The following is a 72,089-nucleotide window of genomic DNA, read 5'->3' as shown; positions in this document are numbered from 1 at the left end:
CAGTAGCCACAAGTGCTTGGTTCTTTGAACGCTTGATGGCACCCATTTGGACTAACTTAGCTTGCTCTTGAGTCAATGCTGCAATGAAGTCATTCAATGGAGGCATTTTCCATTTTTCCTGAGTCAATTTAGATGCTTGAAAAGACGATACAAATATGGAATATTCAAGGCCTAATTTCAAGAGAATTGAAAGGATGAGTTGATCTTCCTCTTTCTTGACTCCACATGCATCAAGTTCAACGAGGAGGGATTTAAACTTGGTGAAGTATTCTTGCAGGTTGTTGAAATGAGTTGGACTGAGGGATATGAGTTCATTCTCCAGTTGATGCACTCTCATTTCATCCTGCTTGCCGAATAGTCCTTCCAATGTGGTCCAGACCGCATCAGGAGTAGTGGCTCCGCTGACATGAAAGAGGAGTTCTCTGGAAATTGATAGGCATATCAGCCCAATTGCTTCATCTAATTTATTGAAATACTTGATCTTCTCCACTGCAGAAGTCGGTTCAGTCTCCGTTCCCATTGTTACCCTATAAAGCCCTTTGCTTCGAAGGAGTAGAGTGATCTCTGTCTTCCATTTGAAGTAATTGAAAGGATTTAGAACGAGTTTTGTGGGCTAAGAGAGATGATCCATTGCTACTTTCTGCACCTCCTAATGATCTATACCTACAAATAAAACCGTGTACAATCCACTAGATTCGAACTAGCTCTGATACCATGTAGAATTCTTGCAGAAACTCCGATAGATCTAGAATTCTAGTTAAATTAAACACAAGTAATTTGCTGATATTCAAGAGAGGAGAGAAAGAATTTGCTCCATAAAATCAATGTATTAAATTAATGAACAATAGTAATACATGAGCAACCAAACCTCTAATCCCAAAGGGAGGTGGTTATATAGAAATTGCCGAATCTAGAAAACTAGGAAAAAACTAGTAAAAAACTAGTAAAAAACTAGAAAAGGCTAAGAAAAGCTAAAGGGAGGCCTAAAATAACAACAATGACTCAAGACAACCTATGCCAACTATCAGCCATGAGGAAAGCATGAGGAGGGGCGCATTTCCCAAGGAAGGCAACTTTAAAACATGCTAAAATGGTCCGGGGGACCAAATCCCTTGATTTAAGGGGGAATCTTCATGTGGGGCACCAATCCTCAAATAACTCAAGTGGATGAGGTGTGGTTAGGTGTGAACATGCACTTAGATGTCTAAATGGTTTAGGAAAGTGGTTGGACCAATATTTCCATAATATTAAGCCTTTGAAGGAAAAAAAACCAAGGGAAAGTTGGTCCACCGAGCTAGTTTACCAAAACCAAGTGTGAACATGATTTTAGTGCATGTGGCTAAGTCAAGGATACTTAGGCTAAAAAATAAATTTAGATGTTAGGATTATATTTCAACAATCTAAACTTGCAATTGTAGGAACTTAATAAAGGCAAAGATGTCGGATCGGAAGTATGGTGTACAAAATTCAAGGTAGAGGGTCACTGTAAGGACCAATGCCCAGTGTTTAGAGATTATATTGCAAGTGGAGCACATAATCTAGTAAATTAGGGTATGTGGTGTGAGATTTGTAGAATGTGAGGTTAACATCACTCTAAAGACTATTACCTGTTGCAGAACTATATACAAACCCCAAAGCAGTTGTTTTGTAACTTCTATAGATTAATAGGCCATGATGATAAAAATAGCCAAAGTTATGACTTAATGATGGAGCGCACTTCTAATAGTTATACACTGGAAACTGAGGGACATACATAGGAAGAGCAAGGCCAACACACTAGTCGAGAAGGATTTCAAGGACGAGGACAAGGAGTTGGTTGAGGACATGGCCAAATTATCTTTTACAATTGTGGCTAGGTTGGACACTTTGCGAGAGACTGTCAGAACCTAACGGAAACCTACAATTATTGTAAGTCTTTTGATCATGTAATATGTTATCACTCTGCCGAATCTCCAAGGCTAAGGAAGAGTCCAACTGAGGTAACCATAGACCAATCTTTTAGCTTGGTAGCTAGCCCTACCAAGACGGAGAGGGCTCTCTCTAAAGGATCATAGCCAAGAGGGCTGGATATATTAGGGTTTTAGGCTATATGTATAGTGTAGAGGGTCATTTGATTTGATTTGGTTGGGTAGTCGCAAGGATGAGTGATTTAGGTCAGAGGGACTAGGTCAAGGCAAACGGGATATGATTGCAGACATTCAAAGCGGCAAGGTAGGTATGAAGCTTAATACTTAAAAGATGATTTTATGAGATGGTTTAAGACTGATGAGGATTTAGGAAGACCATAAGAGATATATTCTTCCTAAAATGAAGAAAAATGAACAAAGTATGATAAATTTCCCAAAACAGAGCATGAGAAAGCATGTATTTTGCCTATCAACTTGAAAATTACCATATAAAAGACATGAAATGGTTTATGAACTGATAAAAGATTCATACAAATGATCACAAAGAAGAAACAATGCTAAGCATTCATACCACATGTATCCCAAAAAAATAGCTGCAACTCATCTATTGAAATTGGCCAAAATCTGATACAATAGTCTTTGATCACTAGTACAACATCCCACTAAATCCAATCTGTAAAATGACTAAGAAAAATACATAATATAGGCCTAAAACCAACTCATCCTAGGCTTAGGGGTTGAATCCATGGGAGGAGGAGCAGTTGCAAGAAAGGCTGAACTGATAGCTAAAGTGTAGGGTGGTCAAAGTGACTCATCCCTCACTTTAGCAAACTAATTCATTACATGCCACATAGGCCATTGAACTGGTGTATCTACCCTAGATAAAAGTAAAAACATAATAATTACATCATCTAGATCAATTACATGAGTTAAAATTGAAATTCCCATAGGTAAAAGTCAACTTGGAGTGAAACAGTGAAAATAGCAGAAGACTGTCAAATGCGTAGCGCCATTGTCAAACGCGCAATGACCTCTTCAAGTTGACTTTTGACTACCTTCCCGATGTCCAAATCTAGCCCATGATAGCCATTTGGAAAGATTATCCTGTCTAGTTTCCCAAACTGCCCTTAGTTTTCAAAATGGGATTGATTTTCCCCTCCAAAATTGCAATCTCCCAAGACAACTCAAACGCATAGCGACCAGGCCAAAAAAAGGCAGAAAGGTGATTTTTTGGTAGTTTTTGACCCTTTTGGCTGGCCAGTTTCTCTCCAAATGCTTAGCAAAAGTACTGGGTGCACGTTCTCATCATTCTAAACCCTAAAATTCTCACCATTTTCTCATTGGATGCTCCAAGAAAGAGCACAATGTCCAAGGTGCTGCGCGTTTGACCATGTTGACCGTGCCAAAATTTCTCCAAAAAGCACAACAAAACATATCTTGCCAAAATTGTTCAACAATGGTCAAAATTGGTGGGCTAATAACTGGATATATGTTTGAGGCATTGAGGGATTCCTGGACAAAGATATCCAACCTCTTTTTCTCGTCTTGCTTGGTCAAGGAATCAATTTTTGCATGAGCTCTTTTGAGCTTGGCTCTTGCAATTTTGTCTCTCATGGCATAGTGCTTTGCCATCCTTCTTTGGATATCATTGTCCTTCTTGGCCTTGTCTAAGAGGCTCTCCAGATGACCATTTACCCTTTCAAGCCAATGTTCTCGGTTTTCATTTACCATCTTGGAAAATTGCTCGTTCAAGGTGAGCTCATTGGCTAGTTCTACCTCCCTTTTCCTTTCTTGTTCCAAAGCTCTCTTTAGGCCTCTAGTCCTTGGCCTTCTTCTTGGAACCTGTTCATCAAGTGGCTCACCATATTGCCCATATGCCTCACCAAGTAAGGCCTTTTCATTTTTAGCCTCTCCCTTTGCCTTTCTGAGCTGAATCTCCATGAGCTCATGTTTGACCTCAAACTGCCTGTTCTCCTGCTTATAGTAGGAAATGATCCATTTGGCCCTTTGCAAGTTGACCCCAAGATCTCCTATGAGTTCATTCTTCTCCTTGATGACAATAGCTATGATTTCATTGTCATCATGCTCATATGATTTAACTAACTGAAAGTCATGCTCTATCTCATGGAGGTCTTCCTCTTGCTGCTGGGTCTCAACCTCTACAAATTTTTCCTTACCCTTTTGTACCTACTTTGTCGATGAAGAAGGCAAGTCCCATCCCAAAATCAATGGGGAAAACACTTTCCTATGCCCTCTCTGATAGGTATGTTCCAAGGTACCTAAACTAGACCTTTTGGGCTTGCTGCTCTTACCATGCTCAATATACTCTTGCCCAGTGCCTTCATCTATGCCAGGTGAATGAATAAGCTCATGAAATGGTGACGATGGAGGTGATGTTGTGGATAACTCATCAGATGAAGATGAATGATATATGGGTTGAGGTGGAGGAATGGAGGTGAATGGATGAGAAGATGAAGGTGCCTCTTGGCCATGCTGAATAGGTGGGACTGTGAAAATCTCATTGGTTATGAAAGTGTCCCATGCAATGCTAAGCTGATCAAGGTGGTGTAGGAATATCATCTTGATAAGAGAATGGTGAAACATGCTATGCATTTGATGATCATGATCTTTCCTTTGGGCAATGTATGATATCTTGCTGATACCCTGATAAAGATAGTAGGACAGATTGAGCATTTTGACTCTTGTAAAATGCATGAGTAACCGAATACGATAGGAATAGAGCCTATAAAACCTGCCCTCACATGTGAAGTACTTCATGATGATTTTCATCATAGGAACATATTTGTCTAGGAGGTAAGAGAATGGAAAATCCTCCTTCTTTCATTCTTGTGGCTGGGTTTTGAGATATGGCTCATAGTATCAATAATCCAATTCTGCCTGTTTAAACCATTTTCCCCAACATTTGGGATTCCAGTAGCAACTGATATGATAACAGAAAATATAGTAAAGGTGACACCAGAAAGGGTTTCTTGGTTGTCATGGAGGTTGATGATGAACTGTTTGGTCAATTCAGAATGATGCTGAGTCCTTTACACCTTCTCACAAAACTCAAAACAGCCCATATGTTTGAAGCTTGTGACAGTGATGGGAGATGCCATGAGCTCTCTAGTGTTGGTTGGTTCATATCTGTTGATTCTACCTCCTTTATGATATCTCCTTCTCTGTTGTTTTTCTTCCTCATTCTGACTTTTGTGTTCTTGCTCTGCCATGATTTATTATTGTCAAAACCCTAGGGAGATGGTATAATGGACTGTGGGTATGGGAAATGTGGAATGATGTGAGGAGAGATGATGAGGAGGAGATGGGGATGTGTGGAATGAGGGAGGCGATAGAGGATAGTTGTTAAGTGACGGGGAATGGTAATGAAAGCTAGGAAATGTGATTTAAGATGGTGGGAATCTATTACTAGGGTTTCATCTTAAGAATAACAACAAACAACTTAAACCCTATGTAGGTGAATAATGGAGGGAAGGAGTGAGTAAATTTGCCACCAACCTGATTTGATGAAGTATATGATGACCAACTTGGAAACTTGGTGGTGATGGAGGGTTTCTAGCACGTTTTGGCTCCTTCCAAGTGAATGTGCAGCAACCCGAGCAAAGGCACAACGACCCAGGAAAACATGCCCTTCAGCTACAGGAGCATCGTCATTGCAAATAACATTGGAATCTCTAGCAAATGCGTAGCAACCTAGTTAAACGAACATCAACCTGGCTAAACGCATAGTGACCTTGCTAAACACGCCCTCTTGCTCTGTTTTTCCTAATTTCGCCTTAAAATTGACAAATTTCTTTTGTTGAGGAGTTTTGAGAGTGCTAGAGTGAAAATGAAGCTTCATGGGTGTGTTTGAGAGCCTTTATACTTGGGTGAAATATAATTTATGAGTTGCACACCCACTTTCTAATGTTTCTTGTCATTTTCAAATTTTCATATTAATGCTTTTTGACTTTTCGACCTTTGCTTGGGATGCTTTTGGAAATGGAGTTGAGAATGCAGCTAAAAATTAACTTATTACATGTAATAGACGTAAAATTACATAAACAAAAATAAAATTATTACATCTGTTTAAAGTTTTAATTGACAAATTTGGAATAAAATCCCTTCTTGAAATCAAATTTATGGCTTTCAGTAACCATGGTTACATGCTTTGGAAAGCTTTATTTAACTGAAAAATATATTATTTGCTTGACTCTCATATTTTGCTAACCTTATGCAGTGAGATGGTGATTTATTGGACCTTGGGAAAATAAAACCTAGGTGACCTAATCGAACCTTAAATGACTAAATTTTAGGTGGATTTGATTGATATAAAATATGATGAAATGAGTTTTGATGGTCAATGAATACCCAGAAAGACACATGAAGGTGGGCTAGCAAATACAAACTTTTGAGAGGGGAAAGTGATTTTGGATTTTAGGCTACCATCAGTGGACAAATTTTTTTCATGATGACCTAAGTGGAATGCAAAAAATTTCAAACGGGACTCTAATATGATATAAAAGAGAGATTTTGATCAATGGTGGTAGTATGCAAATACTAACTCTAACATTGGCCTTATTTGGTGATGGTAGCTCCTTGGAGGTGCCTAGAACATCGTAGACCAAGTAGCCTTACCATGTGGGCCAATACTATCAAAAACTTAACTGAAATGCATGATTAAATGCTAACAACTCAAATCACACAAACTGACTCGAAACTGACTTGAAATTGACTGAAAAAATGACTCAAGATTTACTTAAGTGAAATAAGTAATTACAAAGCTTATTAATGGCAGCAGGCTATCGATATTTGAGGGCTGCAAATCTTGATAACAACCACCTGCCTACTAAAGAAATATCTACAATCATGTGAAGTGAGCCTTCCAATGTAACCAATCCAGTAGATGGCTACTTACTGAAATTCTTCTCTCACTTTCCCCGAGCAGGAAAAATGATGTACATGTAGGCAACTCACAATAACAACTGAAACCAAGGCTTATGCTAACAAACCAGACAACATTCATCTTCTCCAATTCTTGCAAAAGACTGCCGAAGGGATCTTGAAAATGATGAAGCATTACCTTTTGTGAATCAATAAAAGGAGAAGAATAAGCATTATTTCCATATGGATGTAACAAATTAGCAAAGGGATCCTCCATAATATTTTCAATAGCATAAGTGTCTATATCTATAAGATCTCGGACAAAATCCTTTTCATTAACAAAAATTTCATTTTCTGAACCTTGAGGAAGATTTGTATATGAAAGGGGCTCTAAAACAACTTCTTCTTTATCGATGTTCTCCTCTTCATAGTCACTTGGAAACTGGAAACACTATACAATAACATCATCATTCTTAATGGATGGAATATGGATTTGCAAATTAAGAATATGATTTATTTCTTCTTCGGTCAAAGGAGGAAGTACTCTTTGTTTTCTTTGGAAAAAACAACAATTGTCTTCTTTCACTCCTAAAATTTGACAAGGATGTTGAATATATTCATTAATTTCAAGAAAAGGAGTATATAAATTTTCATCAGACTGCTAATTCATTTCATGTGATTCCTTTTGACTATCAAGATGCAAAATTCCTTCATCTACAAGCAAAGAGGAAGCTACTGTATGCTGACTATGATCTTCTGTATCGAACTGACTTCCTTCTTCAAACTATTGTTGAAGGGAAAAATCAGAGAAGGCCTCAATGATTTCTTCATCATCCATACATTTGATATCATCAATAATTTCAAGATATACAATGAAATCTTTGCTATAATCAAAACAACTTTGTAAATAAAGATAAGACTTCACATATTGGTTGGAGAACACATCATGGAAATATTTTAGAGAACATAATCTTCCTTCTGGTAACCCTTCATACCATACCCTAGATTTATCTTCAAGGGTAGCTATAAAAAACTTCATGATACAGTCCTTAGGAAACTCAACTCTTAGTCTACATACATGTACATGAAACCTTACTAAATGCAAAATAGCATCATCTTCTTGTTCATTTTTAAATATAGGGAGATTTGTAAACTAGTCAACATGAGGCATAGGATTTGGAAATCCAAGGATCTAAGATTGATCCATAGGAGAATACCTCAGATTTATTCTTGGAGAAGAACTCATCTTGAAAAAAATGAAGTCACCAAGAAGGTTTTCAAACTACTGGTTCTTGAAAAGTGGAGTTTCCATGAAGTGTTGATTTTCTGGATCTTTCGATCAATGGAGTCGCCAGGTGAATGGTACACTTTCCTATGTGTCCAACTGTTGTTCACCATCAACAATTAGATCTAAATCATTGTCATTCTTTCTCGGGGAAGATAGAGCTTTTGATCCCTAGCAACGACGCCAATATGTTATCACTCCTCCAGATCTCCAAGTCTGAGGAAGAGTCCAGCTGAGGTAACAACAGACCAATCTTTTAACTTGGTAGCTAGCCCTACCCAGCCGGAGAGGGCTCTCTCCAAAGGATCAAAACCAAGAGGGCTGGATAGATTAGGGTTTTAGGCTAGATGTATAGTGCAGAGGGTCGTTTGATTTTAGTTGGTTGGGTAGAAGCAAGGATGAGTGATTTAGGTTAGAGGGACTAGGTCAGGGCAAACGAGATATGATTACAGACATTCAAAGGGGCAAGGTAGGTATGAATTTTAACACTTAAACAAATGATTTGATGAGATGGTTTAAGACCGATGAGGAGTTAATAAGAGAATAAGAGATGTATTCTTCCTAAAATGAAGAAAAATGAACAAAGTATGATAAATTTCCCAAAACAAAGCATGAGCAAGCATGTATTCTACCTATCAACTTGAAAATTACCATATAATAGACATGAAATGGTTTATGACCTAATAAAACCTTCATACAAATGATCACAAAGAATAAGCAATGCTAAACATTTATACCACATGTATCCCAGAAAAATAAATGCAACTCATCTATTGAAACTAGCCAAAATATGATACAATAGTCTCAGATCACTAGTACAACATCCCACTGAATCCAACCTGTAAAATGACTAAGAAAAATAGATAATATAGGCCTAAAACCAACTCATCCTAGGCTCAGTGGTCGAATCCATGAGAGGAGGAGCAGTTGCAAGAAAGGCTAAACTGATCGCTGGAGTGTAGGGTGGTCAAAGTGACTCATCCCTCACTCTAACAAACTGATTCATTACATGCCACATAGGCCATTGAACTGATATATATACCCTAGATAAAAGTAAAAACATAATAATTACATCATTTAGATCAATTAAACGAGTAAAACTTGAAATTCCCATAGGTAAAAGTCAACTTGGAGTGAAAGAGTGAAATTAACATAAGACTGTCAAATACGCAGCGCCAATGTCAAACGCACAGTGACTTCTTCAATCTAACTTTTGACTACCTTCCTGATGTCCAAATCTAGCCTAGGATAGCTCATCAGAAATATTATCCTATCTAGTTTCCAAAACTACCATTGGTTTTCACAATGGTCTTGATTTTCCCCTCCAAAATTGCAATCTACCAAGACTACTCAAATGCGTAGCGACGAGGCCAAAAAAAAGGCAGAAAGGTGATTTTTTGTTAGTTTTTTACCCTTTTGGGTGACCGATTTTGCTCCAAATTCTTAGAAAAACTATAGGGTGCATGTCCTCATCATTATGAATCCAAAAATTCTGACCATTTTCTCATTGGATGCTCCAAAAAAGAGCACAGTGTCCAAGGTGATGCACATTTGACCACACTGATTGTGCCAAAATTTCTCCAAAAAAACACAACAAAACATATCTTGCCAAAATTGTTCAACAATGGTCAAAATTGGTGGGCTGATAGCTAGATATATGTTTGAGGCATGGAGTGATGCCTCGGCAAGGATATCCAACCTTGTTTCCTCCTCTTGCTTGGTCAAGGCTTCAATGTTTGCATGAGCTCTTTTGAGCTTGGCTCTTGCAATTTTGTCTCTCATGGCATAGTGGTTTTTCATCCTTCTTTGGATATCATTGTCCTTATTGGCCTTGTCTAAGAGGCTCTCCAAATGACCATTTACCCTTTCAAGCCAATGTTCTCAGTTTTCATTTACCATCTCGGCAAATTGCTCGTTCAAGGTGAGCTCATTGGCTAGTTATACCTCCCTTTCCCTTTCTTGTTCCAAAAATCTCTTTAGGCCTCTAGTCCTTGGCCTTCTTCTTAACACCTGTTCATCAAGTGGCTCACCATACTTCCCATCTACCTCATCAAGTAATTCCTTTGCCTTTTATGTCTCTCTCTTTGACTTTCTAAGCTGAATCTCCATGAGCTCATGTTTGACCTCAAATTTCCTGTTCTCCTGCTTATAGTAGGAAATGATCCATTTGGCCCTTTGCAAGTTGACATCAAGCTCTCTTATGAGTGCATTCTTCTCCTTAATGAAAATAGTTGTGCTTTCACTGTAATCATGCTCATCTGAGTCAACTAACTGAAAGTCATGTTCTATCTCATGTAGGTCTTCCTCCTGCTACTGGGTCTTGTCCTCTACAAATTTTTCCTTACCCTTGTGTACTTGCTTTGTCGATGAAGAAGGAAAGGCACCTCCCACAATTAGTGGGGAAAACACTTGCCTATGCCCTCTATAATAGGTATCTTCCAAGGTACCTAAACCAACCCTTTTGGGCTTGCTGCTCTCACCATGCTCAATATGCTCTTGCCCAGTGCTTTCATCTCTGCTAGGTGAATGAATAGGCTCATGAAATGGTGATGATGGAGGTGATAGTGTGGCTGACTCATCAGATGAAGATGAATGATGTATGGGTGGAGGTGGAGGAATGGAGGTGAATGGATGAGAAGATGAAGGTGCCTCTTGGCCATGCTGAATAGGTGGGACTGTTAAAATCTCATTGGATATGAAAGTGTCCCATGCAATGTTAAGATGATCAAGGTGGTGTAAGACTATCATCTTGATGAGATAATGGTGAAATATTCTATGCATTTGATGATCATGATCTTTCCTTCGGGCAATGTATGACATCTTGTTGATATCCCAGTAAAGATAGTAGGGAAGATTGAGCATTCCAGCTCTTGTAAAATGCATGAGTAACAGAATATGATAGGAATAGACCCTAGAAAACCTACCCTCACATGTGAATTACTTCATGATGATTTTCATCATAGGAACATATTTTTCTAGGAGGCAAGAGAAAGGAAAAATCCTCCTTTCGTTCTTGTGGTTGGGTTTAAGATATGGCTCACAATAGCATAAATCCAATTCTACCTATTTAAACCATTTTCCCCCAACATTTGGGATCGCAGTAGCAGCTGATATGATAGAAAAAGATATAGTAAAGGTGACACTAGAAAGGGTTTCTTGGTTGTCATGGAGGTTGATGATGAACTGTCTGGTCAATTCAGAATGATGCTGAGTCCTTTCCACCTTCTCACGAAACTCAAAACAACCCATATGTTTGAAGCTTGTGACAGTGATGGGAGATGCCATGAGCTCTCTAGTGTTGGTTGGCTCATATCTGTTGATTCTACCTCCTTTATGATATCTCCTTCTCTGTTGCTTTTCTTCCTCATTCTGACTTCTGTGTTCTTGCTCTGCCATGATTTGTTGCTGTCAAAACCCTAGGAAGCTGGCATAACGGACTATGGGTATGGGAAATGTGGAATGATGTGAGGAGAGATGATGAGGATGAGATGGGGATGTGTGGAATGAGGGAGGTGATAGAGGCTAGTTTTTAAGTGAGGGGGAATGGTAATGAAAGCTAGGAAATGTGATTTGAGATGGTGGGAATGTATTACTAGGGTTTGATCTTAGGAATAACAAAAAACAACTTAACCCTGTGTAGGTGAATAATGGAGGGAAGGAGTGGGTAAATTTTCCACCAACATGATTTGCTGAAATATATGATGACCAACTTGGAAACTTGGTGGCGATGGAGGGTTTCTAGCATGTTTTGGCTCCTTCCAAGAAAACATGCAGCTACCTGGGCAAAGGCGCAACAACCCAGGCAAACGCACCCTTCAACTATAGGAGTGCAGCGCAGTTGTAAATAACACTGGAATCTCTGGAAAATGTGTAGCGACCCAGTTAAATGCGCAACGACCCAGATAAATGCGCAGTGACCCTGCTAAACACGCCCTCTTGCTCTGTTTTGCCCAATTTCACCTTAAAATCGACAAATTTCTTTTGTTGAGGAGTTTTGAGAGTGCTAGAGTGAAAATTAAGCTTCATGGGTGTGTTTGAGAGCCTTTATACTTGGATGAAATATAATTTATGAGTTGCACACCCACTTTCTAATGTTTCTTTTCATTTTCAAATTTTCATATTAATGCTTTTTTACTTTTTGACTTTTTCTTGGGATGCTTTTGGCAATGGACTTGAGTATGTAGCTAAAAAGTAACTTATTACATATAATAGACATAAAATTACATAAACAAAAATAAAATTATTACATTTGTTTGAAGTTTTAATTTACAAACTTGGAATAAAATCCCTTCTTGAAATCAAATTTAGGGCTTTCAGTAACCATGGTTACATGCTTTGGAAAGCTTTATTTAACTAAAAAAGATATTATTTGCTTCACTCTCATATTTTGTTGACCTTATGCAGTGAGATGGTGATTTATTGGACCTTGGGAAAATAAAACCTAGGTGACCTAATGGAACCTCAAATGACTGAATTTCAGGTGGATTTGACTGATATAAAATATGATGAAATGAGTTTTGATGGTCAATGGATACCTAGAAAGACACATGAAGGTGGGCCAGCAAATACAAACTTTTGAGAGGGGAAAGTGATTTTGGATTTTAGGCTACCATCAGTGGACAAATTTTTTCATGATGAGCTAAGTGGAATGAAAAAAATTTCAAACGGGACTCTGATATGATATAAAAGAGAGATTTTGATCAGTGGTGGCAGTATGCAAATACTAACTCTAACATTGACCTTATTTGGGGATAGCAGCTCCTTGGAGGTGCCAAGAACCCGTAGACCAATTAGCCTTACCATATGGGAAAATATGGTCAAAAACTTAACTGTAATGCATGACTAAATGCTGACAACTCAAATGAGACAAAATAACACGAAAATGACTTGAAATTGATTGAAAAAAATGACTCAAGACTTACTTAAGTGAAACAAGTACTTACAAAGCTTATTAATGGAAGCAGATCATCGAGATTTGAGGGCTTCAAATCTTGATGACAACCACCTGCCTACTGAAGAAATATCTACAATCATGTGAAGTGAGCCTTCCAGTGTAACTAATCAAGCAGCTGGCTACTTACTGAAATTTTGCTCTCACTTTGCTCGAGCAGGAAGAATGACGTACGTGTAGGCAACTCACAATAACAATTGAAACCAAGGCTTATGCTAACAAACTAGACAACATTCATCTTCTCCAATGCTTGCAAAACACTGCCAAAGGGATCTTGAAAATTATGAAGCATTACCTTTTGTGAATCAATAAAAGGAGAAGAATAAGAATTATTTCCATATGGCTGTAACAAATTAGCAAAGGGATCCTCCATAATATTTTCAATAGCATAAGTGTCCATATCTATAGGATCTGGGGCAAACTCCTTTTCATCAACAAAACTTTCATTTTCTAAACCTTGAGGAAGATTTGTATATGAAAGGGGCTCTAAAACAACTTCTTATATCAATGTTCTCCTCTTCATAGTCACTTGGAAACTGGGAAAATTGTACAATAACATCATCATTCTTAATGGATGGAATATGGATTTGCAAATTAAGAATATGATTTATTTCTTCTTCAGTCAAAGGAGGAAGTACTCTTTTTTTTCTTTGGACAAAACAACAATTGTCTTCTTTCCCTCCTAAAGTTTGACAAGGATTTTGAATATCTTCATTAATTTCAAGCAAAGGAGTATATAAATTTTCATCAGACTATTGATTCATTTCATGTGATTCTTTTTTACTATCAAGATGCAAAATTCCTTCATCTACAAGAAAAGAGGAAGCTACTGTATGCTAACTATGATCTTGTGTATCAAAGTGACTAGCTTCTTCAGACTGTTGTTGAAGGGAAAAATCAGAGAAGGCTTCAATGATTTCTTCATCATCCATACATTTGATATCATCAATACTTTCAAGATATACAATGAAACCTTCGCTATAATCACAACAACTTTGTAAATAAAGATAAGACTTCACATACTGGTTGGAGAACACATTATGGAAATCTTTTAGTGAACATAAGCTTCCTAATGGTAACCCTTCGTACCATACCCTAGCTTTATCTTCAAGGGTAGCCATAAACAACTTCATGAGATAGTCCTCAGGAAACTCAACTCTTAGTCTACATACATGTACATGAAACCTTACTAAATGAAAAATAACATCATCTTCTTGTTCATTTTTAAATATAAGAAGATTTGTAAACCAATCAACATGAGGCATAGGATTTGGAAATCCAAGGATCTGAGAATGATCCATAGGAGCATACCTGGGATTTCTTCTTGCAGCAAAACTCATCTTAACAAAAATTAAGTCACCAAGAAGGTTTTCAAACTACTGGTTCTTGAAAAATGGAGTCACCATGAAGTGTTGATTTTCTAGATCTTTTAGTCAATGGAGTCGCCAAGTGATTGGTACAACATTCCTATGTGTCCAACTGCTGTTCACCATCAACAATTATATCTAAATCATTGTCATTATTTCCTGGGGAAGATAAAGCTTTCGATCCCCAGGAAAGGTGCCAATATGTTATCACTCCTTCGGATCTCCAAGCTGAGGAAAAGTCTGGCTGAGGTAACCTCAGACCAATCTTTTAGCTTGGTAGCTATCCCTACTAAGCCGAAGAGGGCTCTCTCCAAAGGATCATAACCACAAGGGCTGGATAGATTATGGTTTTAGGCTAGATGTATGGTGAAGAGGGTCTTTTGATTTTATTTGGTTGGGTAGTCGCAAGGATGAGTGATTTAGGTTAGAAGGACTAGGTCAAGGAAAACGAGATATGATTGCAGACATTAAAAGGGGAAAGGTAGGTATGAACATGAACACTTAAAATATTATTTGATGAGATGGTTTAACACTGATGAGGAGTTAGGAAGAGCATAAGAGATGTATTCTTCCTAAGGTAAAGAAAAATGAACAAAGTATGATAAATTTCCGAAAACAGAGCATGAGCAAGCATGTATTCTGCCTATCAACTTGAAGATTACCATATAAAAGACATGAAATGGTTTATGAACTGATAAAACGTTCATACAAATTCTCACAAAGAAGAAACAATGCTAAGCATTCATACCACATGTATCCTAGAAAAATAGCTGCAACTCATCTATTGAAACTGGCCAAAATATGATACAATAGTCTCTAATCACTAGTACAACATCCCACTGAATCCAACCTATAAAATGACTAAGAAAAATACATAATATAGGCCTAAAACCAACTCATCCTAGGCTCAGGGGTCAAATCCATGAGAGGAGGAGTAGTTGCAAGAAAGGCTGAACTGATAGCTAGAGTGTAGGGTGGTCAAAGTGACTCATCCCTCACTCTAGCAAATTGATTCATTACATGCCACATAGGTCATTGAATTGATGTATCTATGCTAGATAAAAGTAAAAAAATAATAATTACATCATCTAGATCAATTACATGAGTAAAACTTGAAATTCCCATAGGTCAAAGTCAACTTGGAGTGAAAATAGTAGAACATTATCAAACACACATCACCAATGTCAAATGCGCAGTGTCCTCTTCAAGCTGACTTTTGACTACCTTCCCAGTGTCCAAATCTAAGCCCGGATATCTCATTGGAAATATTATCCTGTCTAGTTTCCAAAACTTCCCTTGGTTTTCAAAATGGACTTGATGTGCCCCTTCAAAACGGAAATCTCCCAAGACTACTCAAACGCGTAGCGATCAAGCCAAAAAAAAGTCAGAAAGGTGATTGTTTGGTAGTTTTTGACCCTTTTGGCTGATCATTTTTGCTCCAAATGCTTAGCAAAAGTATAGGGTGCATGTCCTCATCATTATGAATTCAAAAGTGCTGATGATTTTCTCATTGGATGCTCCAGAAAAGAGCACAGCGTCCAAGGTGTTGCGCTCTTGACCATGCTGACTGTGCCAAACTTTCTCCAAAAAACACAACAAAACATATCTTGCCAAAATTGTTCAACAATATTCAAAATTGGTGGGCTGAGAGCTGGCTATATGTTTGAGGCATGGAGTGACGCCTTGGCAAGGATATCCAACCTCTTTTCCTCCTCTTTCTTTGTCAAGGCTTCAATTTTTGCGTAAGCTCTTTTGAGCTTGGCTCTTGTAATTTTGTCTCTCATGGCATAGTGCTTTGCCATCCTTCTTTGGATATCATTGTCCTTCATGGACTTGTCTAAGAGGCTCTCCAGATGACCATTTACCCTTTCAATCCAATGTTCTCGGTTTTCATTTACCATTTTGGCAAATTGCTCGTTCAAGGTGAGCTCATTGGCTAGTTCTACCTCCATTTTGCTTTCTTGTTCCAAAGCTCTCTTTAGGCCTCTAGTCCTCGGCCTTCTTCTTGGCACCTGTTCATCAAGTGGCTCATGTTTGACCTCAAACTACCTGTTCTCCTGCTTATAATAGGAAATGATCCATTTGGCCCTTTGCAAGTTGACCTAGATCTCTCCTATGAGTGCATTCTTCTCCTTGATTACAATAGTTGTGCTTTCATTATCATCATGCTCATCTGAGTCAACTAACTTAGAGTCATGTTCTATCTCATGGAGGTCTTCCTCCTGCTGTTGGGTCTTAGCCCTCTGCAACCTTTTCCTTACCCTTTTGTACCTTCTTTGTCAATGAAGAAGGAAAGGCCCCTCCCACAATCAATGGGGCAAACACTTTCCTATGCCCTCTCTGATAGGTATGTGCCAAGGAACCTAAACCAACCCTTTTGAGCTTGCTACTCTCACCATGCTCAATATGCTCTTGCCCAGTGCCTTCATTTATGCCAGGTGAATGAATAGGCTCATGAAATGGTGATGATGGAGGTGATGGTGTGGTTGAATCATTAGATGAAGATGAATGATGTATGGCTTGAGGTGGAGGAATTGAGGTGAATGGATGAGAAGATGAAGGTGCCCCTTGGCCATGCTGAATAGGTGGGACTATGAAAATCTCATTGGATATGAAAGTGTCCCATGCAATGTTAAGCTAATCAAGGCAGTGTAGGACTATCATCTTGATGAGAGAATGGTGAAATATGCTATGCATTTGATGATCATGATCTTTCCTTCGAGCAATGTATGACATCTTGTCGATATCCCGGTAAAGATAGTAGGGCAGATTGAGCATTCCAACTCTTGTAAAATTCATGAGTAACCGAATATAATAGGAATAGAGCCTAGAAAACCTGCCCTCACTTGAAGTACTTCATGATGATTTTCATCATACGAACATATCTGTCTAGGAGGTAAGAGAAAGGAAAAATCCTGCTTCTTTCATTCTTGTGGTTTGGTTTAGGATATGGCTTATAGTAGCAATAATCCAATACTTCCTATTTAAACCATTTTTCCCCAACATTTGGGATCCTAGTAGCAGCTGATATGATAGCAGAAGATATAGAAAGGGTGACACCAACAAGGGTTGCCTGGTTGTCATGGAGGTTAATGATGATTTGTCTGGTCAATTTAGAATGATGCTGAGTCCTTTCCACCTTCTAACAAAACTAAAAACATCCCATATGTTTTAAGCTTGTGACAATGATGGGAGATGCCATGAGCTCTTTAGTGTTGGTTGGCTCATATCTGATGATTCTCCCTCCTTTCTTATATCTCCTTCTCTATTGTTTTTCTTCCTCATTCTAACTTCTGTGTTCTTGCTCTGCCATTATTTGTTGTTGTCAAAACCCTAGGGAGATGGTAGAATGGCTTGTGGGTATGGGAAATGTGGAATGATGTGAGGAGAGATGATGAGGAGGAGATGGGAATGTGTGGAATGAGGGAGGTGATAGAGAATAGTTGTTAAGTGAGGGGAAATGGTAATGAAGCTAGGAAATGTGATTTGAGATGGTGGGAATATATTACTAGGGTTTGATCTTAGGAATAACAACAAACAACTTAAACCCTATGTCGGTGAATAATGAAGGGAAAGAGTGAGTAAATTTGCCACCAACCTAATTTGCTAAAGTATATGATGACCAAATTGGAAACTTGGTGGTGGTGGAGGGTTTCTAGCAAGTTTTGGCTCCTTCCAAGCGAATGTGCAGTGACCTGAGCAAAGGCGCAGCGACCCAAGCAAACACGCCCTTCAGCTATAGCAGTGCAACACCATTGTAAATAACACTGAAATCTCTGGCAAACACACAGTGACCTATTTAAACATGCAACAACTCAGCTAAATGTGTAGCGACCCTGCTAAATGCACCCTCTTGCTTTGTTTTTCCCAATTTTGCCTTAAAATCGACAAATTTCTTTTGCTGAGGAGTTTTGAGAGTGCTAGAGTGGAAATGAAGCTTCATGGGTGTGTTTGAGAGGCTTTATACTTGGATGAAATATAATTTATGAGTTGCACACCCACTTTCTAATGTTTCTTGTCATTTTCAAATTTTCATATTAATGCTTTTTGACTTTTTGACTTTTGCTTGGGATGCTTTTGGCAATGGAGTTGAGTATACAACTAAAATGTAACTTATTACATATAATAGACATAAAATTACATAAACAAAAATAAAATTATTACATCTGTTTGAATTTTTAATTTACAAACTTGGAATAAAATCCCTTCTTGAAATCAAATTTAGGGCTTTCAGTAACAATGGTTACATGCTTTGGAAAGATTTGTTTAACTGAAAAATATAATATTTGCTTGACTCTCATATTTTTCTTACCTTATGCAGTGAGATGGTGATTTATTGGACCTTGGGAAAATAAAACCTAGGTGACCTAATGGAACCTAAAATGACTGAATTTCAGGTGGATTTGACTGATATAAAATATGACGAAATGAGTTTTGATGGTCAATGGATACCCAGAAAGACACATGAATGTGGGCCAACAAACACAAAATTTTGAGAGGGGAAAGTGATTTTGGATTTTAGGCTACCATCAGTGGACAAATGTTTTCACGATGACCTAAGTGGAATGCAAAAAATTTCAAATGAGACTCTAATATGATATAAAAGAGAGATTTTGATCACTGGTGGTAGTATGCAAATACTAACTCTAACATAATAGAAGAATGTCGTATCCTTATTGCGAAGATGAAAAAGAAAAGAAGTTAGCAACCTGCATCAAATTTCCAAATGATGATTGCTGAATTGAGAGAAGATCAACCACACATCAACATGATAAAAAGAAGTGGAACTATGACTAGGAATGATAAGGTCGATGGGAAAAAGGAAGATGAAACCACATGAGTGAGGAAAACTACTAAAAAAGATCCTGAATTTGATATCCTGAAGGAAAATAAAGTATTCATGGATTTGAGGTGAAGTTTTATGGATGATGGGGCCTCGACCTCTACTGCGCAGTAGGCTCAGAAGGATAGTAGTGAGATAATATCGATTGTGACACAGGAGGTGGATCCGAATATCTTGAAGTCTTTTCTACAAACCTGCATGAAGTTGTTGAGGAATCAAAAGGTCGTAGAGGGATTGCAGGAACTGATAGATTCTTGTGCTTCTAAGGAAGTACCATAGAGTGAGATGCACATAGTGAATAATCTGCATAGACACAAGAAGAGAATGGGAAAATAAATGAGCCTTACAGCGTAGATTGGAGAGTATGATATGGACTAGGTAATCTTGGATCTGGGATCTGATGCCAATGTCTTGCTAAGGTAGACTTGGGAATTGATGGGTAAGTTGAAGCTGCAATGGTTTACTATTCAGCTGAAGATGGAAAATCAATAGAAAATCTTACCCCTAGGAAGTTGTTTAGTGTCACAGTGGACATCGACAGAGTGCACACTTCCACTGACTTTGAAGTAATTGAGATTGTCGTTGATAGTAATCCTTACCGCGCACTACTTGGATTAGATTGGGTGTTTGATAATATGGCTATAATTAATCTAAAGAAAAGGAAAATGATATTCGAAAGCAATAATAAGAGGGTTATTGTTCCATTGGATCCATCAAAAGGGGCGAGGTACACAGAGCATGTCAAAGAAGAATATAGTGCAGATGATGTTGATAATATCTATCAAATCACAACGAAGGAAGAAGAGTGGATATATCCTACTACATATGGAAAGTTGACATCGGATCAAGATAGTTCCTACACTTTGGATTCAAAAGAGGAATTGGAAAACTCACAGAACAGATTGCATGAAGTGTTGACTAGGCGATGTAAAAGAATCAACAAGGCAGTGCGTTATATCTTAGTCGAGGTATGTGATTTACCTGTATATCAAGGATTGGGTAATATAAATATTTTCTTTAGATATTATGAGAGATGGGTACCAAAAGATCAGAGTTTTTTAGCTCTAGATCAGGCCTTAAGAGCTACTCCTTCCAGATGGTGAGGTGCTCACAAGAAAAATATCGAAGATTGGAAAAAATGTAGAAGAATGATGTGGATAAGATTTGGTCGAGTAGAGACATAGCTCGTAGATAAGTATGATGGTAAAATTGAACCAAGTGATCATGTATAGCTCTGTGTGGTGGCTTGGGAGGACATTTCATGAGAGGAATGGATGCATGGCTTTATATAGACATTGGAGACAATTCGTCAGAATTGGTATTTGGACATCGAACTTCGACATGGCACTGCTAGCCGGGTGGAAATGGTAGATGGATTTTTGATGATGTTTAGATTTGAAGATGAATGTCCACATATAGATGCAACCCTGAATATAGTTAAGAAGAATATTTTTGAAAATGAAGTTCTGGTTATCTGGCAATCTGATTGGGCCGTGAATATCCGACGTGATAGAATGTTATAACCTCATTGCAAAATAGGACAAAGATCCTCGCAACATTGATATCAAAGAGAAAAAGGACATCGCGAAATCAATGGACCTGACATAGAGATACCTGACATAACAAAACCATTGAAAATGAGGAAGGTTGATATAGGGACAGAATCTGAACCGAAGTATGCAACCATAGGATATTACTGGGATGAAGACATTGTCAGCAAGATAACAGATTTGTTGCATGTATACTAGGAGTTGTTTCCCTCTAAATTTTCAGATATGGCAGACCCCAACATGATGAAAGGACAAATTTCACAAATACTAACTTTAGAAGAAGAAAAATTCATAGTAGGATTCCATCAGCAGCTACAGAAAGCAAGGGAGAAAGCTTGGCATAATATGCATATCAAGAAGAAGATATTTCGGGAAGGGGATCTTGTATTATTATATGACAATAAGTTTGTGAAGTTTCATGGAAATTCAAGACACATTGGGTGGGGCCATATATCATCAAGAACATTACAGATGGTGGTGTTATTTAGCTCGTGACGTTAAATGGTCAGATGATTCCAGGACGAGTGAATGGTAGTAGTTTGAAGATATATAGGGACAATTATGTCCCTGGACCATCGCACTAAAAAATGAAGGGGAGGAAGTCTTAGTGTTTCTTGAAGTTGAAAATGGGCACGAGACTATAAACTACTCTGTAGGAAGGGACTTCGCTGAAGGAAGATTGTTTTACAATAATCAGGAGTATGATGAAGTCTAAGGCAGTTGCGACGAATAAGAGATGACTGTGCCAATGAGGAACTCTAACAAATTTAACTGGAAATATGACCATTGGAAGGGAAAAAGGCACTGTTAAAAATAAATTAGCATTGAAGGGTGCGAGAGAAAATCATTTATGAAGCACAATTGGATGTTTCTAGCCCATCCCTACATTAATGAACCAAATCTAGAACCAATAATGAGTATCGAACTTCAAAATTATTATAAAAACTGCATCCTATGCCACATTTGACACTTTGTTGCCTAAGAGAAATCATAAATTGTGCCTAAGTGAAGAAGAGCTATTGCATGTCTAAGAGGGGCTAGGGAGATTTGGTCCAAATATTTAAGAAGAAAGTGCTAGTTGGTATCATGGAGTCACAAGAAGGAAAGACCACAGGAGAAACTGTACCTATGTCCTCGACACGCTTAAGGTCGCTAAGGAAGGTGCATGTACAGTCGCAGGAACAACCACAAAAGACAAAGGAGAAGAGACTAGCTAAGGTATTTGTAGAAGAATTCAGAATCTTAACATGGAAGAAAACGTAGAAGGAAGTGTAGATGAAGAATGTGGAGGATAAGGGAAAAAATCCCATGGAGAAAGAAAAGAAACCAGTACAATAGGAGGGACCTCAGCAGGTCCATGACAATGAGGAAGAAGTTGAGTTTCACAAGAAGGAGATAGAGGATGTGGAGACTCCCTTTGTGCTCCCAGCATACATGCCGCCGAGAAAACCAAGCGCAAAGCCAGTTAAGGAGCCAAAAGAAGGGAAATTTTCTACTTATACGCCACTGTTGCTATAAGAGGTTCCTTTTGAAGGAGAAGTGTTGGGGAAGATTCCCCAACTCAAAATGGAAGACTGGGATTTCAACGAAAGAAGAAAATATCTGTAGTTTGAGCCTAGTAGGTACCTAAATAAAGTTCACTACCCAGATCCGAAGAATTTCATTGAGGCTGACTATAGCCTTCTGTTGGCATCCGAGAATGAAGAAGAAAGAAGTAACCCTACAACCCTGCAATATTCCCCTACCCATCCTGAAGGCACGTCGAAGTCAAGAGTCAAAAAGAATCAGGGCATCTTTGGGATTTCACATCCATCCACCCCTCTCACACCCCATCCCCCTCCCCATACTTCCTCTACACCTCCACCTTCACCTCAATCTCCACCTAGCCCCTCAAGAAGAAGAATATATGATGACATTAAGCTACCTTCCTTTAGAGGATTAGGAACAAAGGATCCTGACCAATTTTGGTTCGTAGCTGATGCAGTATGGATGGAAAGACAGATTAATAATAATGACGTAAAAAAGGCGTAATTCATCACGTTGTTGAGGGAGAGGGTGTTGACATGGTATATGAAACACTCTGTAAGTAAGTCAAATGCTACATTTGATGAAATTAAGAAAGCCTTGGTAGCAGAGTTCAAGAAGCCAAAATCAAAATCGTAGTGTATCATGGAGCTAAAAGAAATCAAGCAAGCACTGACTGAATCTGTGTAGGAATTGGATCAACGATTCAAGCTGTTGATGGGTCAAGTGAGCTTTGAGATACCCCCACAACAACATAAAGAATGGTTTATTGCTGCATTATTGCCACATATTAGGTTTCCATTGACACAACAGAAGATCACGATGCAAGATGAAGCATTGGAGATTGCAATGAAGCTCGAAGCTTCATCGGTTGGGAATAATCATGCAGGAGTAAAACAAATACAGAATCAACTAGCTATGTTGACCGAATTTGCAGGATTTGAAGAAGGTTAAATAAGTCAGATAAGAAAGATCAGAAGTATGGTGTACAAAATGAAAAGAAGAAGGTCAATATAAGGATCAATGTCCTATATTCAGAGATTATATTGCAAGTGGAGCACCTAATTCAGTAGATCCAGGTTTGTGGTGCAATATTTGTAGGATACGAGGTTAGCATCACTCTGAAAACCACTACTTATTACAGGAATATATATAGACTCCAAAGAAGTTGTTTTGTAACATCTATAGATCAGTAGGCCATGATGATAAAAATTTCCAAAGTTATGACTTAATGATGGAGCGCACTTTTGATAGTTATAGACTGCAAGTCGAGGGATGTACATACGAGGAGTAAGGCCAACATGATGGTCGAGGAGGATTTCAAGGATGAGGATGAGGACAAGGATGAGGAGCTGGTCGAGGACGTAGCTAGATTATATGTTATAACTGTGGAGAGGCAAGACACATCACGAGAGACTGTCAGAACCCGACGACAACCTGCAATTATTGTAAGTCTTTTGATCATGTAATATAAGAATGTCCCGTCCTTATTGAAAATATGTAGGAGAAAAGAAACCATAAGCCTGTAGAAAATTTCCAAATGATGACCACTGAGCCAAGAGAAAATCAACTGTGCATCAGAATTGTAACAAGAAGTGGAACCGTAACTAGGAATGATAAGGCCAATGGGAAAAAGGAATTTGAAGCCACATGGGTGAGGAAAACTACTGAAAAAGCTCTTGAATTTGATATCCTGAAGGAAAAGAAAGTATTCATGGAGGCGAGGCAATTCTTTATGGATGATGGGCATCAACCTCTACTAGGCAGCCAACTCAGAAGGATAGCCGTGAGATAGTACCAATTGCAACACATGAGGTGGATCTAAATGTCTTGAAGTCTTTTCTACAGACCTGCATGAAATTGTTGAGGAATTAGAAGGTTGTGGAGGGATTACAGGAATTGATAGACTCCTGTACTTCTAAGGAGGTACCACAGAGTGAGATGCACACAGTGAATAATATGCATAAACATAAGAGGAGAATGATGAAAGAAATCAAGCTTACAACACAAATTGGAGAGTATGACATGGATCAGGTTATCTTAGATCTGGGATCTGATGCCAATGTCTTTCCAAGGCAGACTTGGGAATTGATGGGTAAGACGAAGCTGCAATGGTATACTATTCAACTGAAGATGGCAAATCATCAGAAAATATTACCCTAGGAAGGTTGTCTAATGTCACATTGGACATCGACAAAGTGTGCACTACAACTAATTTTGAAGTAATTGAGATTGCAGATGATAGTAATCCTTACCTTGCACTACTTGGATTAGTTTGGGAATTTGATAATATGGCTATAATTAATTTGAAGAAAAGGAAAATTATATTTGAAAGAAATAGTATGAGGGTTATTGTTCCATTGGATCCATCAGAAGGGGCAAGATATACAAAGCCTATCAAAGAAGAATATGGTGCGGATGACGTTGATAATATTTATGAGATCACAACGAAGGAAGAAGAGTGGATCAATTCTATTGCAGATGGAATGATGACTTGGGAGAAAGACAGTTCCTATAGTTTAGATTCAAAATAGGAATTGGAGAACTGGCAAAACAAATTACATGAAGTATCGACCAGGCGATGTGCAAGAATCACCAAGGTAGTGCATTGTATGACAGTCAAGGTATGTGATTTACCTGTATATGAAGGATTGGGTGATATAAATATTTTCTTTAGGGATTATGAGAAATGGGTACTAGAATATCAAAGATTGTTAGCTCTGGATCAGGCCTTAAGATCTACTCTTTCTAGATGGTGGGGTGCTCACAAGAAAAATATCGGAGATTGGCAAAAATGTAGAAGAATGATGTGGGTAAGATTTGGTCGAGTAGAGACACAACTCATAGATAAGTATGATGGTAAAAATGATCCAAGGGATCATGTACAACTCTCTACAACAGCGTAGGAGGATCTTCTGTGAGAGGAATGGGTGCATGGCTTTATACACACATTGGAGACAATTCCTCAAAATTGGTATTTGGAAACTGAACTTTGACATGGCACTGCTAGCTGGGCAGAAATGGTGGATGGATTTGTGATGATATTCATATTTGAATATGATTGTCCACATATAGATGCAACCTTAAATATAGTTAAGAATAAGATTTTTGAAAATGATGTTCCGGTTATCTGGCAACCTGATGGGGCCACACATATCTGAAATGTGATAAAATGATATAACCTCACTACAGAAGAGGATGAAGATCCTTGCAACATTGATATTAAAGAGTCGAAAGGAAATCGCGAAGTGAATGGACCTAAAATAGAGATGCTAGATATAATGTAGCTGTTAGGCCCCTATACTACTAGTGTAACCCCTTATTGTTATTAGTACAACCCACTTATTATATTGATGTACCCATGTAGTCCCCATATTGTTACTATTGTGCAACATAGAAGCCCACTATTGTTATTATTGTGCCCTTACATTATTATTGTTATGTCGGCTCTGATTATGTTATGACCCCTTAGACTCCTATATATAGAAAGGAGGTCTTTTCATTTGTATCATCCAAGAATCATTCATTTATGTAATGTAAAGGAGGTTTCCCCCTCGAAGAGGCTGAATTCTAAGGCGTTGATCTATCTTTTCTATCTTTTCTTGAACTGGTTTCATAACATTTAGTATCAGAGCTTTGGATTCTAGGGTTTCGCTGCTCCAAACAGGTCATCGTGGCATTTTCACTATAACTTTTTTTTTTTTTGCAATGTTTCAGAAGTTGCAAAAAATAACCCATTTGAGAAGAAATCGCACTAAACCTCGGGTCCGAATTTTAGAGATTTTTGCGTTATATTTACGGAGATATGATCTGAGGAAGTTGGTCTTTTTGCAGACTCCTGAATTACATTCCAAACAGGTGACCTGGGGAAAATCGTCATAACTTTCTCTCTGAGGATCAGATTGAAATTTCATAAGAAGGTACAGAAAGAGGATGAACTGTAGTTTCTTGTATGCATTTTTCAGATCCAAAGGTTGAAACAGTGACTCGTGGCACGTCGTACAAGTTCGCTCTACTAAAATAGTCTATAATCAAGTCACTGTGGGAGATTTCGCATAACTCTTCCTTGGAGAATCCAATTTCGGTCAGACTTGTGGCATTAGAAAGAGCACACAGAGGGCTACTATAAGTTGCAATTTCAAAACTTAAAAATCCAAAAGTACAGAGTTACAGTCATTTCAAGATCGAGCTCCTAAAATCAAGAAAAAGCAAGATGAGGAAGTTTGATGGCAAGGATCCGGTAAATTGGATACTTCAGATGGAGCAATATTTTGACCTACATGGTGTACCACTGTTACAAAAGGTATGTATTGCATCTTCATATTTAGAACCGGATCAATTTTTATGGTATGAAGGGCTTTTTTCTCGTAAAAAACTTGTTACGTGGTCAATTTTCACGGAGGAAATGATAGCACATTATGAGGATACAAAGAGCAACACCTTCTTTAGAGCAACACCACAACAATTGGAAAGAGTAAAAGGGCTTTGTGACATAGTGGAAAGAAAAATTATGGAAACCAAGAAGCATACCCCTCACAACTATAAAGGTGGAAGTGTTGTTTCTCCTAGCCTTCCACAACCTACAAGGGTTACACCACAACAATTGGAAGAAAAGAGAGAAAAAGGGCTTTGTTACAATTGTGATAGCAAATGCACTAAAGGTCATAAGTGTGCTGAGAGGAAATTATTTTACATAGAATATGAAGAGGAGGAAGAAAAGGATCAAGAAACATCAAAAGAAGAAGATATACGCCAGGACCCCACCCCAAAGAAAGAAGAAATGAATCAGACCATATCTTGTAAGGCATTGGCAAGAATTACCAATCCTCAAACTCTCAAGATAGAAGGACATATCAAGAAGAAAAAGGTGCAAGAAGTGAAAGATCACATTGAGAAAGAAGAAATGAACCCAACCATATCTTGTAATTCATTGGTCGAAATTACCACTCCCTATCAAGATAGAAGGACATATCAAGAAGAAAAAGGTGAAAGAAGTGAAAGATAACATCGAGAAAGAAGAAATGAATCCAACCATATCTTGTAATTCATTGGTCAAAATTACCACTCCTCAAACTATCAAGATAGAAGGACATATCAAGAAGAAAAATGTTCAAGTGAAAGATCACATTGAGCATCAAGAAATGAATTCGACCATATCTTGTTAAGGATTGGAAGAAATTACCACTCCTCAAAATCTTGAGATAGAAGGATATATCAAGAAGAAAAAGGTTCAAGCAGAGAAAGATCACATCGAGCATCAACAACAAGTTCTCCAACCTTTAAGGATAACGCCACTTCAATGCAAAATCAAACGAAACAATAGGTAGATCAACATCGTAGTGAAAAATGTTTTCATGTAGGTGATTGGGTATTTTTACTGCTACATCTCAAGCAAGATATTTATGAGAAGGAAATGTTGGCAATACTACATGCACTTAAAAAATGGCGACCTTATCGAATGGGAAGACTCTTCAAGGATGAGGATGTGGAAGCATTGTTTTGTGCTATTTCTATTATCCAACCAGATTGGATAAACGAAGCAAGGGATGAATGGAAGAAGGACGAAGAAGTATGGCCATTTATTCAAAAGTTGCAAAAGATCCCAATTCAAACAATATTGCCAGAAATTGAAGAAGAAGGAAAAATCATATTGGAACTTGGAGCAGTCATAGAAACAAGAACCCGACAGCTATGAAATTGATCAATTTCAGAGTATGTCATCAAGTGGAAGAACTTACCCACTGAAGATTCCACATGGGAGGACAAGAATTTTATACAGAAGCATCAAGAACTACTCAAGTGTTGAGGACAACGCTTTTTGAAGGAGAGGGGCATGTTAGGCCCCTATACTACTAGTGTAACCCCTTATTGTTATTAGTACAACCCACTTATTATATTGATGTACCCATGTAGTGCCCATATTGTTACTATTGTGCCACATAGAAGCCCACTATTGTTATTATTGTTCCCTTACATTATTATTGTTATGTCGGCTCTGATTATGTTATGACCCCTTAGACTCCTATATAAAGAAAGGAGGTCTTTTCATTTGTATCATCCAAGAATTGTTCATTTATGTAATGTAAAGGAGGTTGCCCCCTCGAAGAGGCTGAATTCTAAGGTGTTGATCTATCTTTTCTTGAGCTGGTTTCATAACAGTAGCCACTAAAAACGAAGAAAGTGAATATAGGGACAAAAGCTGAACCAAAGTATGAGACCATAGGAGATTACTGGGATGAAGACACTATCAATAAGATAACATATTCGTTGCATAAATTGGAGGATTTCTTTCCCTCTAAATTTTTAGATATGAAAGGCATCCTAGGGGATTTGGGAGTTATGAGGATTCCTTTGAAGTCTGATGCAAAGCTTGTTAAGATGGTGAAGGATTTCAGTGCAGAAACCATTGTGAAGTTTAACTTCGAATACATATTGCCCATATTTGTCTATCTGAAGATCTTGATGAGTGATCAGGGGACACACTTTTTGCATAAGACGATTGAAGCACTAACTGAGGCATTTCAGGTTTACCATCAGAAGAGCACTCCCTATCATCCTCAGGAAAATGTGACAGTGGAAGATTTCAATAAAATTATGGAGAATGCATTAACCAAGGTGTGCAATGTAAACATAGATGATTGGGACTTGAGGATTCCAATAATGTTGTGGGCATACAGAATGGAATGCAAGAAATTGACAAGACAAACACCTTCTAGGTTGGTATATGGTCAGGAAGCAATCATGCCTATGGAATACATTGTGCCAAGCCTGAGAATTGCAGGTGTCATAGATATGGTAGATCCCGACATGATGAAGGAACGAATGTCACAGATACTAGCTTTAGCAGAAGATAGTTTCATAGCAAGATTCCGTCAACAAGTGTAGTAAGAAAGGGAGAAAGCTCGATATGACAGGCATATCAAGAAGAAGATATTTTAGGAAGGGGATATTGTATTATTATATGACAGTAAGTTCGCGAAGCTCCCGGGGAAATTCAAGACACATTGGTTGTGGCCATATATCGTCAAGAACATTACAGATGGTGGCGTTGTTTGTCTCGCAAAGTTAAATGGTCAGATGATTCCAGGATGAGTGAATGGTAATAGATTGAAGATATACAGGGATGATTATGTCCTTGGACCATCACACTAAAAAATGAAGGGTAGGAAGTCATAGTGCCACCTGCAGTTGAAAGTGAGCATGGGACTACAAACTACTCTGTAGGAAGGGACTTCATCGGAGGAAGATTTTTGCACGATACTCAATAGTATGATGAAGTTTGAGGGAGCTACGACGAAGAAGGGGTGACTACACCAAAAAGGACCTCTGACAAAGTTAGCCTGAAATGTGACTGTTGGAAGGAAAAAGGGCATCATTAAAAAGAAATTACCATTGAAGGGTGCAGGCGAAAAGAATTTATGAAGCACAGGTAGATGTATCTAGCCCATACGTACATTAATGAACCAAATCTAGAGCCAATCATGAGTTTGGGATGAATGACTGAAGGAATTGAAGAAAAGGGAAGTAGAGCTACTATAGAGGACCGCTAGACCTATTGAAAAATATTTGTTGAAGGAGGCGTAGCAGGAAGAAAATTTGATGCCAGAAACACTTCGGTAGTACAACACAATATACAATGACATTGCATCAAAAATCAAGGGCGTCGAAGCTAAGTGACTCGGGATGAGTCACTGGTGAGTGTTGGGGGCCTGTTGGGCATGGCCAAACTTGGTCCAGGTTTTGGGTAAAATACTTCGCAAAAGAAGGAGAGGACCATGCAAAACTAGTGGAGATATATTCATCGGGCGGACTTTTAAGGCTTTGGGAATGGGACAAATCCCTTATTTTGTAATGGGTATTGGGTAGTAGTCTTTATTTTATGGATTCATGGTATGTGGACCATGGTTTTTGTATAGATGAATTGTATATAAGGATATGTAATTCTTTCTAAAGAATCATAGTAGAATCCCAATAATAGAAGCATACGTAAATCTTTGTTTTCCTGTCTGTAGGCTATAGTTTTGGAGAAGGCTCCACAACTGAGTGCATTGAGACCTTAAGAGTCTACAGCTAAGTGCACAGACTACCTGCAACTGGTGCATTGGTCAGAGAAGTGAATGTAACTGAAGATTTGTTTAATAAAGAAGAAGTTTTGGCAAAGTGTTATATCTTTGTACATGCTATTTGTCTACTGTTATGTATCTGATTATGTATGCTTTTCAATGAATTATGCAAAGAACTGTAAGATATACTATTATTTTTAGAGTTTATGTGTTTTTGTTAAATTAATCATTTAAGCGAAGTTCTTATGCATGCGAAGTTATAAGATTGATATACAATAGAAGTAAATACACGGGGCCACTTTGTGGATATTCCTTCGGTTGTAGAAACCTAGTTCTGCAACCTCCTATAATTGCTTCAGGTGAGACTGCGACTTGCTTGAGGGTCGTTGCCAAAAGGGCTAGTAGTTGAGGGAATTTTTTGTGCACAATACACTCTGAACCCTGGTCAGGCCCCCTCAAAGCAACATAGAGATATAATATAATGACTATTATATAATAAATAGTAATTATTTTGATAATAGTCATAAAATAATTATTATGCAATCTTTAATGTGCAATAATGATAAGTTATGTCATTTTCCAAGGCATGATGCATCATCCACCACGTACATTTATAGATGTCTATTGTATTCCATGAATCGTGACTTGGATATATTTTCTTATATTAGATTGTCAATAGGGGTTATCCTAGGTGGTTGGAAGGAAGGAATGGAATCATCTCGACCTAGGTTCAATTTCTGTGAGTGACATGATGAAGGTTGGTAGCATTGAAAGTATATGTATTAGTAGTTCATCTTTTAAGGGATTCCTAGGAAAATAATCGCTCTCAGAAATAAATTTTCTAGACCCCATCATTAATAAAATAAGAAGAGGATAAGAAGAAGGAGGAGGAGGAGGAGGAGGAGGAATTCCTATGAAAATAATAAGAAATAAATTATCGAGACCCCATATTTAGTCAAATAAGAAGAGGATAAGAAGAAGAATAAAACACACACACACAAAATAAGTTCTACAAATAGTGTTTACATCAGAAACGTAAGAAAAAAAAGGTCCTAGTGAAAAAGTAAAAATAAAATATTCCAAGTATCTTTAAATGTGCACACAAAGAAAGGTTTAAGTAAACCAAATATTCCATGGGTAGCAATCTCAGAAATAAATGTTCTAGACCCCATCTTTAATAAAATAAGAAGAGGATAAGAAGAAGGAGGGGGAGGAGGAGGAGGAAGAGGAGGAGGAGGAATTCCTAGGAAACTAATAAGAAATAAATTATCTAGACCCCATCTTTAGTAAAATAAGAAGAAGAAGAAGAATAAAACACACACACACGAACATAGACAAAATAAATCCTATAAATAATGTTTAGGTGGGAAAAGTTAAAACAAAAAGGTGCATGTGAAAAAGTAAAAAGAAAATATTCCAATTATGTTTAAAGGTGGACATGTATATTTACTTAATATTAAGAATGAATTGTAATAAGATGATTATTTGGGTATCATGAACAATTTTTGATTGTTGGTTTGAGCCAATTGTGACTGTTAGACGTAGGGTTTGTCTGGTTCACTCAGTATTAGGATTTTTTTTGCTTGAGGGTTGCAGGAGACTTAGAGATGAGTGTTAAGGAAGGGGGGAATTCCCTTCCTTCTTAAATGTTCTGACAGGAAAATATATTCATTCAGGAGATAAAAGGGATCCATTGGATGGGTATCTCTAGATCTATGAAGTCACCTCTTCTTTGTGATAAATGACAAGCAAGTTTAATGGGTTAGTGTATCTTGAAGGCTTCAAAAAACCTTAGATTTGTAATACCTTCTAAGTGCCTGGATGATGATCGTAAGCATATGAGAGACCATGATTTCATATGTAAATTTATTGGAGGTTGACCTACTAAAAGAAATCTGGAGAAATGGATTCAACAAACCTGGCAACCCAAGGGGGAAGTTGGCTTAAGATTGGGGCCGACGAGTTTATTTACGGTAATATTTTTGAATATGGAGGATAAAGCCAAAATCTTTGAGGGATGGCCCTATTTCTATAATAATGTTGGGCTCTATATCAGACATTGGGAAGCTTGCATTAATCCAAACAAAGAGGAATTTTTAGTGACATTGGTTTGGGTACGAATTTATGCCCTCCCTGTCAATTTTTGGATTCCAAAAATTATGGAAGAAATTGGGCATGCTTTAGGGAATTATTTTAGAGGTCACTAAACAAAGAAAGAACTTATCTTATGCACATTTATGTGTGTAAATGAATATCTCACAGTCATTGCCATAATCTATAGAGATGGATTACTAGGGATACATATGGAATCAACCACTTGATTATGAACATGTACCTTTTCAGAGCCACCAATGTCAGGATCATGATCACTTGTTTAGATATTTCCTATTGCAAAGGAAGTAGTAAGTTGTTAGGCAAGCACTAGGGATTGAGGGTTTCACTAAATTTATAGCATGACGACGTAACCAGAGGTGCCAAAATTTTCAACCCTTACAACAAATGGATGTTATGCAACAAAGTCACAAAATAGAAGAAAATATAGATCAACAACTTGAGAAATAGCTTCTTCGAGGGGGAAACCTCCATTACATCACATAAATGAACAATGATTGGATGATTCAAATGATGAGACCTCCTTGGTATATATAGGAGTCTAAGGGGTCACAATATAATGAGATCCTACATAACAATAATATTGTAAGGGCATAACAATAATAATGTAAGGGCACAATAATAAAAATAGTGGGCTTCTTTGGGGCACAACAATAACAACATGGGGGATACATGGGCACAACAATAAAAATAGGGTGCTACACTAAAAATGACAATAAGGGGAATATACTTGTATGGTAGGGACATAACATTCCACTCTCCTTCAAAAAAGTGTTTTCCTCAATGCTTGAGTATTTATGGATGTTTTTGTATAAAATTCCCATCCTCTCATGTGGAATCTTCAGTGGGTAAGTTCTTCCACTTAATGAGATACTTTGAAATTAATCAATTTCATAGTTGTTGGGTTCTTATTTATGTGATTGCTCCAGGCTCAAATATGATTTTTCCTTCTTCGTCAAGTTTTGGAAACACTGTTTGAACTGGAAGCTTGTCACCAATAAGCTTCTTTAAGCATGAAACATGGAAAAATGGGTGTACTCGAGAAGATGTAGGCAGCTCCAATTTGTATTCCATAGTAGAAATATTTTTCAACACCTTGTAAGGACCCTAGTACTTGGGTGATAATTTATTATCCTTTTTAGCTTGCTTAAGGGACATTTGTTTGTATGGTTGTAGCCATAAAAATACCCAGTCACCTAAATCAAAACGTCTTTCACTGCGATGTTGATATGCCTATTGTTTCATTTGATTCTACACTAGAGTAGGGTTATTCTTTAAGAGTTGGAGAACTTGTTGTTGATGCTCAATGTCATCTTCCACTGCTTGAATCTTATAATTTTCTTTTAAAGATGATGTGATGGATGGTGAATGATATCCATAAAGTGTCATAAATGGTGTCATTTTTGCTGCAATATGGAAGGAAGTGTTATACCACCATTTAGCCAGAGGTAACCACTTGACCCATTGTGTTTGCTTATCATATACAAAGAAACAAAGATATCCTTACAAACATTTGTTCACTATCTCAGTTTACCCGTCATATTGAGGATGCTAAGATGAGTATGACCTAATTGAGTACCAAGATAAGAAAATAATTTTGACCCAACTTTCTAGTGAAAATGGGATCTTTATCACTTACAATAATATTTGTGTTTCCATGTATCTTTTGAATTGTTTCCATAAATGCAGTAGCAACTGTATTGGCTTTAAAAGGATGAGATAATGCACAAAAGTGTGAATACTTGGTAAGTCTATCAACTACCACCATTATGATACTCTTTCCTTCAAGCTTGGGTAAACATGTGATAAAATCCATTATACCTCCTCCCAATTTTGACTTGGAATGAATAAATATTGTAACAGACCTAGGGTCTTAATCGCCTCGGCTTTATTTTGTTGGAAAACCAAACATTTTGCGACAAACTTATGAATATCATATTTAAGGCCATCCCAAAAGAAGTTCATTCTTGACCCTTATGTAATTTTTTAAAAATCCTGAGTGCCCTCCTAAGGGGGAGGTGTGCAATTCCAAAGGAAACTTTTGCCTGAGTTGCGAATTATTACAAAGATATAAGTGATCTTCGTACAATAATGAATCATTTTTCCATCTAATTGTATCAGATGTACTAGGATCTTGTTGTAACTTTTGAATGAGTGTCCACATCTCTTCGTTATTCTTCCATTCATCCCTTGCTTTTGTTATCCAATCAGGTTGGATAAAAGAAATGGCACAAAGAAATGCTTCCACATCCTCATATTTCTTGAGAGTGCATCTACAACAACATTTTTATTCCCTTTTTTGTAGATGATTTCAAATTCATAACCCAACATCTTTGTGATCCATTTTTGTTACTCTTCTGAAGATAATATTTATTCCAAAAAGTATTTAAGGCTATCATGATCTGTTTTTACCTTGAAGTGTTTTCCCATTAAGTAAGGTCTCCATTTATTTAGTGCATCTAGTATTTCCAAAATTTCCTTCACATAAATAGGTTTGTGTAAATACTTTCCTTTGATTGGACAACTTTCAAAATAAGTGGGTCTTCCTTCTTGCATTAAAACAACACCAATTCTATTTCCTAAGGTGTCACATTCCACAATAACGGTTTTTGTGAAGTCAAGTGTAGCTAAGACTGGTGTTTGGCACATTTCTTATTTATGGCCTTAGTTGCTTCTAGAGTCCGGGAAAATGCATATTTCTTCAGTAACGTTGTTAGAGGTGTTGTAATTCTCCCATAATTCCTAACAAACTTGCGATAATACCCCGTCAACCCGAGAAATCCTCGAAGATTCTTTATGATTGTGGGGATTTTCCATTCCTTAATGGATTTAATTTTGTTAGGGTCCATCTTAACATCGTCATGAGATACAATATGACCCAAATATTCCACCTCCTGTACTCCAAAGAAACATTTGGAGGTTTTTGCATATAGTTGTTTCTCCTCCAATAGTTTGAGCACCTTGTCATCATGTTGAACAAGATCCTTCCAAGACTTGTTGTAGATTAGTATATCATCAAAAAATACTAACATAAGTTTTCTAAAGAAGGGTTTGAAAATGGAATTCATCAAACCTTGAAATGTGGAAGGTGAATTACTAAGGCCAAAACGCATGGACAAAAATTCATAATGACCCTCATGAGTTTTGAATGATGTTTTCAGAATGTCTTCAGTATTCATTCTAATTTGATGATATCCTACACAAAGATCCAGCTTGGTGTATTAAATTCCTCCATGTAATTCATCGAACAATTCATTAATGACAGGAATGGGAAATTTATCTTTAATAGTGAGCTTGTTGATCTCCCTATAATTTGAACACATACGCCATGATCCGTCCTTCTTGTGCACCAATACTACTGGAGCAAAGAAAGAACTTTGACAAGGTTGAATTATACTAGACTCTAGCATTTCTACAACCATATGTTTAATTTCACTCTTCTGGGCATAGGGATATCTGTAAGGTCTGATGTTTGGAGGAACTCTTCCTAGAATCAAATGAATAACATGATCATGATCATGAATAGGTGGAAGCATTTGGCAGTCTCAAATACCTTCAAATGATTGTCCAAGAATTTTTGGAGATCTGGAGAAATAGATGATTTCAAAGTTTGAACCTCTAGTAAGCATAATTGTGCAATTACGCCTCATTGTTCTTTCTTCAGAAGAATTGTCATGCCATTAGAGTTGGTTATATTTATAGATTTCCCTACGATACTCCTTATTTCAAATTACTTTACTTTCCAAAAAAATTCAAGAAAATTTCTTGAAAATTAAAAGTTATTGTCCCCAAATATTGTAACCATTGGACTCCTAGTACAACATCAACACCCCCCATTGGAATATTCAATACATATTTCCCCATGGTCATCTTGATATTATGGCACTTTCCAAAGTAATTTATAGTTTCTCCATTTGCAACCATCACTTGACACTCTAGCGATGGATATAGGAAGCAATTCAATTCGTTGGCTATATTATAATGAATAAAATTATGGTTACTACCCAAATTAATCAGCACTATTACTTTTTTCTTCTTGATATATCCTTCTATCTTGAGAATTTTAGGAATGGTAATTCCTTCCAATGCATTAGAAGATATGGTCAGATTCATTTCTTATTTCTATGGGGTTGGTTCATGGTGTATGTCCTCATATTTTGATGTTTCTTGTACATTTTCTTCCTCCTCTTCAAAATCTATGTAGAATAATTTCTTCTTGGCACACTTATGTCCTTTAGTGTATTTTCTATCACAACTGTATCAAATCCTTTTTTCTCTTTTTTCCTCCAATTTCTGTGGTGTCAACCTTGTAGGTTATGGAAGGCTAGGAGTAGAAACACTTCCATATTTATAGTTGTGAGTGGTAGACTTCCTTGTTTCCATGATTTTTCTTTCAACTTTTCTTGTCACCCTGAATTCCTTCTCCAATGAATCAGATTCCAAAAGGAGAACCTAATTTTGGATGTTATCCTTCAAAGACATTGTGATGAGATCAATCCTATGCTCCTTTGGAATATCAATTACCTTGATATTATATTTTTGGAAGTCCTCAATGTGCTCAGCCATTGAACCCTTTTGTTTGATACTTATAAATTGGCTAAAGAAGGTGTTTCTCTTTGTATCCTCATAATGTGTTATCATTTCCTTCGTAACAATGGAAAAGTGGTTTACGAGAAAAAAAAATACATCAATACCATACAAACTGATTGGCCAATTCTAAATTTAAAGATGCAATGTGTACCTTTTGTGTATGTTGCACATCACGTAGATCAAATATTGCTCAATCTTTGGAATGTGGTGGGTCTTCAATCCAATGTTAGAGCCTCTAAAATCATGATTAACATTGATTTTTTTTCTCATCATTAGTTTCATGGAGTACCTTTTCACCATTGGGAAGAATTTCTTGTATCAAATTTGTCACACCTTCCTTCAAACCTTCCATGTCTTATTTTGCACTTGCTAGAGAGAATTGTTTTGCACTTGGTTGCGTAATTTTGATGTATCATGTTGTATTTCTTCCTCTTCTTCATGCATCATGGTAAATATTTTTGGTTGTTTAACAGGTGTGTCCATTTTTGTGTTTCAATGCATTTCGGATTCAAACAATGATATTTATGCTTCACTATGCCCTTTGAATCACTTCAAACTGAATTTTCAAACAAATGTTAAGTGATTTTTTAAAAAATAAACACATTTTTCCTTCTTTTTAGGAGCTCGATATTGAAATTGTTGTACCTCAATAATTTTGGATCTCCAAGGTCTGAAATTTCATCTTGTGGTAGCCCTCTGAGTCTTCTTTCCAACCCCAAAAGTTAAACCAAGATTGAATTTATCAAGAAATAATTATCCCCAATCTCCCACGATGACCTAATTATAGCGTTTTTCAATAGAGAAAACTTGTACAGAGTGCCACGTGTCGCTGTTTTGACTTTCAACCCTGAAAATGATACAAAAAAACTACAATTCATTCACCTTGAGTCATTGTTCATGAAATTCAAATCTGATGCTCGAAGAGAAGTTATGAATATTTTCCCTAGGTCAGCTATTTGAGTTGGAATTCTGGAGCCTGCAAAAACCCTAACTTCCTTGGATCATATCTCCAAAAATATAACGAACCAAGATCTAAAATTTGTACAAGAGGTTCACCAATATTTCAGCTCCTCGTGGCTACAATTTGAATTTATGAAGCCTCGTTGAAAAAAAAGTATAACGAAAATTCCATGATGACTTGTTTGAATAAGCGAAACCCTAGAATCCAAAGCTTTGATACCAAATTTTATGCAACCAACTCATTAAATAGAAGTAAAGATAGATCAATGACTTGAGAAATAGCCTCTTCAAGGGGGAAACCTCCTTTACATCACATAAATGAAAAATTCTTGGATGATTCAAATGATAAGACCTCCTTGGTATATATAGGAGTCTAAGGGGTCATAGTATAATTAGAGCCTACATAACAATAATAATGTAAGGGCACAACAATAACAATAGAGGGCTTCTATGGGACACAACAATAACAACATGGGGGATACATGGGCACAACAATAACAATAGGGGTCTACACTAACAATAACAATAATGGGCATAAAATATTATTATAGGGACCTAAAAATGGAGGAAAACAATTCCTTCTCAGAGTTGGAGGTGATGGAGGAGGTCCCTAACATCCAAGAAGGCACTCCAATTATTGAAAGTTATTCGACATCATCACAAAACAAACAACTCCAAAAGAGAAACCTTATGGAAGAGGTAATTCAAGATGAATACTTTGATTTTTTTTTTTTAATTACTAGTAATTCAGGAAGCAATCCCACTCACAAAGAAAGATCTAAATGATATTTCAAGAGAAGAGCATGCCTTGGTTGGTATTTTGAATGAATGGGTGGAGTATAACTTAATGAAATCATCTAAAGAGAAACAGGAACAGTATGTAGTTTTCTATATAAACTGGAATACGAAACGAAGGTAGTCCTCAGGAGAAGGGCATGGGGCTCGTTCTATTCAAGATTTGAAGGAGAAAAGGAAAGACATCCTAGTAAAATACTTGACAAAATATCTCAAAAATAATGGGCATAAAACAAAGAAGGAATCATTGCAGAGTACAGGGAGGATTTAGTTAACTTTGGTCAAGTAACTATTATTCCAGAGTTCTTTTTTCCCTCTCAAAAACCTTCATCATGAAGATTTTATCATGGAATATTAGGGGTTAAATAGTAAAGGGAAGCAATGATACCTCAGAGATAGGATTAGGGTGGAGAAACCAATGGTTGTAATTTTGTAGGAAACTAAACTTATGGGGGATAAATTTCTCACAATTTCTGATAAATGTTGGAAGGGTTTCCAAACTATGACTCTCGATGTGAGGGGTACCGCAAGTGGCCTAGTGATTTTGCGGAATCCTTTAGAAGTGGTTCTCCAAGATTGGATGGCTAGTCCAATAATTTTGAGAGGGCGGTTTCTTTAACTTGGGGTGAAAGAACTCTTTTCTTTAGCAATTGTGTATAGTCCTATGGCGGGAGACAAGCTTCATTTTTTGGAGAAAATTTTGGCAACTAAAGAGTTGAATAGAGATTCATTCTAGATTGTTGGTAGTGATTTCAATTTAATAAGATCTATGAAGGAGAAAAAATAAGGAATTTGTAAACTAGATCTAGAATCAACCTCCTTTGACAGTTATATAAAGCAACTACAACTAGTTAATATTTTGACTATTAATGGTATTCATACTTGGAATAACTGATGGGGAGGAAGACAACAAATAGCAAGTCGGTTGGATCATTTTCTCCTCTTTGAGGAGGTAAGGATATTTTTGTATAAGCTGCAATTTTACCATGCCTTGGGTCATACCACTAGTCGATTAGGCTAGAGTTGGACTTGAAGGAAGCCCCACAAAATTGACCCTTTCGTTTTGAAAGTTTTTGGTTACAAGTGCCTGGTTTTGTGGAACTCTTAAACAAATGGTGGTTGGAAATTAAAGTGAGAGGTAAGACCAAAATGCACACATTTCAATTAAATCTTAAGGCCTTAAAAGATCAAATAAAAGTGTGGAATAAGAGAGATGTCGGTAACTTTTTTGAAGATAAGGCTATATTATAATACCATATGCAGAGGGTTAAAAAATGAATTATATTAGAGGGTAGATCCCTTGATCTCATTACAGAGGAAGGTATGAATCTCCATAAACTGGAACAATGACAGAAATAGGTAGAAATCCTTTGGAAACAAAAATATATGGTTTAAAAGCTTAAGGAGTGAGAAAGGAATTCCAAATTCTTTCACAACTCTATGCTTCAAAATCATCATAATAAATCGATTTTCTCTATTATTGGAGATGAAGAAAATATGAATATACTCCATTTAGAAATACAATATGCAATTGTGTGGTATTATCAGGGTATTTTGTTTGAGAGGTCTCTTAGGAGGTAGTCTACTATTAATTTGATCCTTCAAAATATCCCTTGAATTATTATTAGGGATCAAATTTTTTCCTTGCTGAGACCAATATCTTTATAGGAAGTAGAGATGGTTGTTATGAATATGCCTAGGAATAAGTAACTAAGTCCTAATGGTTTTACCTCAAACTTTTTTAAAAAATGTTGGGGGTTTCTTGGTACAGAGATATATGAAATGGTGGAAGAATTGGGACAAACTAAATCGATATGCGATGGCATTAATACAATGTTTTTCACCCTTGTTCCAAAAGGTGTCCATTCAAAGGATCCCAATGGTTATCACCCTATTACCTTGTGTAACATAATCTATAAAATTTTCTCTACGATAATAGTGAATCACATGAAGCCTCTACTTATATGTTTAATATCCCTAGAATAAACTGGTTTTGTTGAGGGTATAAAAATTACGAATGGCATTGTTATAGACATATTTGGGCACCTCAACCCCAATCTTATATGTCGATAAAATAGGGCTCATCAACCCCTAAAATAGTTGTTCTATACCCTAAAAGAACATGGTCATCTGATTACATCATTCCCCAAAAGTTCCACCTGAGAAAACACCCAGAAATGGCCTAAACTGAACCATACTGACTGCTCCACTCGCAAGGTGCGATGCATACTGAGTATTACACTAGCCAGGTGTGATGCATATTGTTTGGGCCTTCTATAGGGTGTGATGGGCGAGGATGGACAAATGTCTGAGACAGTTTGCTAGGTGGTTGCTCATGGAATCTTCTAGAAACTTCTCCTATGACACTTGCCTCTCTGAATTCACCCAGGGATGAGTAAGAGATCCAAGAAATCTCCAAGTGGAACCAATTGTAACAAGTGGAATGACACTAATCAAAAACCCAGAGATGACTCACACTCTTGCACACATCTATAAATGGATCCCTCATCTAAGAGATCCGGACATTGGAAGATTGTGAATTGCAAGGAAGTGCTGATAGTTTGTATCTGAAGAAAAGAGCATTGTATTGTTGGTGTGATCTTGCTATTTCATGAGGTGAAGAGGGATTGATGCTGGATCAGACAACTGGGTTGTAATTCTCCCTTATATTTAATAAAGTTCTTCAAGTTTTCTTCCATATAATTGTACAATTGTGAATTTTATCATTTTTGAATGTTATTGTATGTTCATTATATATCTGATTCTATAATTTTTATGATATAATAGATCAAGATGCTTTGATGGTTCTATGCTACTGTGTTTCTACAGGTACTCTCCAAGCGGTATATGTACGAGGAGGAGTTGCAAGCTCTATCAAGGGGGAGAAAGATCAAGCAAGGGATTAAGCGGAAGTTCCAGGTTGGTTCCTTTGTCTTTCTGTTATCTATCATACATAGAAGAAATCATGAATTTCTTTAAACTATTGTTTCTAGAGTAGCTGCCAAACCTAGAGGGCTAGTCGATCGAAAAGACACTAGTTTTACCAGAAACAAATTGGCGACTCCGTTGGGGAGTGAACAGATGTTTGTTTGTTGTTATTGTTTGTTATATGTTCAATTTGATAAGCTATAGATAGATTCTAAAGTCAGCTAGGTAGCCTTCGAACTGCTCTTGCTCTGCAATTGCATAGTAGATGAATGCTGCTTTAGTCAATCTCTGGTTTAGTTTATGAATTAAACATCTAAATTACAAGCACATCTAGATGCCCTTTTGGCAGCTCAGTAACCTCTCAAGACATTCCATCATACTTTGCTCATCATTGTTCATCAAAACCCACCTTAACTCATTGAAAAAAGCTCCACATTTGAGCCAAAACCCATTTCAATTGCACTCCCTGGACCATCGCACTGTCTTCCACAATGACTCAGTATGCATAGCACCTCCTGAGTGCAGTAAGTGTGATGCATCTCAATTTCTATGAAGCCTAGGTGCAATGATTGACTGAACTCTTTTTCCATCTAGAAATTGAGGGTTTCTGACCTTGTTTTCAGTTTTGTTTGGTTGTTTTGCTGCATATGAACAATGCCTCTTTACTGAAACTTACTTGCATCACTTAGATCAACCTCAATTACATTAGGAGTAGTGAATGTTTTTGTGTGTTTTTTCATCATTTACAATCCTTTGTCGAAAATTTGTTTAAATTGTTTTGTCGCTTTGATACAAAAAGTGTGGTAATTGTTGTTTTGTGTCAAAAAGAGAAGTGTCATAAATTCTTCCATCCCTTGATAATTGATTAAACTTTTATTCATGCATTTGGTTTGATTTGTTTATATTCGAAGTGTCGAAATCATTTTTATTCAAAATTGAAAAGTGTCGTTTAGAGTCTTCCTTTCTCTTTTGAAGAAGAAATTGTCGAAAATGTCATTTTGAGTGAAATATTTCAAATCTTTGCTGCATTTAGTTTTCCTTTTGGCATTTTTCACATTAAGGAGAACGAAAACAGATACATGCATTTGCATTTAGCATTTTTTTATTTGTGTGCGAAAAGAAGATTTAGGGAAATGCACTAGTGTGCGCTCTTTGCTCTTTACTTAAAAGCACTGTTATTTTCTTTCCCTAGTAGCTAGGATTTTCATTGCTCAAATAAACAAAGATTGTTTATCATTGTATATTGCATCTTAGGAATTTCAAATAATCATCACACGGTGAACCATTGAAAGGCAAACTCTAAACAAGATCAACTTTAAATGAATTTCAATGAACCTGACAATGCTTTGGAACTTAACGCAATATATCTAGAGGTCTAGGCTAGAGACTTGTTCCGACGTCATTAAAACTAGTGGCTATCATTTTCATCGAAGGTTGGGTGATTCCTCCTCCTTGATATGACAAGTGCTAACACAGACTTGTGCTCCTCGTACCATCACGTATATATTGGGAGACCACAATAGGCTTATATCCTTTATCCATAGGAAGCCAAGTCTGCCACCCTATCGATTGCAATGCACTGAACACAACATTCGGGAAGATTGACTGCCATACATAAGTCCTTGGTAATTTCTCTTTAATTTATCACCAAGGTGTATATTGCAGTTTTGCGATTGGTTTGGTAATCCCTCTGTCTAGATTTTCCAGAGTAGTCACTTTCGTTCCTTTTTGACTCTTTAAAAGAAAAGGTCCATCTAAGAACTTGTCACTTCAGGCTCATTAAAAATCGAAGGGGACTAGAGTCATATTTAGCTTTTTCTCGACTCTTAAAACTAAAAAAGAAAAGTCGTGTCAAAGTGTCTTTAAAATTAATTGAATTCAGAATAACATCCCTGTTCCTTAGTTGATCTTAGGTTGAGATATATGGAGACAAATCTGGAGTCCACTGATCAAGGAATCCCTTTTAAAGGAAATCCTAGTCCTTTTCCTTCTTTTGGAAATATTGGTGTTCCTTATATGGCTACATTGTCCCTTCCAGGATTTACCATTGGCCTACCAGTATGGCTGTTTTCAACCTCCTTGGTTCAAAATGTCGAGACTTCTCTGAAATCAAGTACACCTCCAACTGGACAAAATCAACCTCCAGTTGATCCTAAAGTTGACCCTTTGCCTTCTTCCTCGTTTTTTTCTCCCTCCCCCTCTTCCTCTTCGCTTGGTGAAAGTATTGGTACTAGTAACCAGGTGGCTAAGAAGAAGAAGAAAGGGAAGAAGAAGAAGAAGAAGCCAATTCAGCAAGGGGACAACCAAGCAACCATTGCTTTGAATGCAACATCTGATGAAAATCCATCCATTAAGCCTCACAAAGCCAAATATCCATGCATAATTTGTGCGGAAGACCATCTTCATCGAAATTGTCCTTACTTTCCTCAGATCTTGGAAAAATGGTCTTCCTGTTCACACCATCCCGTGTCATCAACCTCTAGAGATCATATTGGTAACACACCATCAACTAGTGATAGTAAAGTTCATGGACAGAAGGGAAAAGTCAAGCTTCCATGTAAGTTATGTGAAGGTGTACACCCCTTTCACCTTTGTCCCTATTTGGATGAAGCCAAAAGAGTGTTAGATAACCATCCTGCTTCACTGCAACGACTTCCATCTGGTTACGGGAAACTCTACCTGAATCCTTCACTAGCTGATGAACCGACTGACATAAATCAACTGTCGGTTGAAACCACTCTCTCTGAAAGTGAATCCTATGAGTCTATACTCGACCAAAATCAACAGGTCGAGGTAACAGTTGACCCGATTTCGCCTTCAGCTAATCGTACCTTTCCCGAAGAGAGTGAAAATGATACCACTCAAGTTCACTTTTTTTCCACATATTCAAGTGAGCATGGGGGCAATCCACCTGTTCCATCAAGACAGGAGGAAAATCCTCCAGTTCTCATAACTCAAGGGGTTAATTCTCTCGTTTCTTCAATACCCCCTCCAAGTAGTCTAGTCACTTCCTTTGATTGGAGTCGACTAGCAGGATCCGACCTTCCTTCTTATATGCCTTTCCAAATCATAGTACAAGTTTGTAAAAATATTGTATCTAGCACTATTATAGATGAAGGTGCATCAGTGAGTATCCTTTCCTCAACTGCTAGGCAAGTGCTCGGTTCGCCACCGCTTGTGCCTGTTACACAGAATTTGTTGGGCTCTAATAGAGGAACCAGTGAATCGTTAGGGATCCTTCCTCATTTACCTGTCACTTTGGGAGGAAAAACCATTTATTTGAGTGTGATGGTCATCCGAGGACCTTTAGATTACAATTTACTTCTTGGGCGTGACTATGTTTAACACATGGGAGCTATTGTTTCAACATTCTTTCGAGTGATTTGTTTCCCGCATAAAGGCAGGATTGTCACTATTGACCATCTTTCATTTCCCGGTCCAAATATAGCTCCTAGTCAACCATCATCCCTAAATGGTCCATTTATACCAATGGTATCATCCCCGCCACGGGTTAATTATGTGGCAACATGTTCCATACCTACATTGACTGAAGACCAATTCAGTGATGTTGTACATTATGTACTGGGGGCATTGGAACTAGATCTCTCCTTCATGACCTCTGAGGAGTATGAGGAGTCCGAGGATAGTTCATTGTCTTGTGTCAACCTCGTTAAAAAATGAAACCAAGGGTCTCGGAGGATAGTTTGTTGTCTTGTGTCAACCTCATTAAAAAATGAAACCAACAATGTGAGCATGATTCCTTGTCTTGTGTCAAGCTCATTTAAAAATGAAACAAGGTACCTTCCAAGTCGAGTCTTTGATTAGATCTCGTAAAATCCCAGTAGAGTCTTTCACTTGATCTTGTAAAAGAACCTTCGTTCCACCCATTTGATAGCCAAGAGTAGTCTACTTAGGTGAAAGATTGTCGAGCACCGGCCTTTCCAGCTCGTTAAAGTGATTGGAAATGTCATCCCTCCTATATATTTTAATCTTTTTTCGGACCTGAGGGATTATCTCACGAAAAAGTTCGAGTGCTTGTCTTTTTCGGCTCATTAAAGTGATCGGAAAAGTCATCCCTTTTGTATTATTTTATCCTTTTTCGGACTTAAGGGATTATTCTACGAAAAAGAACTCCTAGAGTTTTCTTTTCGTCCCTTTTCAAACTCTCTAAACATGAAAAGGACCGAGTTATCCTTGTCGTTAAACTCGTTAAAACAATAGCGACAAACTTGTCCACTCTAGACAAGACCGAATTTCACTGTCGCTAGACTCGTTAAAACATAGCGACAGGTTTGCCCAAAGGGAACAAGCATATGTTATCCTCCTCAAGCTTGACAAAAATAAGGAGGTACTGGTCAGCAATGACTGGGGAAAAAGGGAACAAAACTTGAAAACTTTATGGTAGCAGGTCATTCTTAAACATGACACTTTCACTCCATCACCATTATTGAGTCGGGTTGGGTTATTCCGTTCACCGGTCATCTCACCATTGGTCTTTCATGCATGCCATCATCCATATTTTGGGGTTAACGCTACCAATCCATCTCAGTGTCACCGACATGTTCAAAAGAAGTCATTCAGTGGAGAAACCACAATCTAGTTAATGCCTCATCCACTGCAATACCTTCAACCTTCATTTTCCATGACCGCCATTCCTGTACCTTGTGTCATCAGATCATTTTCACCTCTAGAAATCATTTGCTTCATTTCGTGTCATAGATGTGGGATACATTAGGGCCCTCCTACGACAAGTCACTTCTTGTTGACATCATCTCATTATCCAATAAGTTGACTTAGAAACACCCCTTTTAGTGTAACACTGAGTATTACACTGGCCAAGTGCAATGCATACTGTTTGGGCCTTCTATAGGGTGCGATGGGCAAGGATGGACAAATGTCCGAGACAGTTTGCTAGGTGGTTGCTCATGGAATCTTCCAGAAACTTCTACTATGACACTTGCCTCTCTGAATTCGCCCAGGGATGAGTAAGAGATCCAAGAAATCTCCAAGTGGAACCAATTGTAATAAGTGGAATGACACTAATCAAAAACCCAAAGATGACTCACACCCTTGCACACATCTATAAATGGATCCCTCATCTAAGAGATATGAAGGCTAGAATATTGTGAATTGCAAGGAAGTGTTGATAGTTTGTATTTGAAGAAAAGAGCATTGTATTGTTGGTGTGATCTTGCTATTTCATGAGGTGAAGAGGGATTGATGCTGGGAGGATGATGCTGGATCAGACAACTGGGTTGTAATTCTCCCTTCTATTTAATAAAGTTCTTCAAGTTTTCTTCCATATAATTGTGCAATTGTGAATGTTATCATTTGTGAATGCTATTGTATGTTCATTATATATCTGATTCTGTAATGTTTATGATATAATAGATCAAGATTCTTTGATGGTTCTTTGCTACTGTGTTTCTATAGGTACTCTCCAAGCGGGATAAGTATGGGGAGGAGTTGCAAGCTCTGTCAAGGGGGAGAAAGATCAAGCAAGGGATTAAGCGGAAGTTCCAGGTTGGTTCCTTTGTCTTTCTCTTATCTATCATACATAGAAGAAATCATAAATTGCTTTAAACTGTTGTTTCTAGGGTAGCTGCCAAACCTAGAGGGCTAGTCAATCGAAAAGACACTAGTTTTCCCAAAAATAGGCATAATTGTGGCTTAGGAAATAACTCACTCCTTACAGGTTTCAAAACAACCAAGAATGATGATCAAACTAGATTTTTCTAAGGCCCGTGATTGGATGAGTTGGGATTATTTGTTACAGGTTTTAGCATCTTTTGGATTCTCGGGACAATTGATTTCATGGGTAGAATATCTGATTTCATCTAACTTCTTATCTGTATTGATTAATGGATCACCTTAGTCTACCTTCAATTCCTTAAGAGGTCTGAGGCAAGGTGATCCTCTCTCTCTATTTCTTTTCATTTTGGCTAGGGAAGGGGCTGGGATAGCGTATAAGAAATATTGTTCATTGGGTTATATCCCTGGATTATGTTTGTTTGGTGAAGGTCTATCTGTTACTTCTCAACAATTTGTTGATGACACGGTTCTCTTTGGGCCGCCCACTTTAAAGGAAGTGAAGGGTATATGGAAAATTCTGTAGAATTTTATGTTGGCCTTAGGAACATTAGTAAATAATGATAAAACCAATATATTCCTTTTTAACTTCCAAGAAGCTATTCAAGGTTATTTGACTCGAATATTGGGATTTCATCATGCTCAATTTTCTTATAAATATTCGGGAGTGTTTAGTCTTATATTACAATCAGGTAGTAAGTTTGGAAGACCTCTTAGATAGAGTTCGATTGAAGGTCAGTAATTGGACATTTCGGGCCCTTTACTTTGTAGGAAAATTGGTGCTCACTAAATCAATTTTTCTAACATTGCTAAATTATAAAATGTCAGTTATGCCAATTCCAGAAACAATTTGTGATGGACTATGATCTTTATGGTGTGACTTCCTTTGGAGAGGCTCAACTAAAGCACAACGTTGGTCTCTTATAGGATGGGATAAACTTGTCAAACCAAAATTAGAAAGTGGATTGGGGTTATGTGATCCAAAATTGATTAGTATAGCTTATGGTATGAAACTATGGTGGCTTTCAATTAAGGGAGGTTGTTGGGAGTGGGATCCCCCAAGGGAAGTTTTGGGGCTAAAATCCCATATTAAGTCAATTTTTCTAATATAATTGGAAAGACTCTACATTTTTGGGCGCGGAGAATGAAGGTGTTATGTGTCAAAAAGGGTAGTCCACCCTTAGTTTTGTAAAGTAAAGTTGACTGTAAGATACCTACCCATGGTCTGTAGACCATGGGATTGTATAAAAAGAGCTAAGCTATAAGTAGATAAGAAAAAGAAGGAATAGAATGATAGATCATGTAATAGAGTCATAGCTCTGAAGAAGAAGTCTAAGTCTTGGGTCGTAGCATAGGTAGAGGCTCTGCAGCTGAGTGCACAGAGGCGTAGGGTAGAAGTCCGCAGCTGTGTGTGGACCCCTGCAGCGGTGTGCACAGGGTGGACAGAATCTATAAACACTTGGAGGATATTAATAAAAGGAGTTATTCTATAATTTCTTTGTCTTTGTTCTGTTGATGCATTCGGATATTTTATGTATGAATTTCCTTTATTATGTTTATATGATGTGTGAATGAATGAAATTACATTGAATAATTGAATGCAATTGCGAATATATACTTACACGGTGTTAACTTTAAGTATTCGATGAGATAAGCGAATCACTTAGGATAATTGGGGAATCGACACGACATGCTGCCATAGAAGGAAAAAAGTACCTCAGCCACAAGTTAGGGCTGCGCAAAAGTTTATCGTATACTTTCGTGAAGGTATTGAAGGTCGGAATAGAGAATTTGTCTTTCAAGTCCTAGAGCGAAGCCACCTAAGCGAAGGCAGGGATAGAGGGAATCAAACGACATCACAACCATCTCAGGGTGCAGAAATTTGGTTCCAACATCCGCCCATACCACTTCAGGTGAGACTTTAGTCCACGCTCCGCGGGCTGACACTGAAAGGGCCAGTAGTGTAGGGATTTGTTTGGCTAATTAACGCTAAATCTGGGTCAAGCCCCCTGAAGCCAACAAATGGTTCTGTTGCCGGTACTGGAATTTGCTTAAGAGATGTGTGATGTCATATCACTGGAATCTAACTAAGAAGGAGTTCAGAGATTGGTTGGATAGAAGGATCCACAAATTCGCCGTAGAGGAGAACAAAAGCCCACAACTGACAAAGGAACAGTGGTTGGACAAGTACCTGTATATAGAGATCCACAAGATATTTTTTTGCTCCTTCCCTATTAAGCTATACGAGTGGATCACGAAGCTATCAGATAGCCAAGGAAGATGGAAACTTGATGATCCTATAGTGTAGACCCTAGAGCTAGTATGAAGGTTGGAAGCATCGGAGGATAAGATCGCCCGCATTGTGGATCATTGGCTAGATCACATCATAGGACGATTTGTGACTGAATTTGCAGTCGACACCTCAGTGAGCTATAGCGAAGCAGAGTGATGCTTTTTCAAAGGACCGTGAGGTAAGTACGTAAAATATTTGAATACCTGGATGTTAGGTGTAGGATCCCCCAAGGATAGTTTTGGGGCTAAAAGCCCATATTTTGAGCAAATTTTGTAATCCAAGTGTAAATACTCCGCATTTTGTGGTCGCGGAGCACGTAGATGTTAACGAGTCATAGGGTTGTTTTCCCTTATTTTGAAATGTAATGTCGGCTCTAAAAGAATCACCCATGGTCTGTGGACCATGGGAATTGTATAAATAAAGTGAATCTCTAAGTAGTTTAAAGGGGAGACATGGAACATGTAAGAAAGTTATAGCTTAGGGTAGGAAGTCTAAGTCTTGGGTCGTAACATAGGTAGAGGCTCTGCAACTAAGTGCATAGAGGCCTAAAGTAGAAGTCCGCAACTGATTGTGTCGACCCCTGCAGCTGAGTGCACACGGAAGGTCAAGTCTATAATTGCCCAGAATTATAAATAAAAAGAAGTATTATACAAGTCCTATGTCTTTACTTCTTATTTATGTATCTTGTTATATTGGGTATGAAAATCACTTATAATGCTTATATGATGCACGAATATATGTAAATGTGTTGGTTAAGTAAACGCAAGTGACAACAACTATTTACACAAAGCTAACTAAGATAGCTTAATAAAATAAGTGAAACACTTAAGATAATTAAGGAATTTGCGTGACTCGCTGCCATAGCAGCATGAAAGTACCTAAGCCCCAGATTAGGGTTGTGCAAAGGTTGATTGTATACTTTTGTGAAGGTATTGAAGGCCGAAACAGAGGGTTTGTACTACAAGCCCTAGAGAAATATCACCTACATGAAGGCAGGGATAGAAGAGATCAATGACATCACAACCATCTCAAGGGTGCGGAAACTTGGTTCTAGCATCCCCCCATACTGCTTCGAGTAAGACTTCAGTCTGCACTCCATGGGCTAATGCTAAAAGGGCCAGTAGTGTAGGGGTTTGTTTGGCTAATTAACGCTGAACCTGGGTTAGGCCCCCTCAAGCCAACAAATGGTTCCGTTGCTGGGAACCAAATCTACATAGGATATGTGTGATGTCATATCACTAGAATCCAACTAAGAAAGAAATCGAAGGCTGATTGGACAGAAGGATCCACAAGTTCACGGCATAAGAAAAAAGGAATCCATGACCAACAAAAGAATAGTGGCTAGATAGGTACTTGTATAGAGAGATCCATGAAATCTTTTTCGTATCCTTTCTAGTTGAGTTATATGAGTGGATCGTGAAGCTAGCAAATAGCCAAGGGAGGTGGAAACCTTATAGTCCTATTGTGTGGACCCCAAATCTAGTGCGAAGGTTGGAAGCATAAGACGATAAGATTGTGCGCGCTATCGATCATTGGCTCGATCGTGTCATAGGAGGATTTCTTACTAAATTAGCGGTCAACACCTCAGTTAGCTATAGCAAGGCAAAGCGACACTTTTTCAAAGGACTGTGAGGTAAGTACGTAAAATGTTTGAATACTTGGATTAAAATGTTGTTGTGTGAAAAAAGGGTTATGTAGCTACCTTGATGTTTGAGACTATGTGAAGCAGAAAAATTTATAGAAACAGTGGAAATAAGGGTCCAGATTATAGCCCCTTGATTTCACCTCTGCGAAGGGATGAAGAAGCGATAGCAAAGGTCTCTCCATGAAGCGCTATTCAATTAATAAGACAATATTCCTACGAATACCACCTCCACCCACTCCACCTCCAACTTCACCGGTACCACCTCCACCTCCACCATAGTTCAGTATGGAAAATACAGTGAAGTTTCATTTGTTCAAAGGCTTGGGAAATGAGGACCTGGACCAATTTTGGTTCATTATGAGGGCTATATGGGAATCTCAAAGTGCTACAGATGACCACATAAGGAAGGCGATACTAGTTAGTGCTCTACAACATCGCATGCTAACCTAGTATATTAAGTACTCTAACGATAACCCAAATCTTGGAGTATCAGACATCTAGACAACACTAAATAAGGAATTTAGCAGGCCTAAATCTAAGGCACAGTCAATCATGGGATTCAAAGAGATCACGATATGACCAGGTGAGACACCTTAGGTATTGGATCAAATATTGAAGTGTCAAATCCGTGAATTCAATATGAATTTGATAGATGGACAGCATCACGAGTGGTTTGTGGCTTCACTACTACCCCACTTAAGGAACGCGTTGTCACAACAGAAGATAACAACTCAGGCAGAGGCCTTAGAGATTGCCATGACACTACATGACACTCCGATGCAAGATCCTAATCTAGGAGTTCATCAGATCTGTTGTACCTTAAGAAAACAATTTCCTAGCTGTGTAGAAATTGTGCTTAAGACATTAATAATTATAATGATTGTCACTTATTTGTCACTTAATTGTATGTTGTGTTCTCAAATGAAGGATCTGGGAGACTTGGTTTTTAACCCTCAATACTTAGGTGACATGAAAACATCAGAATGCCATTTGATTGCTGAATATAATTGATAAATGAGGAAATATTGAAGAAGTCAGAGACAATATGGTGTTTTACACAGAATCTACTATCTATGACACTTGGAGAAGTTAAAGATAATATACACAGAAACTACTATTTGTAACTTAGAAAAATTGCAGAGGTAAGAACTTCAAGTATAGGAGCGCTCTTTTAAGGGATTTTAACTTCATTTACATAAGAAAATAAAGACCTGTAGCTTCATTACCATACTTAAAGGAAGAAAACATATGATGACACATAACAGAGAAGACACAAAATCATACCCAACAATGTGTGGAAAACTTCTGATTCTTTCATTAATCAACAATTGTATCAAGAATACAGTGGCCTAGTATCCAGGTTCTCCAAAGTTCGAACCCCTTCTCTATAAATTTTTCTCTTTTTATACATTATAAGATAATTGGTAGTCATCAAAACTGTCAAACTACTTAACTATTTCCCTAATTGTCTAAAGTAAAAATTATTACAGAATATTGCACAGAGGGTAAAGGACACCTCATTCTAAAGAACATAAAATAATAGGTAGTAATGAAAGTTTGAAGATGATGGCCATTCTCTATTCGAATCTGTATCTTTGAGTCTTAACAAACTAGTGGATGAAGGGCAAAAAGATTTGGAAGCACTGCGGGGGGGAAAGACTCTATGGGAGCCTCAACGAGGTTGAACCCCCGTAGTGATTTTTGGCCACACATTTATTTCAACCATGCTAACGTCACGATAAACTGCGAGGGTCAAGCTTTGACTAACCTTCATGCTCATTTCTTCCCCGCAGCGCACCTTAAAGTACTTATCAAACTATTGCTTGATCACGCTTCTTGAACCTACATGGCATTTAAACGATGGGTCGGGTCCACGAAACTTAAAAGAATTAACACTCTGATTCATAAAACCTGTCACGTCCACCTTTTCAACACACATTTGACTCCCTTACGAACCCAATAGGAAATAAAAACTTCCAGTTAATGATCTACCGAGTCTGATTTTAATGATAAAACTTGATTACTTTTCCACCCGATATCCATCGGATCCCGTCTCTTTCGATGGACGGCTGAGATTAGCCTAGACTTCAACGAATTAAACTATATTTCATATGCCATCACATTCGATTTCTGAATTAAAATTCATTTTAGTTACCCACCCGATTGTCGTTAGATTTGTGGCCTATTGATTAGATGACCCAAATCTCCTCGCAGGTTTCTTACATTCAAAAGCCATCAAAAATATAAAATCAACCATTTCTTTCATATTTTTGATTTTATAAAACTGAAAATAAAACTTAAATAACAATGGACAATGGATGTTGTTGGCTTATTGGGGCCTGACCTAGGTTCAGAGGTGATTTAGGCAAACAAATCCTGGTACTACTAGCCCTTTCGGCAACAGTCCACAGAGCACGGACTGAGGTCTCACCGAAGTAATATGGGAGGGTGCTAGAACCAAGTTTCCACACCCTGGAGATGTATGATGAGTTCAAGTGGTCCGTAGTTTGACCCTGCACGCATGTCGCTATGCGCACTTACCCGTACCTCGCAGCCTGAGATGATGCCTTCGCGCAACCCTACTTGGGGGAAAAACGCTATTATTACCCAAGTCCTTACTAGTATTCTATTGTTAGTTGATTAACTTAGCTTATTTGAATGAGTAAAGTATACTTAGCAATATAAATCATTTATACAAGTGCGCGCAGTAAATAAACAGTATAATTGTAATTCACATCAAACAAGTAATAACCCAAGAACAGATACACGGAATTAAGATAAAACTTTTCTCTATTATTATCTTCCTTTGGTTACAGACTCGACTCCACCCTATGCACTCAGCTACAGGGGTCTGCGCACTCAGCTTCAGACTACTAGGTCTCTACGCACTCAACTGCAGAGCCTTCTCCTACTCTACGATCCAAGACACACTTAAACACTTAGACTCTTGTTCTACGCTTATACTTCCTTCGTTCTCCTCTTTTACACTTAAAGCCTTGCTCTATTTATATAATTCCATGTTCCGTGGACCATGGGTAGGCCAAAATTACATCACAAACTAGGGCAGACAACCCTATGACTCCAACATACTTCCACGCCCGCGATTCGCAAAGCATTACAACATCATTCGGTAAAAACATGGGCTTTGCCCCAAAACATTCCTCGGGGAGATTCCATGCCCAACAGGCCCCCAACACAAACATCCTGACTCACCCTCGAGTCACTCGGTCGGCGCGATGATCTTGGTGTGGAGTTCCTCCAACTATCCTCGAACTATGCTGATGTCAGCAGCGCACTAAGCTATTGCTTGCTGAGTCTGTTGCATCCTTTGTTCTGAGACCTCCGTGTCTGGGGTGCTTCTCTGCATTAATGTGTGCATCCCCTATATGTGCGCGAGCTTTCCTTTGATGTTTGTCATAATAGTGAAAGCCTTGTCAATCCACAGTTGGACGCGCACTTTAAGGAATGCCTCCTTATGTCGCACCACATCCACCTGTTCCTTCAATGCCTTAGCTTGCTGCATCCTCGCAAGCCACTGAGTGAGGACTATTGTCTATGCAGTTCCTCAGACACTATCGTATTGCTGCTGGAGTTCTCATGCCTCTGTCTCCAAGCATTGGATGTTGGGGTCCTCCTGCAGAGTTGTGAGGACCTCAAGTGCTTGCTCCAACAAAGTGGTACAGTCTTGCACTGCACCTCCAATTTATTCCAATCCCACTATGATAGTGCTAGCGCGTTGTTCTCGGACCTCTGGGGGAGTGGAAGGTTGTGCCTTTAATGGTAGCTCAGCGGTCTGAAGATTCAGCTCCAGCTGAACCTTGGTCATTTTTTCTCTAGCCTTGCAAACTCCGATTGACAACCTGTGGATCCACACCTCTACTGGTAGATCTGCTGGGATGGCCAGCTCCAAGATGTGTCAGCAAGTGTCGTCTACCACCTACACCAACTGTTGATTCTGCGATACCAATTTGTCGCACTGCAAACTTAGTTGTTCCATGTTTATCTTTTTCTTGCTGAGAACTTGGATCGCGTAGCTCTCCCTAGTGCGTAGCTCTGTTGTTATCCCATCCTGTAGCAGATACAGTGTCTCACACAGAAGGGCAGTGAAATTAAGGACAAGGCCTTTCATCATGTTAACCGAAAATATATCGTTCGCATTCACTACTACTAAGGCCCCTTCCGGCAACACTATTGTGTTTTCCATTCCTACGTGAAACATCTATTCTTCTACCGAGGATCCTGCTGCTAAGTGGGTGGAAAGGGTACCCACCTCAGGGGGATGCACTTGTAAGTCCTGTAGCTATGCCTTGAGGGCCCCCAACATAGTCTGGTGATCCTGCATAAATTCCTGAAGAGCCTCATTCGTGACATCGCGAACTGTCTCGTTAATGTCATGGAGGTCACCTTCAGTTAAGGTGATCGGGTCAATGGCCAACTTCGAGGCCTTGACCTTCTTCCTCAATAAGCTCTCTCTGCCCTTTGTGGGTGCTTCAACTGTGTGGGTGTGGTCCCTGGGTCCGTGCTCCCTTCTGACGTTTCTGCTTCCTCTGTCTCCTGACCCTATGAGGACATTGCTTGGTCCTTGTCCGCCTTCGCAGTTGTTACCTCTGCTGCCTGTGCTGTTGCTACTACTTCTGTGACCTTCTTCTGCTTGATGGCTTTCTATGTCACTTTGTGCATAGCCCTTTCCTCAGCTGCTATTGTTTCCTTCCGCCTTTCCTTGGCCAATTTTATGACACACAGCTTGGCATCACCCTTCTTCTTCTGCGCTACCACCTTCTCAATTTTTGCAAGATCTGAGGCACACCATTTCGGAGGCCTTATCTCCAAGATAGTAAAAATGGCATCCTCAGTGGCCACAAAAGGTAACTTCATCCACTGCTTCGCTGGATCCTTACGCACCCTAATAAAAATGTTGTGCATATCAGCTTTAAAGTCTGTAAAACTCTACAGACTGTTATACACCGTGGGCGACAGGTGCAGCTTCCGGTTGATCCACATCTAGATGTTCATCTCCATGAGCACCCAGAAGATTTTGGTGTCGCGTATTCTTTTCGCATCCTTCATGGCCTAGAGTGAAGCATACTTCACAGCCTTTGGTAAATCTCTATCAATTGGGGGGAATTGACTATCCTCCGGCAGTTCCCTTTCTATGAGCATGATGGATAGAAACAACCACACCTAGTGGAAGGTTTTACCCTGCTCCTAGGCTTTGTGACAGTTCTCCAAGAATTCCGTGCAGAGGAATTCAACCCAGTTAAACTAGAATCCTTCTGCGTACTGCTCGGCCAGTGCGATCACCGATGCAAGTACCTTGTCTGCATTGCACTTTCACATGATTTTTCCAGCCAAGATTTGGGTAGCTATGTGTACTTTTTTATCCTTGATGCTAGAGATAGCATAGCCCCTCTTCTTCTTCTCCAGCTTGTATTTTGTCTTCATGGCCTCCGCGAGGGCCAAATCACTACCTTTCCCTTCTGATATGGTCACAGGGTCCTTTCCTTTGTAGGGGAGCTGAGAAATGTGGTGAATTAGGTCTGCCGTAATGGGGATAGGCTCCTCCAGCCATAGATACCCATCATGCACCAGGAAAAGCAACTTCTTGATAATGAAAATGGTTATGGGCACGCAGTGGAAATGTGGTACCCATAATAGTTTTAGCAGCCCGACCTTTTCCACTCTGCACAACCACTTCCGCAGCTCTAATGTTGTCACCACCCCCGCGTTGTTCTGCTTCATGAGATTCCTAGTCTCCAGGTGAGGGAATTTCTCACTGTCAGTGAGGTCCCAATCTTTGAACTTCATGGTTGGCATGCAGCCCAGGTGTGGGCCCTCAAACACAAGGTCGTCTGGGAGGAGCAGGGTCTGGAGCGAACTCTTGGTTTTATCCAGGTCCTTAGGCACTTTGGCCTTCCCTTTTTGCAGGGGGATATATGTGAACAGTTTTGTCATAGAATGTGTAGGTTGAATATCCTCCTCCATGCCTTCATCTTCCTCTTCTTTGATGATAAGGGCTTGCAAATCTTCTTCTTCCTCATCTATGTCTATTGTGACAACTTTCCCCCTCTCTTCCCTTGATAGTTTTTTGCACAGTGGGTTCCTCGAGGACACGCATATGGGAGCCATTGCTTACTTATCCTTCTTGTGTCGTGGTGTACGCGGTGATTTGGGGATCTTTGCCACAACCCAAACATCTTCTGGAACATCCTCCACAATTGGGGTTTGCGCGACTTCGTTGGTGGTTACCTCTTCAATTCCCAAACCATCCTTAGTTGCGGTCATCATATCTAGGCTGTATTCAGTCACTCGAGAATTCAGGGGCTTAATTATCATTTGGCACTCAATGCTCAGTGCTCTGCTCAATCGCTCAATTGTCAAATGACTAAGTGTTTTTTGTTGGGAAACCCTTTGTGTTTTATAGTGCTTTTTGAATTCAAGTTTGACCATTCCCCCTAATTCCTATCCACTAATTATTTCTTGGCGTTGGATTTTCCCAAATCTTGCCCACAAATCACATCTTAAATGCCCGCCACCCGCTCCATTCAACCTTGAGTCGCACATCCCATCATGAATAGTGACCTCAATAGTCACTTTCTAGCCAATCCACACGGCAGTGTAGCCCTCCATGCGTGGACACGGACCCTGTGACGCTCTGCTTCTGTGTGCATCCCCAATATCGTGTAGTTCTTGGGCATAATAGTTTATAGTCCTACGCTTCCTTTCAACTTCCTAGAGCACTAAGACTGTCTTTCCCGTGACTAGTCAGGTGGTCACACCAACCGTGTAGGACTCCTTTCCATCCTCTACCATGGTTTGAGGAGAATCCCCACCTTCCATTGTTGTGGTCGGAATCATGTATTTTACGACTTGCAACGCGCTACCCTGGTCACTTCATTTGGCGATATGTGGACCAAGCCAAGGCAACAGACTAACCGGTTCATGACGATAGTGCTCAAACTTGTCAGTATGATCATATGCACCTTCCCTTACCATCCTAGGTTCTTTGACGAAAAACGCTTCCTTTATCTCGTCTTCCAGCTTCTTGACCTCTGCGTCCATCATAGTGCTTTTCTTCCTTAATCGTATCCTTTCTTTTTCAAGTTCGTGGAGTCTAAATTTTCCCCATCGGATTTCTTCCTCAAGTCCTATGTGTTTTGTTTCTCGTAGCTGTGTGATTCCTTCGTTTCAGGCTTCGCGGACTGTCGTATCTACGGGTGCTTCTATGCGCAGACTAGGCTTCGCATGCTCCATAGGGATTATAGCCCTTGCTTGAGGCTTCAACTTCAAAAGTGCTTATGCGATCAGGGTTTTGCACATGGTCCTATAAGCCCATAGAACCGATGGTACGCGCAGGTCCTAGTTAGTGCATTTTACATGGTGGACCATGTTTAGCACCTTGCACACCTTGTCAAAGGCATCCCCACGGATAATCTTTGGTGCACTTGGACTTATCACACTTCATCATTCGCACCCTCATCTTGCTCGCTTTGACTTGTCGGTCCTGTTTCCTATCATGAGGATGGTGTGCGTTTGTGGAGGTTGCATACCATACACTTGTACCCATCTGGAGAGTTGGGCACGCAGGCTGTTGTGTCCATCATCCCTGGCTTTTATCCACATCTAAGGCTTTCCAAACCGCATGAGAATCATCCTTCTACATCCCTGCCAGTCCTCAAAATTTTGCTGGTGCATACCCCACAACCTTGCAGGCATAGCACGCAGTACCCATTTCAAAGCATTGAACCACTATTGTTCTGGCACCTCTCTTTAAAATTTGTTCAGAAAATCATCCACCAGTATCAAGCCATCATACATAAGTATATCCCTTACTTCTGTGGTCATGCAACACAGTGATCTCACCATCATGTTGCAATTGAGCGTGGTTACCTCGTGTAATCAGTTATGCCATCGTTCTATTTCCTCGTCCAAATTATATGTGCAGGAGCTTTTGTGCTCCCATGAAATCCTGCCATCAGTGTAGGATTCGCCCAATCCTATTCCTGAGCAGTGATCTTGTAGATATAGTCTAGATCATCATCGTTCTCGTCATCGCACACTGGCTCTGTGTAGCGCGATCCTTCTACAGGGTCTAAAGGTACCACTATGTGTAGTGACCTTTTCTCAAAAATCATTTTGCGCTTCTTTAGATTTGTCACTCCATTCCTATCAGTGGCCCAATCTATTCCCAGTAGCATGGGATAGGGATTGCTGTCATCCATAATTTCTATCACTTCAAAATCTGCAAGCGTGTTCGGACCTTTGATATCTATTGTTATTCCCTGCAATCTTCCCATCGGTAGGATCTTTTGCTAGTTCGCCATTCGCAATTGAATAGGAGACCATTGCAATGCGGGCCTACCCATGTGCTCCCATGTCTACTTTGGTAGGATGTTTGTGTTCGATCCTAGATTCAAAATCACTTGATCCATTTCATATTCTCCGATTTGCGCAGTCAATCTCATATCCCTTCTTGTTCGCGTTGTGTGTTTCCCGAGATTCCGAACTACACGCGGTTCCCCTAATCCAGCACATCTAGTGATGAGTTCTTGCAACCCTTTCACTGCTTTGCTATCACGCAACAGCTTCATGCATGTCTCCATAAAGTTAGTGAGCATTGATGGGTCCATTTCTGGTTCTAGTTTTTCTTTCTTACCTAAAGTGAAGGCCTCCGTGAAGCTCTTCTTAGATTCCATGAATGTCTCCTTCGCGCACTCCAAATCGAACTCTGGTTCCTTTGTTGGAGCCTTTCAAACCTAGGCACTTTCTTCGGGTTGCTTGTCCTTGTCATCTCCTATCATGATACTACATTGGAGTAGGATGTTTACATTTGGGTCCTCCTCGTGCGGCTCAAACCTCATCATTTGTAGGTTCTGAGTCGGGGGAGGCTAGAGTGTTCCTTTATCACACAAACTAGCTATCAATGTGGGGTAGTCCTCCATCTCATGATCAAATTGGGTACAATATAAACATGATGCTCTCATTGGATTCATACAATCACGGGCATAATGCCCTGGTCCTCCACAATTGTAACAAATCAGCTGTTTGTGACCTCTTCTTGGTCCCATTCCACCTCAACCTCGTTTGCACCCCTGAAATCCAATGCACGCCATCCCTGCATTTTGATCGAGGACTCGTGTTTTAGTCTGAACTCTGTAGGTAGGAATCTGATCCATCATCAATTCGTAACTTCTACAAGTGCGCTCATCATGGCCTACTGACTTGCAGAAATTACAGAATAATTGTTGGGACATCTGCGTATACTTTTGTAATAGGTGGCAGTTATCTGTATCATTGTTCCCAACTATCTGAAAAATCCCACACCATAATGCAGGCACCACGCTTGGTCCTACTTGTGCCTCTGGTCTCAATGGCATCGGCCCTCCTCCCGCTAGGTAGTTCGCGAAGACTGGGCAATGGTCCTTGTCATGTCCTTGGCCTTTGCACTTCATGTACCATACCTCCTCACGTGCCTCTAGGTGAGTTGTCTTGTCCTGTTTCAAACTCTGCATCTCCAGACACAGGTTTTTCAACTACATGTGGATCTATTAGACTCCCAGGCTAGGATCTTGTATTGGGGTTTCATGCAGTCTCATTAAAATCTCCAAAGCTTCGACCTAAATGGATAGCTTCTGTTGTGACAGCGTAGTCCTTAGATGCGGCATTAGTGACACTACAAACCATGCGTAGTGCTTCCCATATGTTAAGGTCATATTGGCTTCACAAATCATACCCTTCAGTCTCTGATCTAGCTCCTGGGGGGTCTCACCTAGAAGCATCGTGATTTCCTTAAACCTAGTAATCGACTGTGTCTCTAATTTTGGTATGCTAAATTCCCTGTTTAGCATAGCTTGGATATCCACGATCCCTGCATTTGGATGGTCATTGGAATGTTTGATGTACCATGTCAGTGCATGATCCTACAAGGTGCTAACTAGTGTTGCCTTCTTGATATTATCATCCGTGACTCCTTGCACTTCCCATACAGCCTTTACCATGAACAAAAATTGGTCCAGATCTCCATTCCCTACTCCTTTGAATACCGACAACTTTATTGTGCTCGCCATATTGAACTGTGGTGGTGGTGAAGGTGGTGTGGGTGGAGATGGGGATGAAGATGGTGAAACAGGTGGTGGTGGGGGTGGTATGCGCGGAATTCACTGCCTTATCAGACTAATCACACTTCTTGGTGAAACTTTCGCGAGCTCTTCCTCACTTTCTCATCGGCGTGAAATCAAGGGGCTCATTTCTATCTCTGCGCTACCTTTGTTTCTATATATCCTCCCACTTCGCATAGCCCCAAACATTAATTGATTCGCATAACCCACTTTTCACACAGTAGCATCTTAATCCAAGTGTTCAAAGATTTAACGTACTTACCTCGCGGTCCTTTGAGGAAGCGTCATTCCGCCTCACTATAGCTGACTGAAGTGTCTACCACGAACTTAGTGATAAACCCTCCTATAATTTGGTTGAGCCAATGGTCCACAACATGCGTGATCTTATCTTCTGATGCTTCTAGTCTGTGCACCAACTCTGGAGTCCACACAATAGGTTTGTCAAGCCTACACCTTCCTTGACTGTCTGCTAACTTCGCGATCCACTCGTACAACTCAGAGGGGAAGGACGCAAAGAAAATTTCATGGATTTCCATATATAAGTAGCGATCTAACCACTCTTCCTTCGATACTCATAGATTCCTGTTTTCCTGTGCTGTGAACTTGTGAATTTTTCTATCCAGCCACTCTTCAATTTCTCTCTTTGTCGAATTCCAGTGACACAACATCAAACATCTCTTATGCAGATCCTGGTCCTGGCAACGGAACCATTTGTTGGCTTGTTGGGGCTTGACCCAGGTTTAGAGGTGATTTAGCCAAATAAATCCTAGTACTACTGGCCCTTTCGGTAACAGTCTGCAGAGCGCAGACTGAGGTCTCACCCGAAGTAGTATGGGAGGGTGCTAGAACTAGGTTTCCACACCCTAGAGATGTCTGACGAGTTCAAGTGGTTCGCGGTTCAACCCTGCGCGCACGTCACTATGCACACTTACCCGTACCTCATAGCCTGAGATGCTTCCTTCATGCAGCCCTACTCGGGGGCCGAATGTTATTATTACCCAAGCCCTTACTAGTATTCTACTGTTAGTTGATTAACTAAGCTTATTTGCATGAGTAAAGTATACTTAGCAATATAAATCATTCATACAAGTGCACGCAGTAAATAAATAGTATAATTGTAATTCACATCAAACAGGTAATAGCCCAAGAATAGATACACGGAATTAAGATAAAACATTTCTCTATTATTATCTTCCTTCGGTTATAGACTCAACTCTGCCCTGTGCACTCAGTTGCAGGGGTCCGTGAGCTATGGACTACTAGGCCTCTACGCACTCAACTACAGAGCCTTCTCCTACGCTATGACCCAAGACACACTTAGACACTTAGACTCTTGTTCTAAGCTTCTACTTCCTTTGTTCTCCTCTTTTACACTTAGAGCCTCACTCTATTTATACAATCCCATGGTCCAAGGACCATGGGTAGGTCGAAATTACATTACAAACTATGGTGGACAACCCTATGACTCCAACATACTTCCACGCCTACAATTCGCGAGGCTTTACAACATCATTCAGTCAAAACATGGGCTTTTAGCCCCAAAACATTCCTTGGGGGGATTCCATGCCCAACAAATGCTACAACATCTGGCTCCACCTGGGGATAGTGCTTTTGCCACAGAAGCACTAAGAATTGCAGATCAGTGCCTTCACCTCGGGCATGGAATCATATTACTTAAGCAATTTAAATTATATGGCATTTGTAGACTGATTTCACTCCGGTATCTATAATAATTGGATGCTTGTGCTTTGATAGCAAGGTGTTGAGAATCGTAGATCAGTAGCCTTAGTTGGGCATGGAGTCTGAAATTCTGAAAACCCTGAGATTTGAAAGACTAAAACCTGACATTCTTGAAATCTAAAACCTTTGTAAACCAACTTCAAACTAGGATACTCACTCTTATTTATCATCTAAAATGAAACTAAAGAACTGCAACTAGAAACCAAATACTCAACACCTGAGCTTATTTATGTACATGTTCCTACCTATGTGCATGACTGATCTCAATCAGGTGAAGTCAATCTTCCAATGGTACCAGGTTAGCATTTGAGTGCCTGATCTAGAACCATTCTGCCAGTGAATTTTGAAAATACAATTCATCCTGAATGGAAAATAAACTATGCATAAGGGAAGCTCACAACAAAAATTAGGAATATATCCACAAAATGGTATGTGTAGGCTGCTAATAAATTTCTCCATGTAATTTGCCACAGGATCTTCAAAAGTATAAGAAAAAATATGGTCTTGATCAGCTCCAAAAAAGAAAGTCTCTATGTATGAAGGTTCTTGCTCGAATAAACCTTCTATTGGGATAATATGCTCAATAGAACAATCAACAACATCTTTAAGAAAATGATCTATGTCACTTTTATGTCTCCACTTTTCATCTCTGAGCTTTGATTGAAAATAATTTGTAATTATGACCTCAGGAAGAAAAATAAAATTTTTCACATCACTATATGACATATGGCCAACTTCAAATAGATTGTTTACCTCTGATCCATGGGCATCATTGTGTTCTTCAATGCAATGATATACAATCTCTTTATCAACTTTATTTTTACATAAGATAACCTCTTTTGCTATAATAAATGACTCAACATATTGTTATCCAACATTTCTCACTTGCTGGTTTTCTTCTTTATGTCCAATACCCAACTGATGAACTCGAAGACCTTCATCCTATTCCTCATCTGAACCATTTTTGTTATAAATAGGAGGACCATCAAATTTAACAAAATAGGATCTCTGGGGATTTATTTGCAACTTAATTATTTCTCCCTCTTCTCGACTGCTGGGTAGAAATTCTTGATGCATGTTTGAACTTTTCTCCATTTGAATGCTCTCTTGATTTGCTTGGAATAGGGTCAACCAATTCTCTACTTGTGAGATTATTGAAGAAAAGTTTTTCTTAAACTTTTCCGCATCATTTTGAGAAAATGATAGTTCTTTTCTTTCAAAGATTTGCCCATAATTAATTTGGCTATAACCTCTCTGAATGCCTGATATGTTATCAACACGATCATTAGTTTCTTCAGTAGGATTATCATGAGCTTTTAAAATTTCTTTAGAATCATAATATTCAGAACAACCTTGAAAAGGAAACTTGTGTGAATAAGAAGTTCTACAAAAAGAATTGAACACTGAATGGAAATATTTCAAAGATGAAATGCTTGAATGAGGCATTGAACTGTACCAAAACCTGGCTTCTTAGTCCAAAGAAAACATAAACAACTTCATCTTCACATCTTCATGAATGATACTCTACTACTTCATGCATTCATGAAAATCTTGAAGGTGCTAAACCAGATCTTCATATCCATTTCCACTGAATCTTAGAAGATACTCATTCCACTCATGAAATATAGGCATATGATGAGGATAGCCAGTGATCCCAGTAAAATCTAGTGGGCTAAATTTATTGGCTAAGAATGCAGGGATTGCCATTAAATCATAGAAAAGAAAACTCCAAAGTGAAGATCATAGGTGTGAATGTACAACCAACTGCTAAAACTTGTCACCCTCAAGAATCAGCTTCAAACTTAATTAACCCAGGGAAAAGTGTTCTTATTCAATTGTTTTGTAGGTTGTGGTTCTTGTTCTTGTGGAGTCACCTTTTGGAGCCAGAGTTATTGCTTTTGTTCAAAATAGCCAAATATTTCCTCCTCACAGAAAAACCAAAGGAAAATATTGAAAACCTAGGAAAAAGTGTTCTTGTCTTCTCTCCACGGAAATGGCGCCAATTAATGTTGTACCTTAATAAACAAATTTCCTAGTTGTGTAGAAATTGTGCTTAAGACATTAATGATTATAATGATTGTCACTTGTTTGTCACTTAATTGTATGTTGTGTTCTCAAATGAAGGACCTGGGAGACTTGGTTTTTAACCCTCAATACTTAGGTGACATGAAAATATCAGAATGCCATTTGATTTCTGAATATAAATGATAAATTAAGAAAGCTTAAAGAAGTCAGAGACAATATGTTGTTTTACACAGAATCTACCATCTATGACACTTGGAGAAGTTAAAGATAATATGCTGTCTTACATAGAAACTACTATCTATAACTTAGAAGAATTGTAGAGGTAAGAACTTCAAGTATTGGAGTGCTCTTTTAAGGGATTTTAACTTCATTTACATAAGAAAATAAATACCTACAGCTTCATTACCATACTTAAAAGAAGAAAACATATGATGACACATAATAGAGAAGACACAAAATCATACCCAACAATGTGTGGAAAACTTCAGATTCTTTCATTAATCAACATTTATATCAGGAATACAGTGGCCTAGTATCCAAGTTCTCCAAAGTTCAAACCCCTTCTTTGTAAATTTTTCTCTTTTTATACATTATAAGACAGTTGGTAGTCATCAAAACTGTCAAACTACTTAACTATTTCCCTCACTGTCTAAAGTAAAAATTATTACAGAATATTACACAGAGGGTAAAGGACACCTCATTCTAAAGAACATAAAATAACAGGTAGTAACAGAAGTTAGAAGATGATGGCCATTCTCTATTCGAATCTATATCTTTGAGCCTTAACGGAGCAGTGGATGAAGGGCGAAAGGCTTTGGAAGCACTGTGGGGGGTAAAGACTATATGGGAGCCTCAACGAGGTTGAACCCCCACAGTGATTTTTGGCCACACATTTCATTCCACCGTGCTAATGTCATGGTCAACTATGGGGGTCGAGCTTTGACTAACTCTCGTTCTCATTGCTTCCCTAGAGCACACCTTAAAGTACTTATCAAACTATCACTTGATCATGCTTCTTGAACCTGCATGACATTTAAATGATGGGTCAGGTCTAGGGAACTTAAAATAATTAACACTCTGATTCATAAAACCTGTTGCATCTACCTTTTCAATGCACCTTCGACTCCCTTATAGACCCAATAGGAAATAAAAATTGCCAATTAATGATCTATCGAGTCTGATTTTAACGATAAAACTTGATTACCTTTCCACCTGATATCCATCGGATCCCGTCTCTTTCGATGGACGACGGAGATTGGCCCGAACTTCAAAAAATTAAACTGTATTTCATATTCCATCGCATCTGATTTCTGAATTAAACTTCATTTTAGTTACCCACCCGATTGTCATCAGATTTATGGCCTGTTGATCAGAAGACCCAGATCTTCTCACGGGTTTCTTACATTCAAAAGCCATCGAAAATATAAAATCAACCATTTCTTTCATATTTTTGATTTTATAAAACTGAAAATGAAACTTAAATAACAATGGATAATGGATGCTACAACAAGATCCACGTGTAGCTGTAGAATCTGTGCCTTGAGATGCACAGTCTGAAGCAGGACAGAATAGTTCAACTAGAGGTACGTGACGAAATATGGTGCTTGAAATGCAAGAGTCAGGGTCATGACAAAGACTATTTCCCGGTCTTTGCAAATTATTTTGCAAGGGGAGGACCGATGCCTTTAAGGCTGGAACCTCAAGCAGGACCTTGGGTGGGGCCTGCATTATGGTGTGATATCTTTCAAGTAGTCGAAGAACATGCCATGGATAACTGTCACTTGCTACAGAAGTATGTGCAAGCACCGCAACAGTTGTTTTGAAACTTTTGTAGGTCAATAGGACATGATGAGTGTACTTGTAGGAGATATGAATTGATGATGGATAGAACTCCTGCCTGCAAGGTTCAGGCCGAAACACGGCCCCTTGACCGGAATGCAGGAATGGCACAAACAAGATTTCATGGGCATGGACGAGGCCGAGGTGGAGGAGGACCTGGTAGAGGTTGCGAACAGTTGATTTTCTACAATTGTGGAGGACCAAGACACTATGCCCGCAATTGCACTAATCCAACATGTCTATCGTGCAAGTATTGCACATTGTTTGATCATGAAACAAAAGAATGTCCTACACTGATAGCTAGGGTACGTGAAAAAGGAGCTCTACCGCCTCCCCCGACTCAGAACCTGTAGATGATGAGGTCTGAGCCACGCAAGAAAGATCTGAACATAAATATAGTGCTCCAGAGTAGAATCGTGACGGGAGATGACAAGGGGAAACAACCAGACTATAGTACCTGGGTTCGAAAATCTCCGAAAAAAGAGGCTGAGTTTGATTTGGATCGTGCTTGTGAAGCATTTATGGAATCTAAGAAGAGCTTCGCTGAGGCCTCCACTTAAAGAAGCAAGGATAAGCCTAAGCCAGAGATGGACCCTTCTATGCTCACAACTTTCCTGGAAACTTGTATGAAGTTACCGCGTGATAGTAAGGCTATAAAAGGGTTACCAGAACTCATCAATAGATGTGTTGGGTCTGATCTAGGTAAACCGCACATAGTCCGAAATATCGGTAAACATAAGACAAGGACGAGGCATGAAATGAGACTCACTGCGCAGATCAGAGAATAGGAAATGGATAGAGTCATTCTGGATTTAGGGTCAAATGCGAATGTCCTACCAAAACAAACATGGGAGTGAATGGGGAGACCTAGCTGCAATGGTCCTCAATCCAGCTAAGGATGGCGAATCAATAGAAAATCATCCGCATGGGGCAGCTGCAGGGGGTAACCGTGGACATTGAGGGAGCAAGCACGCTGGCAGATTTTGAAGTACTAGAGAGAGTGGATGATAGCAATCCCTACCTTGTGCTCCGGGGAATTGACTAGGCTACTAATATGAATGGGGTAATCAATCCGAAGAAGCGCAAGATGATCTTTGAGAAGAAATTACTGCACATAATAATACCCCTAGATCTTGCTGAAGGATCACGCTATACGGAACCAGTCCGCGACTATGAGAGTGATGATGATCTAGACTACATCTATAAGATAACAACGCGAGACCAAGACTAGGTAAATCCCACGATGGATGGATGGATTACATGGGATCGCAAGAGTTCCTACACCTCAGACTCCGATGAAGAAATAAAATGCTAGCATAATCGGTTACACGAAGTAACCACACTGAATTGCAACATGATGACCCGGTCGTTGCATTGTGTGTCGTCAAAAGTAAGAACTATGCCTACTTATGATGGATTGAATGAGGCAGATATCTTTTTGGATGCATTTGAAAGAGAGGTACTAGAAAAGCAACACTTCCAGGCCTTGGACTGGGCACTGCATGCTACGCTCGCAATATGGTGGGGTATACACAAAGGAAGCTTTGATGATTGGCTCAAGTGTAGGACAATGATGAGAACATGATTTGGGAAGCCTAAGATGCGACTGATAGACAAGTACGATGGGTAGAATGATCTGCGCGTGCATCTGGCCAAATGGATGGAGGCTTATGGAGAAAAGCCCCAACCTGAGTGGGTGCACCTATTCTGTGATACCCTGGATGTTGTCCTAATGAATTGGTATATAGAAATAGAGCTCCACCATGGGAAAGGTGATTGGGATATCCTATGCGAAGGATTCATGATGACATTAAGTTTTGACGACGGGTATGACAGCATTAATGAGGCGCTACAAGAGGTGAAAGCAGCCATCTTTATGATACCAAAAGATCCTTTAGACCTAGTCCACCCTAAATTGTTTACTCAGCTACATCATGCATTAGAATGTTATAATGTAACTGCTGAAGATGAGGATGAGATCTACGGAAGATTAAAATTCTGGAAACAAAAGGCCACTACGAGGTTTAAGGACTGCATATTGAGAACCCTAATATAATCACGTCGTGAAAACAAGACAAGTGAACATTGTTACGGAGGCAGAACCCAAATTCGTGAAGATTGGAGACTACTGGGATGACATGACGGTGGATAAGGTCACTAAATTACTCAGCAAATATTAGGACTTATTCCCTACCAAGTTTACAGATTTGAAAGGAATAATCAGAGATCCAGGAGTGATGAAGATCACGTTAAAGCCCAACACGAAGCTAGTTAAGCAAAGACCTTACCGCCTAAATCTGAAATACAAGGAGAAGGTCCGCTTAGAGCTAGACAAAATGCTAGCAGTAGGCATCATTGAGCTTCTGGAGGAATCCAATTGGGTAATCCCAATGGTGGTGCAAGAGAAGAAGTAGAAGGATGAGATAAGGATATGTGTGGATCTCAGAAAACTGAATGACGCTTGTGTGCATGATCATTTCCTGACTCCATTCATGGATGAAGTGTTGGACAATGTTGGTGGCCACGAAGCATATTCCTTCACTGATGGATTTTCTAGGTACCACCGAATCAAAATCACGCTGGAGGATAGGAGCAAGACAACCTTCACGAGTGAGTGGGGTTTTTTTCAATACACTATAATGTCGTTCGGGTTGAAGAATGCACCTGCTATCTTTTCACACATGTTTTTTGTGAAATTCAAGGAATTTATTCATAAGTTCCTGGAGGTCTACTTTGATGAATGGATTGTACTGGGGTTGCTTAAGTGCCATGTAGTGAGTTTGCACTTGATGCTGGATAACTGTCGAAGATACCAGATCGTGCTCAACCTCAAGAAGTGGTTGTTTTGCATTCCTTTTGGGAACCTATTGGGGCATGTGGTTACAGACAAGGATTGATGGTATACCCCGCGAAGATCATGGTGATACTGACCTTGGAAGCACCGAGGAGTGTGAAACAGATGTCTGCTACTCTGGGACATATGGGATATTATAGAAATTTTATCAAAGGCTACACCCAGATCACCACGTTGATGGAAAAACTGTTGAAAAGGGATGTCACGTTCTACTGGAACGATGACTGTAAGAAAAGCCTGGATATATTGAAAGAAAAGATGGTTACCGTGCTGATTCTAGTCTTTTCGAATTGGAAGAAAGAGTTTCATGTACATGTTGACACGTCATGTATAGCGCTGGCGATAGTACTAACATAGGATGGCGGAGAAGGCTTGGACCACCCTATCACATTCGTAAGCCATAGATTATCCAAAGCGGAGAACTATTCCACCACTAATCGCGAGGGGCTAGCTATGGTGTATGCACTCCAGAAGTATAGAAACTACTTGCTAGGAGGCCACTTTAAGATGTATACAGATCATTCGACGTTGAAGTACCTGGTCAATAAGCCTGTATTGGGGGGGAAATCTGCAGATGGCTCTTATTGTTCTAAGAGTATGATTTTGAAGTTGTTGTGAAGCCTAGACGATTGAATGTGGGACCAAACCATGTATCTTGCATCGAAATAGGGGAGGAACCTACTAACTTGGAAGAAGGATTACCTGACATGTAGCTCTTTGCTGTGCATGTCACAGATGGGAATTTTGAGGACATCATACACTTCCTAACAATAGGAACTGCACCAGCAGGATACTTTATCTAGCAAAAGGAGGAATTAGTGGGGCGTGTGGTAGATTTCTCTATCATTGCTGGGCATCTATACAATATGGGAATCAATGAGATATTGTGACGGTATGTAATTGAGTTCAAACAAAGCAGCATCCTCACGGACACTCATGGGGGTGCCATGGGAGGACATTATGCGGGGAGAGCAACCCCACAGAAGATTCTACGCGCAGGGTTGTGGTGGCCAACCCTTCATCAGGATTCAAAATAATATTGCAAGGCGTGTGATGTATGTTAGAGAATAGGTTGGCCATCATAGAGGGATGAAATGTCTTTGAATCCACAAATGACATTGCAACCTTTCAAGAAGTGGGAAATAGATTTTGTAGGACCCATTTAGCCACAAGGGAAGACAGGAGCGAGGTATATCATCACCCCAACAAAGTATTTGATATGATGGGCAGAGGCATAGATTGTGAAGGATTGCACAGGTGCAATGGCTGCAAAATTCCTATTTGAGCATGTATTGACATGATTTGGATGTCCAAAGATTTCGATGAGTTATCGGGGTACACACTTTATGAACGAAACGATTAGCGCACTGACGAAAGAATTTTAGGTATATCACCAAAAGAGTACTCCCTATCACCCACAGGCTAACACGACAGTGGAGGCATTCAACAAAGTGCTTGAAAACGTGCTAACCAAGGTTTGCAATGCTCAAGGAAGTGATTGTGACCTACGCATACCTGCAATGCTATGGGCTTATCGGACGATGTGCAAGAAGTTAACAAGACAAACGCCCTTTAGGTTGGTATACAGTGTTGAAGCGGTGATGCCCATGGAGTACAATGTGCCTAGTCTGCGCATAGTGGTGCTCACAGGTATGACAGATCACAGAGCCCTAGAAGAGAGGCTTGCGTAGTTGGATGAACTTGACGAAGAGAGATTTTTGGCTGGATTTCATCAACAAGTCCAAAAGCAGCATGAAAAAGCATGGCATGACCGACATATTAGGCTCTGCACCTTTAAGGTGAATGACTTGGTGTTGTTGTATGACAGTAATTTTGATAAATTTCCAAGGAAATTTCGAATACATTGGCTGGCGCCCTGTGTTATTAAGAAGATGACCAACGGTGGCGTGGTCTAGTTGGTTAAGTTAAATGGAGATCCCTTCATGGGAAAGGTGAATGGCAGTCGATTGAAGCCATACAAAGGTGGCCCAACCATCTGACTAAAGGAAAGTAGCACAGTCTTAGAGCTCCAGGCAAGTAAAAGGAGGCATGGGACTATAAACTACACTACCCGGGTTGGGGAGCTATGCGATTCCAGGACTACGCAAAGTAGGGAAGTGTCACAGGGTCCGTGATAGCACGAAGGCAGCTGTGCTACTCATGGAGATAGTGTGCAGGTCCACCGGAAAGTGACCGTTAAAGTCACTGTTCATGATTTGATGGTTGGATTGAG

The sequence above is a fragment of the Pinus tabuliformis genome, chromosome 1_2, assembly GCF_031772625.1.
Source record: "Pinus tabuliformis cultivar Carrire ecotype Pingquan chromosome 1_2, CPIR1, whole genome shotgun sequence".
Lineage (NCBI taxonomy): Eukaryota > Viridiplantae > Streptophyta > Pinopsida > Pinales > Pinaceae > Pinus > Pinus tabuliformis.
This window is presented reverse-complemented; position numbering follows the sequence as displayed.